The 72,089-nt window shown below is 38.1% G+C and overlaps 2 protein-coding genes across 7 annotated transcripts in view; one reads left to right on the top strand and one right to left on the bottom strand.

The window, feature by feature from the left end:
* Positions 1 to 23,132: 23,132 nt before the first annotated feature.
* Positions 23,133 to 45,651, top strand: HMGCR (3-hydroxy-3-methylglutaryl-CoA reductase). Of its 3 annotated transcripts, none has more exons than XM_077759927.1 (20): positions 23,133 to 23,222; positions 28,093 to 28,284; positions 28,753 to 28,864; positions 29,144 to 29,231; positions 30,581 to 30,665; positions 31,551 to 31,656; positions 35,172 to 35,278; positions 35,387 to 35,503; positions 35,915 to 36,075; positions 36,196 to 36,437; positions 36,580 to 36,758; positions 37,795 to 37,989; positions 38,591 to 38,749; positions 38,894 to 39,051; positions 40,354 to 40,459; positions 42,223 to 42,393; positions 42,703 to 42,843; positions 42,926 to 43,084; positions 43,520 to 43,674; positions 43,834 to 45,651. In XM_077759927.1, exons 2-20 carry the CDS (start codon positions 28,120 to 28,122, stop codon positions 43,886 to 43,888), a joined length of 2,661 nt encoding a protein of 886 aa, XP_077616053.1. In that variant the 5' UTR covers positions 23,133 to 23,222; positions 28,093 to 28,119; the 3' UTR covers positions 43,889 to 45,651. The 3 variants fall into 3 exon arrangements, with proteins under 3 accessions (XP_077616053.1, XP_077616054.1, XP_077616055.1); XM_077759928.1 differs by lacking the exon at positions 23,133 to 23,222 and adding an exon at positions 23,341 to 23,403; XM_077759929.1 differs by lacking the exons at positions 23,133 to 23,222; positions 42,703 to 42,843.
* A 10,718-nt stretch (positions 45,652 to 56,369) lies between these two features.
* Positions 56,370 to 72,089, bottom strand: part of CERT1 (ceramide transporter 1) — a 104,112-nt gene continuing 88,392 nt past the window's right edge. For 2 of the 4 annotated variants that reach the window (XM_077759924.1, XM_077759923.1), the window contains 7 exons: positions 67,938 to 68,033; positions 65,243 to 65,375; positions 64,268 to 64,338; positions 61,138 to 61,266; positions 60,515 to 60,644; positions 59,471 to 59,617; positions 56,370 to 56,536 (listed from right to left, as the gene is read on the bottom strand). In XM_077759924.1, the coding sequence (XP_077616050.1) occupies positions 59,490 to 59,617; positions 60,515 to 60,644; positions 61,138 to 61,266; positions 64,268 to 64,338; positions 65,243 to 65,375; positions 67,938 to 68,033 (687 nt within the window). In that variant the 3' untranslated portion in view covers positions 56,370 to 56,536; positions 59,471 to 59,489. The remainder of the gene's footprint in view (positions 56,537 to 59,470; positions 59,618 to 60,514; positions 60,645 to 61,137; positions 61,267 to 64,267; positions 64,339 to 65,242; positions 65,376 to 67,937; positions 68,034 to 72,089) is intronic. The other 2 variants (XM_077759922.1, XM_077759925.1) reach the window with 2 other exon arrangements.

The raw sequence follows: 72,089 nt of genomic DNA, 5'->3' as shown, positions 1-72,089 counted from the left end.
CAGATGGGATTTAGCTGGAAGCTATCTATTGTCTTGAAGTATTATTATTATTTTTTTAAAATGTTTTATTTATTTCTAGGAGAGAGAGAGACAGCATGAGCAGGGGAGGGTCAGAGAGAGAGGGAATCACAGACTGAAACAGGTTCCAGGCTCTGAGCTGGCAGTCAGCACAGAGCCCGACGCGGGGCCCGAACCCACGAACAGCGAGATCATGACCTAAGCGAAAGTCGGACGCTTAACCGACTAAGCCACCCAGGCGCCCGAAGTATTATTTTTTATATTCATTTTACTACTTCATTCCTTTTCTAATCTGAAAAAAGTACACAGTGTGTGTGTTGCCTTAATATCTTGGTTTTGAAATTGCTACTGTTTAGACTTGCTTAGGTTAAAGTATACCTTGAGTAATACAGCCATTAATTTTTAGTTGACTAATAAAAGTTATTCAACCCGGGCCATTTAGTGTTCTCTCCCCTCTGTTATTAATGGTACATTTATTGAGCTTCATTACGAACTCAACAGGGATGGTACAGATAATGATTTGTGTGAGTTCCAAGTTCTTTGTATCGGTTTGAGTTTGATAAGAAGTAAACCAATTATTGTAGTACAGTATGTTAAATGAGAGACAATTCACTCATACTGGGGTCTGGAGCCTGGGAAGAGAAGTATTAAGGTATGCTTTCAGATTTTATGGTTCAGGAAAGATTAGATAGAGGGATAGATGGATTTTTTTCCTAAATATCTAATCTTTGCTCCCTAATCATTGATTGACTCATCTTCTTGATGGAATTATAAAATATGTTAAATTACTATTACATATTATGTTTATTTACACAAGTGGGAGTATCCTTTTAGTTCCATTCATTTTTGCATTCTTATGCTATGTCTAAACTTTTAATTAGCACAGTTTTATAATGTTTTGATATCTGGGAGGCCTAGTCCCCCTAAATGTTCCTCTTTATAAAATTTTCCTTGCCATTCATATCAGTTTTTTCACATGGATTGTAGGGTTGTTTTGTCCAGCACACTCTTCCCCAAAAAATCTTGTGGGAAATTGGATAAGGGTTACATTATATCCACATGGGCTGCATTGACATGTTTCTACTCTTCAGTCTTTCTAGGATTGGATTTTTTTTAGTAAGGAGCAAAGATTTATTCATACTATCTTAGAAAATTAGGGGTTTATCGTAAGAAGAAGTAATGGAGACATTTGTTTATATTCTGTATATGACATCCTCTTCATGTCACATTTGTTTTAAGTTATCTATGATATTTTAGACATTTTGCTATCATGAATAAAATTGCTTTTCTTTTATATTACCTTATAGAGGAAAGGTATTTTTTAAGATTTTGTTTTATTCATCCACTTTACAGGTCCTGTTCATTTTTCTTTTTTTAGTTTATTGATTTATTTTTGAGAGGGGTGGGCAGAGAGAGAGGGAGAGAGAATCCCAAGCAGGCTCCCCACTGTCAGGTACAGCCCAAAGGAGGACTCCATCTCAGGAACCTTGAGATCTGACTGGAGCCGAAATCAAGTGTCAAATGTTAACTGACGGAGGCACCCAGGTGCCCCAAGTCCTGTTATTTCTGAAATTTTTCCATGGATTCTTTTTGAGTTTCTATGTAAACAAAATCATTTTCAAGTAATGACTATTTAGACTCTTTTTATTAAGTTGTTTTCAAACTAATCACTGTGGAGGCAACATGAAAGATGGGAAAGTGGGGACGCCTGGGTGGCTCAGTTGGTTAAGCGTCTGACTTCAGCTCAGGTCATGATCTCACAGTTCGTGGGCTCAAGCCCCGTGTTGGGCTCTGTGCTGACAGCTACTTTAGAGCCTGGAGCCTGCTTCTTATTCTGTGTCTCCCTCTCTCTGACCCTTCTCTGCTCATGCTGTTTGTCTCTCTCAAATAAATAAATAAATAAATAAATAAATAAATAAAGAAAACATTAAAAATTTTTTTTTAAAAAGATAGGAAAGTGGAAGTGAAGGTATGGACATCAGATAAGAAATTATGGTGATCGGGGGTGCCTGGGTGGCTCAGCTGGTGAAGCCTCTGGCTCTTGATTTCCACTCAGGTCATGATCTCACGGTTCATGAGTTTGAGCCCTGCCTTGGGCTCTGCACTGTTAGTGTGTACTGTCAGTGCAGAGCCTGCTTGGGATTCTCTCTCTTGATCTCTGCTCCTCCCCCCATTCATACAAGCTTGCTCTCTCTTCCTCTCCTTCTCTCTCAAAATAAAATTTTTTAAAAACTTAAAAAAAAGAAAAGAAAGAAATTATGATCAGGAACTGAAGCAGACTGATAAGGTTTGAATGGAGAGGATAGATTAAGAGAAAATCAGAAGGTAGAAAGTGCAGAACTCAGGAATTTGGGGTAAGGGGGTAGGAGGATGACTTCTAGACTTCAGCTTTGACTCTGCAGAAATAGAATTACACAGATAATTTTTTTGTGGAAAAGAATAGAGTCACTCATGTCATAATTATGGGATTAGCAGTTTATTGTGTGTTTTTGAGTAAAAATAAGGATACCAGGATTTCTGGGCCATGCAGTCTGGGGCAGAGTTTGGGGACAGTAAGGTAGGGAAGCCAGGTGTCCTTGTTCTTGCAGCTGATTTATGGGCCCTTGAATTTATGCCAACGGGTTCTCTCTGTTCCTGTGTTATTACTACCAACTATGACACCCTTTGCCCCAGTCTACTCCTTACTCATACTTTCTCTTTACTCAGAGCTTCTGTGTACTGTATTCTGAGTGTCTTTGGATTCTGTGCCTGCTACCATCTGCTTGGCTCTTTTCTCAGACCTACAGTTCAAATTTCCTAGGAAGAGAATTGTTCTAACCAAACACCGTCCCTTTGATAATTCAGTTTTCCTATCAGGGCACTTCATAGGCAGCTGATCAGTTTCTGGAATGGCTGTCTCTAGGCAGGTGTTCACTCTCCATCCAGTCAGCTGAGGCAAACTATGGATAAGGGAAACATCTAGGACTTCTACTGTCAGCAAGGTCTTTGGGGGAAGGTGCTCACCATCACCAACATAGAAGAGGCCTGTGGACAGAGCCACAGGCTATGGCTTATTCTACCTGCTACTACACCCCAGAAGGAAGAATTGGTTGGGAAAGTGAGAGGGAGGGGGAGTCACGAGTTAGGTTTTGGTCATGTTTCATTAGAGTGGCTCACAGTATGTCTCCATAAAAATGTCCTGTGGGCTGTGTGAAATTCTGGCCTGAAGTCTGTGACCTTGTGTAGCATTTTCCAGTATTTTTCAGTAGGTGCTACTACTCTCTTGTAGTTCCTACTATATTGTAATAAGTAATTAACTTGTCTCAAAACACCAGATTATTAGCTCCTTGAAGCCAAGGATTTGGTCTTTTTCATCTTTATATCCTCAGTGCTGCACACATAGTAAATGCTTAATAATTATTTGTTGAATGAATATATAGTTGTGGCTTAGAACCTGAACATTAGGAATGTTTCCAAGTAAATCGATAATACGATCATAATATCATGGTATTTCCCCCTATTTTGTACTTGAAAAATAAGAGAAGGAAAAAGAAACATCTTATCTTTTGATTCTTTCGGTACATATCAACGATTTATATATCTTATATCAGCGAATGTCTTAATTTATATCATCTTTCATATTGTGTTCTTTTCTTCCATTTGGCATTATTATGCACATGGATTTCCAGTGAGGTATCTGTATAGTAGATATTTTTATGAATTTCTATTGTTTTGATATGTCACTCTACTCAACCATGCCCCAGTTGTTGGATGTTAAGAGACAGTACAGTGTCCATCAACATAAGACTGGCGTAGGTGTATAAATGAACTTTAGTCCCAGTATACAGGCATTAATGTTTAAAGTCCCTCCACACTCCCTAGATATCTACACAAGCATTCCAAATATCTTACTGAAATATGCAGAAGGGTTTATTATCTAGTTAAGGAATATTAGAAGCAATCTTTTTTAGATACAATTTTTTCTTGGGCAAGTGAGTGGTGTTCAGGATAGGCTGTGTATCCATCATTGGATTTGAATGAGGTGTAAGAATCCGGGAGGGCCACAGGGCTTTACCTCTGGTTTAGTGCCTGAGGCCTAGAGCTCTGTTTTATCTGGTAACTATCCCTTCATGAAAGATTTTGTTTCCTAATAACTAGAGGATTAACTGCATAGCTCCTGAGCCCATTCAGAGTGGACTTCTTTTGGTGCAGTTGAGAGTGCCTGAAGCCAGAGACTGTGATCTGTCCTATGTTTATAACAACCAGCTACATGACTGCTTTTGTGTTTGTTTGCTTACAAAAATAGTTTGGCAGAATTTAAGGTTTGCTTTATTTTAACGTATCACCTGGAAGCATGGTTGTGTGAGAGAGGCACATGGACGCGCCAGCTTTCTTTAATCATCCGACATCTAGTGACCTGATTTTACCCTGACAAGTGTTGAACAAATTTGTTTCTGTAGGTTCACAATAGACTACTTGAAAATGTCCCATGTCGTAAATAAGTGACAAGAATGAGATTTTTAAATAGGAAAGTACAATCCCCTGAGATTAAAGTACAGTCCTTGCTTGTAACTAAACTGAGGACCTCTAACGGTGAAGTGAGTCCTTTAAGACCCATAGGTTAGGGCAGGGCTGAGGCTAAACCACATTATCTTGTAGAATGGTGAGAACACACCTCTTCACTTTTCCAGGGACATCCACGTTTTCCCAATAATGGGCTACGTGGTGATGGCGAAGGCTCTATGAGGTTTTGTTGATTAAAATTTGTGTAAAAAAAGTCCAAAGTTGGTGTATGAGGACCTGAGTGATTCGGGACCTTCGTGTGCATTGTTTGGAGGTTTTATTTATGCTTGTTTTCCATTTCAAGTTTATTAACCTTCGCCAGCCCAGTTTCATGATCTAATTTTAAACAACATTAAATTGGAACAGATTAAAGTTATATAATCATGTTCAGCTTCACTTGTAGTTACGAATCAGTCCAGACTGCTGTCATTACTCCTAGTTCCCATCAGTTACACAACAGTTAATATCCTCAGTGATTTATGGATTCACGAGTTACTTCAAGGGACAATTTTAGAGACCTCAAATATTTCCGAGAAGCCACAAGTAAGGTGCCCAGATTACATACTATCCTCACTTTTATAATATATCCAATAATTATATCCTAGCTGGATCCTAATGGGACACTATTTCAAGCTGGCTTCTGTCATTAGTCTGGCTGATCTTGGGTAAATCATTTAACCTCTCTGGACCATCTATTGTGAGAGCTGAGGTAGGAAATCTCTAAGAACAATTCTCACTTCAAGACTGCCATTCATTTTTCACAACTTGGGTGCCTCTTACCATTCATATTTACTTCCAAAGTGTACTCCAGACTTCCACATTTTTTTCCAACTTAGATTGGGTATTTTAGAAGGAAACCTTCATGTCCCTTGAGCCTAAAACCAGTCTTCAGAAGCCCTACCTTCCCCAAAGCCACAGACACATCTTAAGAAAAAGAAAACTCTCCTCTCGTACCCAACCTTGAAATGCACTTTTCCTCTATTCATACCTAATCTTTCACACTCTTCAGTTTTCCTGAGCTTATAATTTTTTTTTCTTCTGGACAAAACACAATTCCCTCTAAATGTCATATTTTCTGGGATGCCTGGCTCAGTCGGTTAAGCATCTGACTCTGGATTTCAGCTCATGGTTCACGAGTTCAAGCCCCATGTTGGGCTCTGTGCTGATCGCTTGGAGCCTGCTTATGATTCTCTCTCCCCTCTCTCTTTGCCCCTCCTTAGCTCATGCACGCGTGCACACTTTTTCTCTCTCTCTCAAAATATAAATAAATAAATTAATAAATTAATTAATTAATGTTGTATTTTCTACTTCTAAGAAAGGAAGAAGATATCAGCTCCCATTCATGCCCCAAAGGGTAGGTTTGTTCCAAACTCCAACCAACTTTAAAATGTTTTCTTACCAGTTTTTCCTCACTCCTGTTCTACTTAATTTCTCTTCTTTTGTTTCATTAAAAAAATAATCAGCAATTACTGTAGAAAATTGGGAAATTACAGAAAATTACCAAAGAGCAGGGTAAAACAGTGATAATCTACCTACCCAGAAAGAGCCACTGACCACCTTTTGACCATTTCTTTTGGTCTTTTTTGCTTCTCTATTGTGCCTTCTCATTTTATCCACCCAGTTGTCTTTCTCTCTATGCCTTCACAGGCTGAGAATTCTCAACGTACCCAAACCACTAGACTAAAAAATCCAAGAGCTTGATAAGGAAATTGAGTTCTGGAATATGCATAACAGTCCCCTCTCTTTCAGACCATTTCCTCCCCAATTTTTAAAATTATAAACATTTTCAAACACACACAAGAAAGTTGAAATAAAATGAAAATCTGAATGCCGACTACCTAAATTCAATATTTTTTAGCATACTGCAATTTTATTTGATCTCTCTGATCTATACATACATTTCTTCTTCTGAATCATTTGAATGTAAGGAGGCAGACTTCATGGCACTTTCTTTCTTTTTTTTTTTTTAATATTTTTATTTATTTCTAGGAGAGAGAGACAGCGTGAACAGGGGAGGGTCAGAGAGAGAAAGACACACACAGACTGTGAAACAGGCTCCAGGCTCTGAGCTGGCAGTCAGCACAAAGCCCGACGCGGGGCTCGAACCCACAAACCGCGAGATCATGACCCAAGCGAAAGTCGGACGCTTAACCGACTAAGCCACCCAGGCGCCCCTTTGGCACTTTATTTCTAAACACTGCAGCAAGCATCTTCTAAAAATAAGATACTTTTAAGATAACGACCATACCATGACTGCCCTAAAATTATTTTTTAATGTTTATTTATGCATTTAGGGGAAAGGGGCACAGAGAGAGGGAGAGAGAGAATCCCAGTCCTCTGCGTCATCAGCCCAGAGCCATCTCTAGGGACTCCATCTCATGAACTGAGATAATTTGGACGCTTAGCCGAGTGAGCCACCCAGCCACCCCTGCCCTTAAATTATTAAGAATAGTTGCATAATATCATCTAGCATCCAGTCCATATTCAAATTTCCCCCATTATCCCAAGAAGGTATTTTGTTGCTTTCTTACGAATTAGGATTCAGTCACATATTGGCATACAGTCATCTCCCCTTACCTTTATGGAATATGTTCCAAGACCCTCAGTGGATGCTGACACTGCAGATAGTACTGAACTCTACATATGCTGGGCTTTTCCTTATACATACAGACCTATGATAAAGTTTACTTTATACATCAGGCACAGTAACAGATAAACAATAACTAATAATCAAATAGAACAAGTATAACAATATACTGTAAGAAGAGTTATGTGAAGTGGTCTTTCTCTCTTTCAAAATATCTTACTGTACTGTACTCACCCTCCTTATGATGAGTTGAGACAATAAAATTCTAGGTGATGAGATGAAGTGGGGTGAATGACGAGGCACTGTGACAAGGCTTTACGCTACTGTTGACCTTCTGATGATTAGTCAGAGGGAGGCTCATCTGCTTCTGGAGTGCTGTTAACTGTGGGTAAATTAAACTGTGTGAAGTGAAGCCACAAATAAGGAAGGACTTTTGAATTATATTTACTTATCTCTTCAGTATCTCTTAATTGAGAATAGTCTCTCCTCCTTTATTATTTCTTTAAGTGAGCTTTACTTTTTGACGTCAGACCACGCTTTATGACCATCCTTTAAACTTATTCCCATTTCAGAATTAGCACAACACATTGTCTTTCACTTGTACAATTGCAGTTACCTCCCCACTCAAGTTTTGACTCCAGTCTATCCTTTTTTTTTATTTTTTATTGTAAATATAATTTATTGTCAAATCGGCTTACATACAACACCCAGTGCTCATCCCAAAAAGTGACCGCTTCAATGCCCATCAGACTCCAGTCCATCCAATGCTTGTTGTTGATTAGATTGTTTTCCCACCGAGCATCCCAGGTCACTCAAACCCAGTAATTCAGAGTCCTGCATCCACTATAGAAGCATGACTTGAACTGGGCCAACTAGAGTGAATCTCAAGATTTTTTTAAAAATATTTTTTCAAGTTTTTATTTATTTATTTTGAGACAGAGACAATGAGCAAGAGAGGGGTAGAGAGAGAGGGAGAGAGAATTCCAAGCAGAATCTGCACTGTCAGCTTGAACCCTGATATGGGACTTGAACTCATGGGACTTGAACTCATGAACCGTGAGATCATGACCTGAACCAAAACCAACGGTCAGACGCTTAACTGACTGGGTCACCCAGGTGCCCTTCAAGACTTTGATGGAAATGATGGAAATGACCATAAACTACTCTTACTCTTCTTGCTAGACTTTGCACTTGGGAGCTTTCGAGGCTAGAGTATCCACAACCAACTTGCCACCATTAAGGGAGAGACTCGCATTGCTGCTACTGTACTTAGAGCCAGAAAAAAGAAGGCAACATGACCAAAGGCGCGGCAGAGATCTAGAGAGAAATAAAGCCAGGTGACAGCTGGAGGCTGTGTGGAAGGCAGAGCTACCTCCTGGACTTTTTAGTAATGTGAGCCAATAAATTTCCCTTTCTCGGCAAGCTAGTTCACATTGGATTTCCTATCATTTAACCACCCAAAGAGTCCCAACAGATACATGTTTTACAAATGTACTTACACAGTAATCACTGATTCTTAGCAACTCTTTGAACTTCAGAGCTTCAGAGAAGTTTAAGAACATGTGAAATGGGATCCTGTGGTATAGTGGATGACGCATAAATTTTGTGAATCCATAGTTACTGCGTGCATTGTCTTCCTGTAAACTATTCAAAAAGTTCACACAATTACGTGATTCAGAACTCATAGTACGTAATACATAAAAATCCCATCTGCCCTGTTTCCAGCACCCTCCTCCCCATGGGGGTTTCTTTGTTATAGCTCCAGAATACGTAGTTTTCCATACTCCCTTTTATACACTAAAGAGAAGATATCACACACCATGTTAAAAACTTTTTGTTTTTTGATTAACATACATTGAGAATCTTGCTATATTAGTAAAAATGACAAAATAATACACTTACATAGTGCTTACTTTGTGTCAGGTACTGTTTCTAAATGCTTTATACAAATTAACTACTTAACCATCACAACAATACTGCTGATAGGTAGTATTATAAAGATGAGGAAACAGAGATTAAGAAAAGTAAGTAGGGGGCACTTGGGTGGCCCAGTCAGTTAAGTGTTTGACTCTTGGTTTTGGCTTGGGTCATTATCTGGTTTTATGAGTTCAAGCCCCAAGCAGGGCTCTGTGCTGACAGCATGAAGCCTGCTTGGGATTCTCTCTCTCCTTCTCTCTCTGCTTGTCCTCAACTCATGGTGTCTCTGTCTCTCTCAAAATAAATAAACTTTAGAAAAATAAAAAAGAAAGAAAGAAGAGCAAGTAGTGGAGCCAGGATATGAAACCAGGCAGTCTGACTGCAGAATTCAGGTGCTAAGTCACTATTTCAAACTCAATCACCATATTGTCTAGCGAATAGAGAGCTCTTTGTTTTTTCTTTTTTCTTTTGCACTCACATAGTATTCTTTTCTGTGGATGCAACATATGGACATAGATGTGTCACTGCCAATAAGTTTCTGTTTCAAAAAATTGTGCAATGTGTAACCTTATACACACATTATTTCATATGCAGGTATAATTTCATGTGCAGTGGATAACCAGAGCTGGAACTTCTGAGTAAAAGGGTATACACATTTGTAGTTTTGACAGATATTATTAAGTGGCTCTTCATACAAGGTATAACCAATACAACGCTGTAAATTTACACTACCCTCAATGTCTAAGAGTGTTTAGACCCCAATGCTTTGTTCTTACAGTTTTGTCTAACATTTAGATTTTTACCAAACTAGTAGATAAACGATAGAATCTCAGCATCATTTAAAAAATTCTCTTTTCAGTAGAGACAAGGGAACAGATGACAGGTGTAGAGAGTTTCACAAAAGGACATCTACGGGACCAATTTAAGAAATGAAACTCCTCCTCCCATCCACATATAATCACTGCATTGACTTCTAACAGCATAGATTTGCCTTTTTCAAAACTTGCTGTAAATTGAGTCACATATTATTTGCTATTTTGTGTTGGCTTTTTTTTTTTTTTTGCTTGAAATGATGTTTCTGAAATCTCTCTATATTGTTGCATGTAGCTGCAGCTCATTTGTTCTCTTTGCCATATATACAGTATTTCATTGTGGAAACATATCACAAATTGATTGTCTATCCTACTGTTTATGGAAATTAGGTGGCTTCCTAATATATTCTCATACTTATATTTGTTGAATGGATGTCCACACTTTGGCTGGACATATTTCTAAGGGTGTGATTGCTTAGTCATAGAATATGCATACGTTGAGCTTTGGTAGATACTGCCAGAGTTTTTCAAAACGGTTGTATCAATTTACTCTCCCACCAGCAGCACATGAGAGTTCCAGTTGTTCTACTTCTTTGCCAACACTTGTTAGTGTTAGTCTTTTCCTATTTTAACCATTTGTGTAGGTATGTGGGCATTCACATTTCTCAGATAACTAATCACACTGAGTACCTTTACTTAATGTTTATTGGCCATTGGAATATTGCTTATTGTGAAACATCTGTTTGGTAATTTTGCCTATTTTTTCATTGTATTTTCTGTTTTTTCCCAAGAGTCCTTTATATACCCTTGATGAGAATCCTTTGTGAAATGTATTACAGCTATCTTCTGCACTGTGGATTGCTTTTTCATTCTCAATGGTGTCTTTTAATGAACAGAAGTTCTTACTTTTAATATATGTGTGTACACATATATGTATATAAATTTATATTCTATATGGATTGGGAAATGACCTAGAACCATTTATTGAAAAAGATCAGTCTCTCCATACTGCACTGAAGTGTCAGCTCTGTCAAAAACAAAGTGACCATTTATACAAAAGTCTGTCTCTGTCACTATATTTTATTACAGTTGTCTGTATGTCTTTCCTAGTGCCAGTATTATAGTGTTGTAATTACTACAGCTTTGTAATAGATTTCACTTTTTATAAATACACGTAGGTATGTAACTACTCCAAATTTGTTCTTCAAGATTACCTCATATATTTTCATGTAAATTTAAAAAAATTTTTAACATTTATCCATTTTTGAGAGACAGAGAGAGACAGAGCGTGAGCAGGGGAAGGGCAGAGAGAGAGGGAGACACAGAAATCCAATGCAGGCTACAGGCTCTGAGCTATCAGCACAGACTTCAAGCGGGGCTTGAAGTCACAGACACTGAGATCATGACCTGAGCCAAAGTTGGCTGCTTAACTAACTGAGCCATCTAGGCACCCCATTTTCATAGAAATTTTAGAGTGAGCTTGTAAAATTCCACAAAAAAATAATGTGGCTTTTTAAAAACAGATTAGATTTGTGCAGAATTCATAGATGAGTGAAAATAGAGCTGATATCTTTAAAATATTCTCTTATAATCTGTGAACATGGTGTAACCTTTCATTTATCTAGGTTTTCTTTAATTTAGCCCAATAATGTTTTATAGTTTCATCTAGAGCTTTTGTATATCTTTTACTAGATTTATTGTTGGGTATTTAATGGGTTTGATGCTATTATAAATCACACTTTTTTAAATGTTTATTTATTTTTAGACAGAAAAAGACAGGATGAGCAGGGAAGGGGCAGAGAGAGAGGGAAACACAGAGTTCAAAGCAGGCTCCAGGCTCTGAGCTGTCAGCACAGAGGCCGGTGCAGGGCTTGAATCCACAAACCATAAGCTCATGACCCAAGCCGAAGTCATATGCTTAAACAACAGAGACATCCAGGCACTCCAAAACTGTGTTTTTAAGTCAAATTTTTATTTATTTGAAGCTTGAACATAAAAATTTAATTGATTTTTAAAGAATTATCCTTGTGTCAGTGATCTTGATAAATTTATTTATTAACTCTAATTGTTTGTCCATTCGTCAGTCAATGGGCATTTGTGCTCTTTCCATAGATTGGCTATTGTTAATAGTGTTTGTTATAAACATCAGTGTGCATGTGCCCCTTCGAATCAGTAGTTTTGTATCCTTTGTGTAAATATCTAGTAGTGCAATTGTTGGATCATAGGGTAGGTTTACTTTTAACTTTTTGAGGAACCTCCACACTGTTTTCCAGAGTGGCTGCAGCAGTTTACATTCCCACCAAGAGTGTGAGAGGGTTCCCCTTATACCTCCTTGCCAACATCTATTGTTTCCTGAGTTGTTAATTTTAGCCATTCTGACAGGCATGAGGTGGTATCTCATCATGGTTTTGATTTTTTTTTTCATGGTTTTGATTTTTATTTCCCTGATGATGAGGGATGTTGAGCATCCTTTCATGTGTCTGTTGGTCTTCTGGATGTCTTCTTTGGAAACAAAAACATCTATTCATTTCTTCTGCCCATTTCTTCATTGGATTATTTTTATTTATTTTATTATTTATTTCTTTATTTTGGGGGGATGTTGAGTTTGATAAGTTCTTTATAGATCTTGGATACTAACCCTTTATCAGATATGTTATATGCAAATATCTTCTCCCATTCCATAGGCTGCGTTTTCGTTTTCTTGACTGTTTCCTTCACTGTGCAGAAGATTTTTTTCTTGATGAAGTCACAATAGTTCATTTTTGCTTTTGTTCCCCTTGCCTCCAGAGATGTGTCTAATTAAGAAGTTGCTATGCCTGGGGTCAAAGAGGTTGCTGCTTATATTCCTCTTTAGTATTTTGATGGTTTCTTGTCTCACATTTAGGTTTTTCATCTATTTTGAATTTATATTTGTGTAAGTATAGTGTGAGAAAGTGGTCCAGCTTCATTCTTTTGCAGGTCGCTGTCTACTTTTCCCAGTAGCATTTATGTTGAAAAGACTGTCTTTTTTCCATTGAATATTCTTTCCTGCTTTATTGAAGATGATAGTCTATAGAACCATATAGTTGTAGGTCCATTTCTGGGTTTCTATTCTGTTCCATTGGTCTATGTATCATGTTTGTGCCATTACCATACTGTCTTGACGACTACAGCTGTGTAATGGAACAAAGCTTAAAATCTGAAATCGTGATGCCTCCAGCTGTGTTTCTCTTTTTCAAAATTCCTTTGGCTATTCAGGATCTTTTGTGGTTCCATACAAATTTTAGGATCATTTGTTCTAGCTCTGTGAAAAATGCGGGTAATATTTTGATAGGGATTGCATGGATGTGTAGATTGCTTTGGGTAGTATGGACATTTTTATAATTTTTATTCTTCCAATCCATAAGCATGGACTATTTTTCCATTTCTTTGTGTCCTTTTCAATTTCTTTTGTAAGTTTTCTATAGTTTTCAGAGTACAGATCTTTTACCTCTTTGGTTAGGTTTATTCCTAGGTATCTTATGGTTTTTGCTGCAATTGTAAATGGGAAAGATTCCATGATTTCTCTTTCTGCTTCTTCATTATTGATGTATAGAAATGCAGTAGACTTCCGTAGATTGATTTTATATCCTGCGACTTTGCTGAATTCACGTTAGCAATTATTTTGGTGGAGTCTTTCAGATTTCTATATAGAGTATCTTGTCATCTGTGAATAGTGATATTTTGACTTCTTCCTTGCCGATTTGGATGCCTCTTATTTCTTTTTATGTCTGAGTGCTGAAGCTAGGACTTAAAATACTATGTTAAATAACAATGGTGTGATATATACATACAATGGAATATTAATCAGCCATCAGAAAGAATGAAATCTTGTCATTGGCAATGACAAGGATGAAGCTAGAGTGTCTATGCTAAGTGAAATAATTCAGTCAGGGAAAGACAGATATCATATGTTTTCACTCATATGTTGAAGTTGAAAAACTTAACAGAAGATCATGGGGGAAGGGAAAGAAAAAAAATACCAACAGAGAGGGAGGCAAACCGTAAGCCCTTTAAATACAAAGAACAAACTGAAGGTGGTAAGGGGGAGAGTGGGGAGTAAGGGGTAGGTAAATGAGTGATGGGCATTGAGGAGGGCACTTGTTGAGATGAGGAGCACTTGTAAGTAAGTGATAAATCACGGGAACCTACTCCTGAAGCCAAGAGCATACTGTATGTTAGCTAACTTATGAATAAGTTATATACAAAAAAATTTTGGGGGGGGTGCCTGGGTTGCTCATCCATTTTAATGCCCAACTTCGGCTCATGATTTTTGAGTTTGAGCCTGCATTGGGCTCACTGCTGTCAGCTCAGAGTCCACTTTGGGTTCTCTGTCTCCCTCTTTCTGCTCTCCCCTGTTATGGTCTCTCTCTCAAAAATAAATTTTAAAAAAAACAACATTCGAAAAAAATTTAAATTTTTGCTATGCAAAAAGGATACATGACAAACTGGAAGCAAATATCACCAATAATGGGTAAATATGATAACAAGCACAACTCAAATCTAATAGCATATAGTGGGGTGACACCAATTCGGGAAACCCTGTGGGCAAGCAGGAACATAGTAGCATTCACTACCTAGCTCCCATTCATTTTAGGATTTACTGGTAAAATCTCAAGGGCAGAAAGGTACAAAATGATTAACTATCTTTAGATAGACTCTTCCAATAGTCAGGGGTTTCAAACTTCATGTGCATAGGAATTTCTGTCAAATCCATAAAAACAAAATGTGCACACTATATTTTATGAAATACAAAGAGATTTCAAGAATACTTTTGATTCTGAAATTTTCCCTCCCTATGCTGCTTAAAACAAAAAAAGCAAGATCCTACTGGAATTCCATTTTTACACTGATTTTGGAACATAACCCCCACAGATTATATGACTCCTCTGTCTGGCAAAGATGAGATTTTAGATACTGGAAACATAGTAACTCCATCTGTGTGTAAAAGCTCCATGAATTTCTATTTAACTACCTGTCAGCTCTCTTGTTCTTTCTTTGAAATACTTACTGCAAGAAATATTTGTTGATTTCATACGACTATACAAGTTCCTGGTTAACACTTTATTAGAGTCAAGAGTTCACTATTGTTAGAATCATCAACAACTATGTATTGATCACTTTCCATTTGTAAGCCAGAGTACCTGCAAGCTTAAAAATGTTGACTGTTACCAGGGGCGCCTGTGTGTCTCAGTCAGTTAAGCTTCCGACTTCGACCCAGGTCATGATCTCACAGTTCCTGAGTTCAAGCCCTGCATCAGGCTCTGTGCTGACAGATCAGAGCCTGGAGCCTGCTTCAGATTCTGTGTCTCCCTCTCTCTCTGCCCCCCCCCCCCAAAAAAAAAAACATTTTAAAAAATGTTGACTGTTACGAGCTACAGGGGCCAGGCCTACTCAGAGGCCAAGAATAACCGGAGTGAGAAAATCAGACACCTTTAGAAAGTGATTGATGAATGGAATACTATTGCCTAATCATGAGAAGGGAATTATAACAATATCAGGCTATCTTCCAAAATAACTTAGGGATGTACTCAAAAAAAGGCCCAATGGGAAGGTAAAAGAATGAAAATACTAGAAAGGCTGGCATGGCAACCCAAAATGCAGTTCTTGTAGCAGACACGTTACTCCTTGTCATACATATCTCCTACCCATGTATCACCTTTGGCTGCAAGTGTGGGAGAGAGACGGTTCCTAGCAGGCTGAAGGCTTCTCTCTTCAAGTGCTCACTTTCTTGCCTCAAGGCTTTTCCAAAGCTTCAGTACCTCAATCCTTGTACACATACAGCTGGAAGTATGCTCCAGGGGGCATTTCTCAACCAAAGAAGGACTAGCATTGGTGAATAAATGGTCCCACCTCATCCCAACATCCTTCAGAAGTGCATTCTACAGGCTCTTCAGAGGGTCCCCAGCAGGGTTGCGCCCTACTTGCCCACAATGGTAACTAGCTGGATATTGGCATTTCCTTCTTCCCCAAGACACTGTGCATTCTTGTTCTGACGTTCTCGGATCATTCCCCAAATAAGCCATTGCACCCATTTTTGACTCAGTCTTTGCCTTTAGGGACCCAAACCAAGACAGTCCTACTCCTTTCCTCTGGTAAAAAAAAAAAAAAAGAAAAGAAAAGAAAAAAAAAAAGGATCAAGTGAAGAGACAGGTTGAAGTTTCAGACTCAGCTGAGCCTGCTTGAATAAAGCAGACCAGAGGGAAGCGGATCTGTCTCACTCACGCAGGAATGGAGAGGAGTGCTTTGCTGCACCTGAGGCCTGCCGGAATCAGGACGCCTTCTGTCTCCATACCGCACCATACTTCCCTCTTTTTCTTTTTGTTGGAGTGAAAGGGTACCTAAAGACAGAGACAGTTAAACAGCTTTATTCTCACTTTATTTCCCATGAAACACAATGTCACGCAAATGGCCAGGGATTGCCCCCTGTGCTTTGAGCTCTTTAACACAATTGGGATTATCTAGTGGTCCAACCAGTCCTGGATTCCAAAAGATGTTTCTCTTGGAGAGGAATGAAGTAGAGGCATAGGACTTTGTCCACAGCTGGAAGCCAAACACCTGTAGAGTTTCCAGAACAACTCTTTCCATAAGAGCCAGGGGAGGGGAAAGGTTGTCCTGACTGCTTTCGTTACCTTCCCGAGGGCAAAATTATTAGCCCATGGTGACATCAATTATAATTTTCTTTACTTTTATTGGTGTACATGGGTCAGATTTCTTCCTAAAGTTATTCACAGTGACATATATTTCAAAAGAACAAGCAAGTGGTAGAACAAGAAAGAGGCACTGAAGAGAATATTTGCAGGGATCATGTTTTCCCTTGGGGAAGCTGAGCAGCCTGTTTTTCTGAAAGAAGCACAGAGGCCTTGGCAGTGCCTGTCTTGAGAATGGTGGGCAGTGGTAATCCTCTTCGCTCTCCATGAGAAGGAAAAAATTAGCTTTCAACATGTCAGACCCAACTAGAGAGATTTTACCGAGAAGGTCTCATAACATGCTGTCACTGAAGTAGCACAAATTACCCAAAGCCTAGAAAGTGCAAATGAAAAGAAAAAAGTAAGATTTTAGGGATGGGCCAAGACCAAAAGATTTATCAGTGTTCGCTGGACCTCTGAAGGCATGAGCGTGGAAACATCCCTAACTGCAGCTTTAATTCAGTCCAGCTGAGGCATATGCGGAAAGAGCTGGAAACCTTCTCAGGGAGGCCGGATTCACAGGCAGACGAAATTTCCAAGGGGGAGACAGCTATTGTGGTACAGAGTTAAAATAGCATGGAGAACCTGCTAGGTATTTAAAAATGCACAGGAGAAAGCAGGGGGTCTGCATAATGAGAAAATTAAGACAACTAACTGTTTAGAAAATTGCTGTAGCTCATGTATTCATTTAGATGTCACAGATGCTAAAGATAGAGCAATGAATAAGACCCTTGAGGCAGGCCCTTTATTTATTTTTGTTTGTTTGTTTATTTATTTTGAGGGAGAGAAAGAGCTCATAAGAGAGTGGGAGAGCATGTGTACACAGCAGGGAAGGGGCAGAGAGAGAGAATCCCAAGCAGGCTCCACTATTGAGCCTGAGGGAGCACTGGCCGGATCTCAGGAACTGTGTGATCATGACCCTAGCGGAGATCAAGAGTCCAATGCTTAACTGACTGAGTCACCTAAGCGCCTGAGGCCCCTTTACTCTAAAGAGAGTCCGCCATGCTAGTTTACCAGATTACTTCTTTACGTTGGACCATTTGTAGCAGTATACTTTTTTGATGGATTTAGCTAAAAGTCAAATCTAGGTGTTAATGAGAGTTCCATCAACATTTTAAGCTCATGTTTATAAAATATCTTTGATCTTAGGTTTATATCCTTTCCCATATTCTTGATAGTAAAATTGTTTCCTGCTTTTGAGTTGAGTGGTCAGTAACTGTAGTGGGTCCTCATTGTGTGCTCACCATGTATGGGGACAACATGGAAGACAGAGAAGTGGGAGCCTTTCTTCAGGCTTGAGCTGGGCACAATGCTGCTAAAAAGGAAGATTATATTCCCCAGCTCCTTTGTTGTTAGATAAGGCCTTCTGGTCATTGAGAGAAAAACTGTAAAAAGGGAGCTGACCCAGTTGGGAAGGGCCCTCTTGTGTTTTATTCTTCTCCTTCCACAAGGATGAAACTGCAGATATGAAGGTCAGAGCTCTAGTTGTCATCTTGGACCTCCAAGTGACTAGGAGGGTGGAATACATGACTGGAGCCGACAGATAGAAAGGTCCTTGCACACATCCTGGACTGCCATGCTAATCTGAGACTACTTATCTCCAGTTTCCTTTATCCAAGAAAGAAAGAAACGCTTGTTTTGTTTAAGCCAACATTTTAAAATATTTGTAAAATATTTTAGTTTAGGTTCTCTGTTACTCATAACGAAATTTATTATGATTGTGTAGCCCTGGGCGGTTTTCTCTTTGGCAATTTATGGGGTTGCTCACGAAAGCTGAGGTGGGCCTCCTTGGGCCATTTTGTTTGTTTGTTTGTTTTGTTTGACACTTGCCTGGTGTGATCTTACCTACTTCCTTGCAAGCTCTTCCTTTTTCCCCTCCACATTATAATCTTCTGCTGTCTCAACGGAGAGCCATATAAAGCTGTAAGGAGAAGATGGCAATGGAAAGATGAAGGTGAACAGGAAAGAGATGTTGGGACATGACAAGTGAATTCGATACAGCCTTTGTTGTCAAGAGCGCACTCCACTCATGTCAACTGAGACCAGGAACAGGTTTGTTATTGAGGAAGAAAAAATAGTGCTCATATTTCAGTCAAAATCACTTCTTCCTTCCCTCTTTCATTTCACCTCCTTTCTTGGTCTTTCATTGACACCTTTGTGAGCCAGCACCTTAGCCAAGAATCCCCAGATATCTCCGGGATACACAACGCTCCCTCCTGATTACAGATAGTCTGTTTCTACTTTGTGTGAGGATTCTTTTTAGCTGAGGAGAGTAAATTCCTTTAAAAGAAAAAAAGTTATTCCAATACAGCTCATACCTACTCCCAAGGGATGCTGCAAAGCGGGAGAAAAACCTAAGGAGAGGAATGGGGGAAACTGTGAAGAAGAAAACAAACAAAACCACAGTAAAACAGTGAAAGCATGCTCAGTGAGCAGAAGACATGTTGAATTGTGTGCACCCTTTCCTGTGGAGACCTTTGCTCCGGACTGTAAGAGAGGCTCCAGCTGCTGGGTGCAGCTCTAGTAAGTTTTAGGAATGAACAAGAAGCAGAATTTTAAGTTTTGCTGCTGAACAGTAGTAGCAAAAGAAGAGAAATAGCTGAGACTTTTAACCCTGTGAGATGTCATCTTGGGTGACAGTAGAAACTTGGGATTCTCTGCCAACCTGCTCATGACTTGCCCACCTATTAAATCTCTCATATTCCATGTACTTTAATATATCTGCTTAATTAGGGGTGCCTGGATAGCTCAGTCGGTCAAGCATCTGACTTCAGCTCAGATCATGATCTCTTGGTTAGAGAGTTTGAAATTCGCATCGAGTCTCACATAGGGTTCTGTGCTGACAGCTGGGAGCCTGGAGCCTGCTTCAGATTCTGTGTCTCCCTCCCCCTCTTCCCTGCTTTGCTCATGCTCTGTTTCTCTCTCTGTCAAAAATAAATAAACATTAAAAATTAAAAAAATATATTTAATTAAACTTTCTGATACTGATCCATGTCACCTCTATTCTGATTCTCACAATCTTGGCACTATTAGCTGAAACAGCCTTTCTTCAAACTATTTCCTTCCTTGTTCAGAATGTACTGCACCCAAACTCCATGCCTTATGTCTTTTCTCACTGGCCCCTCTGCATATCTAACTCAGAACACTGCCTATATTATCTGGAAAGGTTCTGTTTGTGTCTGTGTCCTTATTTAACTCTGTACCTAGGAAGCCTAGCCCTTTGCCTAGCATAGAGACCCTTAGTGAGTATTTCTTGACCTTGGACAGGAGAGACAATCATATTATCTGTCAAAAGCTAAGTGGCCAATTATCGCTTGCAATGTACTGGTTAAAACATTATCCCTAAAATTAAAAAAAAAAAAAAAGATTATGTAAGAGAGAGAAAACTGCCTGAGGTTGGAAAATATAAATTTGAGCGCAGCTGGGAACAGCAAATGGGAAATAGATAAATAAATACAACTTTTCTTTGACATCATGAAAGATTTTTTTGCAATGGAGTGTCAGAAGCTTAGACAATCACAACATGTGCTAATACAAAGCAGAACAAATTATGTTAATGCACAAGCTAACACACCACGCTTGCTTGGCACATGCACTTGGGAGCCAGATTTTGAAGTCAGTATTCCCAGCTCTACCACTTCAAGCTGCATGAACTTAGACCAGGTTTCTGTTTCTGTAGCTTCATCATTTGTAAAATGCAGATTCTACACACCTTTCTCATAGGACTGTTATGAGAATTAAAGGAGTTAATATCAATAAAGCACTTAGAAAAGTGGCTGATAGAGTTTTTTAAGTTATTTATTCTTATTTTTGTTGTTGGCATAATTCCCTGACTTCATAAATGATCCATGACAATAAAAAGAGGGAAAAGTGGAGGTTGGAGGCCTAATACATTTACACAGATAAATGCTAAGGGTAATGTGGATTGTGACAGCAATCTCTGCCACGGCACCTGGGTGGGCCAGTCGGTTAAGTGCCTGATTCTCAAGTTCAGGTCTTGATCTCAGGGTCTTGAGTTCAAGATTGCAATGTGGGCCATCCATTACTTTAAAAGAAGCTCTTAAAATTATACTTTAGTTTTTAATTAATTGAGTTTTTAAAGTAGGCTTCATGCCCAGTGTGGAGCCTAACACAGGGTTGAACTCATGATCCTGAGATCAAGACCTGAGTTGAGATCAGGAGTTGGACACTTAACCAACTGAGCCACCCAGGTGCCCCAAAATTATGCTCTAATAAACTTCTTGCTCTGAGATATACCCACAGACAAGAAGGCACACAGATTCCCTTGAACCCCATCCCCCACTTTCCTCTTCTATCTTGTGTCCATGTCAAATTTTGTGACTTATCATTAAGCATAAATTACTAGTTAAGTGCAATAAAGATTCTTTTGAAATACATTTTGGGACCCAGATAGAAGTTGTTTTAAGTACATAAAAGAAGACAATTAGTTTTTTATTGATTGCTTTTGAACCCATATACTCACTGGAATTCTCAATTAAGCAGAATTTGGGAATGAAAAGTTCCAAATCTAAAGCATTTTGTGAAAGCACCCTCATAATCTTTATTTGATTTTATATTAGTATTTGTATAATCTGTAACTTTTAATTCTGAAATATCTGGCCCTTTAGGCTTCTAGGGACATTAAAAGCGTGACAGTTTCTCAGCTATCAGTACTTAACAGATTTTCCTCCCTCCGTCCTTCCCTTCCTTCCTTCTGTCCTTCCTTCCTTCCCTCCTTCTCTACCTTCTCCTCCCTCCTCCTCCCCCTCCTCCTCCTTTTTCTTCTTCCTCTTCCACTTCTTCCTCTTTTTCTTCTTTTCTCCTTCTCCTTCTTTCTTTTGATAAGACTCAGAATATTTCAATCTTTGGTTCACTACAGTCTTCTTCACTGTGAAAACTGTTTCCTTCCACTATAATTAACTCAATAAATATTTAATGACCATCTATTCTGTGAAGCGATATAAGGTTCCTAAAGGTAGTCTCCATGTCTGACATGTTTGTCACTGTAATTTGAATGTCAGCTATGGCACATTACATATAATGGGCCACCAAAAAGATTTGGTAAAGAGATGTGAATAAAGGTCCTATACTGAAGCAGTGGAGTATAGAAGTACAAGTACAAGCTTTAGATATGGGCTCCAACCCCATTTTTCCTACTTATTATCTGTGTGGTCTATAATATGTTGCTTAACCTTTTTTTTTTTTACAGATAGTTTATTGTCAAATTGGTTTCCATATACCTTTTTTTTTTTTTTGTAAATGGAGATAATATCTGTTTTACAAGGATTATGGAAACTTAAATTATTAAAACTCCTACTGAGTGTATGGTGTGTTGCAGGGGCTGTGTTTCAAAATACAAGGCTTTAAAAATTCACTGGATTATAATTCCTGTTCCTAAGAAATTACCACCTAATAAGATAAGTCGCAGAATATTATGGAAATATGAGTTTTCAAAGTAGGGAGGAATGACATGTCTTGAAGGAATCAGGAAAGGAAGTGGCATATGAAATGGTCCTTAAATAATAGTTAGGATTTCAACTATTAAAATGGGTAGGTATATCCAGATTAAATAAAGAGAGCATAAGCAGAGAGATAAAAAGGAACGAGTGTGACTGAAAAAAGGCCGGTTACTCTTGACTGAAATGTAGGGTTGATATAGGTAAGTAGGGAGAGATGCACAAGAAATGTGGGGTGGGGCCATATTTGTGGTGTCAGGTTCTTTACTCCAGTAGACAATGAGCAACTCCAGAGGGCAGTCCTATGGAATAGGATCTCAAGGCGGACGTGCCTAAGAGTGGAGAGACCTGTCAGGAGAGTCTATTGCACTATTTCATCTAAGATATAATATAAAGTCCCGCAGTGAGGGGAGGGCAGAGAGAATGCAGAAGACACAGTTGAGGCATATTTGAGAACAGACAGTGGTGTGTGACCAGCGCTCCACACGGGAGCACTGTGCAGGGTGGGGGTGCTCCAGTGACTGGAGCTATTAACCCAGATGGGTAAGTCGCAGGAAGGTGCTGTTTTTAGATTTCCAATATGGGTCAACTTGAGGTTTGGGCTTGCATCCCTCTGCCACCCTCTGTTTTTTCAGCCTCACCTCCCCTTCCTTCCCTCTCTCTATCCGCCAAGTAAGTGCGCTTTCTATGCTCAACCTGACCCTACACCCCCCAATTCTGCTTCTCACTGGTGTTTCCCATAGTACTCTCACAGCCAGGACGCCTACAGGTCAGGTCCCGGCCCGTAAGCCACTCCACCCGCCAGATCCCCTATCGCCTTCGCTTGAGCAGCTTACCATGCTTGTACCCCCAGGGCTCTTGGGCCAATAGGCAGGCCCTAGTTCTGGAACTCGGCTAGCTATTGGTTGGCCGAGCCGTGGTGAGAGATGGTGCGGTGCCTTTTCCCCGCGGCAGGGAGAGCTGTGGGAGGTTGTTAAGGCGACCGTTCGTGACGTAGCGCCGTGAGGCCGAGCAGCCCCCAGATGATTGGTTAGACGATCGGACGATCCCCTCTCATTGGTCGCAGGCTCAGCCCGCTCCGAGTGTGCGTAAGCCGAAGGTTCCTTCCGCTTCGGCTCTACTTTGACTCGAGACAGACGGAGAGCCGGCGCCCCGGTTCGGTGGCCTCCAGTGAGATCGGGAGGTGAGGCGGGCGGTGGCAGTGAAGCCGGGCCGGGGCGGCGGGGAAGCGGGATTCGGGCTGTGTCGATGGCGGTTCTCGGGCTCCGCTTGGCCCTGGAAAGGGGCGACCGGCAGCTCCTGCGGACCTGGCGGGAGCTGAGGTGGCGGCTTTGCGGGTGTGGGGGCCCGGTGCCGGGGAGACTGTAAGTAAGGAGACGCCCTTGACGCGCGGCCGGCTGAGCGGCGGGAGAGCCCGGAGGCCAGGCTGGGCCTGAGGGGCGGGCGGCGGGCTGGCTTCTCCGTGGCTGCCGTCACCGTCGGTGGTCTGGCGGGGTGTAGCCGCGTTTGCCAGCCTAGCCCGAAGTAGTGGGTATGGGCTACGCAATCACGATCATCCGGGCGGAAAGGGTGCCAGGTCGGGTGACCCCGGAAGCCCCTCGATCCGAGAATGGTCAGAGTGAGGGTGTGTGATGTGCCCCGCCGGCAGCTCGCGGAAAGGCCTCGAGAAGGACTATGCGGTGCATGCGTTCACGCCCAGGTCTGCTGTTCATCAGCACCTTTCTTTCAAGTGCTGGGGAAGATTTCCATAAATGCTGCTAACACAGAGTCATGAAAGGACCGCGCATCTGTAGAGATGTGTGGTCATTTACAGGAGCCACTAGTTCAGAGGACACGGAGGCCACTGTAGGGTCTTGCCCAAGTACTTACAGGATTCTTCTTCTTCCTCTTTTAAAGTTTATTTTGAAAGAGAAAATGTAAGTGCGAGTGCTGTACGGGCAGAGAGAGAGAAGAGAGAGATCCCAAGCAGGCTCTGCCCTGTCAGCGCAGAGCCCAATGTGGGCCTGGAATTCACAAACCGGGAGATCATGACCTGAGCGGAAACCAAGAGTTGGAAGATTTACCGACTCAGCCACCCAGGCGCCCCAAGGATTCTTTTCCTTCTCACCCCTCCTCCTTTCTCCCTCCTCATTTTTCTTTTTTTGGAAGGGGCCTTAGTCTCCTTGGTGCTCATGTAGTTGGGCCCAAATCTTATAGATGTTCTGGACTTATTTGGTTTGGGTTAGGAAAAACATACCTTGGAGGTTCCAGTATAGGATAGGCGTCTTCTGCGGTGGGAGAAGGCTGATGTACTCCATCTTAAATGGTCATTTGACATATTTCGTGGCTTGGTTGAGGACATGCCACCTTAGACTTGGTCCTGAAAAGTCATAGGAAACATTTTTTCCTGGGCCAAACTAAATACTCCTGCATAATTTCAGCATCTCAGTATAGAGAATGTATTTTTTGAGGGTATGTTTTACTCTTCATGCCATGAAAGTTGTTCTCTGATTTAGAGGTAATCTAGCAAAGGCCTGGAGTGTAATTTGGGATCGACTGGTTTTTGAGGGCCTGCCTTGTTGTGTTTTTCTAGGATTTGTGATGAACTTGGCAGTAAGTACAAATGGGATTTAGTAACATGAAGGTTTAAAAACATGTGCAAAGATTAATCATTAACATATGAAAACTTGGGTGTGGCAGCTGTGTGTGGCATGAGCATTTGTTTCATGATGAAGTGCAGATGTGTGTGCGCACACTCTTTTTGTTCTTGGATGATCTACTTTTTAAACCATGGATGGATAACTATGCTTATACAGTATCTATTTAGGTTTGACCCATATGAAATGGCAGATATTTGAAATTTGACTTTTTTTTTTAAACCTATACATGTGGCAGTTTCGGGTGGCTGCACATAATACTTGTCATTGTCAAAGAACTTCAGAGCTCTAGCTTATAATAAGTGAATAGAGATGTGACACATGAGCATGTAATAGAATTAAGTGTAGAATCAAGGTTTTCTGATTTCCAGTGCAATATAGATACATATTTTTCCTGGGATACTGGTTTGAGCAGCAGAATGCTAGATCCTTTTGGAATTAGAAATGACTCAGTGTAAGACATGGTTCTTGCCTTCAAAGAATCAGAATGTAGACAGCAGTTAATTTGAGAGTTGAGTAAGATGGTGTATAATCAAACGCTGGAATGTGGAGCACAGGAGGAGTGCAAGGTGGGAGGAAAGAATCAGAGTTGGAGGCCAAAGCTTCCTTTTCTGCAGTTGGCCCTGGTAGGTGGTTTCTGTAGCCCATTGGATTGGAGTTTGATGAGTCCGTTGAATTCAAACGATCTGTTCTTTTGAAGAATCTGGGAAATGTTTGGAGCATACTTCATTGTGCGTAGGCAAGGCATGTATTGTCTATTTAACTTTTTTTTTAAGCAAAACTTTTATTGCTGCATGGCCTATATAGTGTTCATTCAATTCTCATGAGCTGTCCTGTAGCCTGCTGATGCCACTTGCAACCGCTGATGAAGGTGGAAGACTGGATTCTTTGGCATTTAAATACCTTGTATAATCACAGGGAAATGGGGAGTGTGCCCATGAGAAATGAGATGGTGTATAATTATGTGATTACTCTTGACACACCTTGTACCTGAGTTTGTATTTCCAAAAGATGTGATTCTCTGTTTGGGGTTAGTTCACAGGATCATGTGTAATTTTTTTCCTGAATGTTGCGAAGATGACTTTACCTAGGAAAGAAATGTCCCAGAATTGACAGTGCTACCATGAAATATTTTTAAGGGACAGGATAATGTGCCTAATTTATAATCTGAGTTAATGATGCTAAACCAACTTGTGATCCAATTGGGGTGCCTTCCTTCTAGCGGCTCAGATTTTAATTCGAGTGAATTAACTTTTTAATAGTGAAGAATACATTGACTTAATAAGGAACATTCTAAGTTGAGAGTATTTTGGCGGGAGAGTGTGTTAGAAATCATTTTGACGTGTTGAAAAGTATTTTTAGTGGCTTCATTTTCTGGACATTGATGCTTGTTGATCCTTTAGACCAGTTTGTACAGTTTTTGTTTTTTGCTTGTAAATATAAGAAGGATGTTACGTGATAGAAAACTGGCCAGAAAATCTAGGCTCGTAGCAGGCTTTCGGTGTAATGAAGTCAGATGCAAATCTGTGATTATTACTCTCCAGTGCTTTAGTCCGAGTCCCTGCTCACTTAATAGAAACAATTTTTGTTATTGTTCATTTTCAAGAGCAATGTATAGACTATAGCCTCTCTTCCCTCCTCCATCCTGCTTTTACATGTTCCCAGAATGCTCTGCATTCAGCCCTTACCTGGGGGTGGAGGGTGGGAGGGGAGGGCTAGCAGGTAGGCAGTTATGTCTGTATCTTGTTGACTTGAATTCATTTTTAGGTCTATTTCAAGATATGTCAATAAAATGCATGCTCCTGTAGTTGATGAGTTTATTTTTAATTAAGCAGGTATTTGTTGAGTAGCTGCTCTGTGTGGGTGCAAAGTGCTGGAGGATAAAATGAGGAACAAGACTCAGGGAGGAAGGTTGAAAAAGCATGAATAAACACAGGCAGATGCATGCCACATTTGTAGATCTTAGTGACTGCCAACCTTTTAAAATTGAGACCCACAGTAAGTAAGACGTGTTATCTTGGAAGCCACTATGCACATTCCTATATGTATGGTTTCATGAACCCTAAACTTTGAAGAAATAATACCTACCTGTACTACATGTTTACCTACACCTCTTTTTTCTATTTATTAAAAAATGTTCTGACTCACAAAACTGATTTCATGATTTGATTGATCCAATGAAAAGACGGTTGCCTGCAGTCAGAAAGTCAGCTGTCCAGCTGGTGGCTGGAGCAGCTGAAATGGAGAGAATATAGAGTGACACAGTAGATGACGACGTTCAGTAATTACTTTGGTTCCTAAAAGCTACTCTTATTTTCTTTCCCTTAGTGCTTAAGATAGGGTGTTTAACTTCCTTTTTCTTTATTTGTTGCCATTTAATTTTGTCTTCAATAAGTGAGTCATTTTCTTAGTTGTTACTGTAAACATGCGATTCATTTGAATTCTTGCTAGTGTGTCAACCAGTACCCTTACTTTTAAAATCATAATTTGAAATAGATTTTTATGGATAATGAAATCTGCTCTATTGTAAGCATTAATTTTAGTCTAACAAGTCTTAAAAATTCCTGTATTGGAGACCAGTGACTGTATCAGATTTTTTAAAAATCACAGTATCAGAATTAACATAGTTAGCTAGCTAGCAAACATGGGGAGTTCAGTTACGGCATTTGTTAGATCAAAATTACCTGTATGTTCTACTGGGAATTTTTGTATGTTACAAACATCTACTTTGGCCAGCCGTCCTCTTCTTCCATTACTGTTCTAGTATTTTATTAGCTGTAAAAATGGAAAAAGACTTTTCTCTGGTGACAGCAACAGTAGGAGGTTTTATTAAACATCGTTTTGCTAGTAACATTATGCCATGTTTTGAATGGAATGGAAAACTGTAATGAACCTTTGCCCTTGAGGACCCTCAACAGGTAGGTTGTTATTTGCCTTTTGTGTAACTGGAATAATGGAGAATGAAGAGGGTGCTAATGGGCATTTTATATCAGGGAAATTATAAGACAAATGTGAATGGCTGTTTTTTACTTTCTTTTTTTTCCCTGCCTCATTGCTCTTCTCCTTAGCTCAGATAATATCGTGGGCTGAGATATTTATTTGGTTTCCTCATAAAAGTTTGAATTCATACCACTTGTAAGAAATAGCTGCTTTTAGGTTGGTTGCTAATAAGAGAATTGAAGTGTTGTGAGTAAAAAAGTACTATCAGAGTGCTCATTTAAATTTTAGAATTATTTTCCAGCATTAATAAGGAACAGTCTCAAATAGTATTATTCATATGTTTAAGACGCCGTGCCTACAAAAGCAGAGTTTACAATGCAAAATCTTCTTTTCCTAAAAATGAAAATGAATAAAAATGAAAAAATCTTTTCTTTTCCTAAAACTGTACTAAGTGTTCACATATGTTATCTCTTCCAGGGTCCAAGTATTCTATATATAGCTAAAATGTTGTCAAGACTTTTCCGAATGCATGGCCTTTTTGTGGCCTCCCATCCCTGGGAAGTCATCGTGGGGACAGTGACACTGACCATCTGTATGATGTCCATGAACATGTTTACTGGTAACGATAAGATCTGTGGTTGGAATTATGAGTGTCCAAAGTTTGAAGAGGTTTGTGAAATTAATTTGATACTGACAAAATTACACATTCAGCTTCTACAGAGCATTTCCTCTTATAGACCATCTAATCAAAAGAGTTCCAAGTAAAATCTTTATCTTAGTGTTCATGAACTTGCCTCAAATTTCCATTTACTTACATTGTTTGGAAACACACTGGAAATACCTTTCTTTATGCCTTTTCTGCATAAAATGACTGTAATTGACTTTACTTGAGAAAATAATAGCGTTAAGTAATTAACAGAGAAATATGATTGGCTTTAAACAGTGGATTGTTGAAAACTTGTATTTAATTTTTGATATACATATTTAAGATTTTTATTTGAGCTGTATTGTGCCTGTATTTACATTATTGTGACAAATATATAAACTAATGATGCATACAAAATAAAAATTCTTACGTATTGCTTATCTTAAAAAGTAAAACTATTGGGATTTTTTTTTTCCTGTCTCTTCCAATAGGATGTTTTAAGCAGTGACATTATAATTCTGACAATAACACGATGCATAGCGATCCTGTATATTTACTTCCAGTTCCAGAATTTACGTCAGCTTGGATCAAAATATATTTTGGGTAATCAGTTTACACATTTAACGTCCTTGTGCTCTCAAGTTTTTGTTTTGCTATAGAAATAAAGATTTTTATTCAAATCATGTGTGTAGAAACCTGTATATTGCTTAAAGTGAGCTACTGCTTAAATTCAGTGGTTTCCTTATTGGGAGTAAATATTCTGATAGTTGAGATCTTAATAATCTGGAGAAAATAATATTTCTTTCAGAATAGTGTATGGGACTATATGTTATTTTTGTAATAAAGGATGATTTTTTTTCAGTTTGAGTTTTGTCATTTCAGGTATTGCTGGCCTCTTCACAATTTTCTCAAGTTTTGTGTTCAGTACGGTTGTCATTCATTTCTTGGATAAAGAACTGACAGGCTTGAAGTAAGTGTTTAAAGCATAAGTATACTTTTTTTCAAAAAACAATGTTAACGTTTTTTCTTCTCCAAGTTACAAAGTATTTTTGAAAATACGTTTTCAAAAATTTATAGAAAATATGGGGAAATTTTTTATGTAGTCATTTAGCTAACGATAATACCTTTTGGTATTTATCCTTTCATACTTTTTTTTACAGTTAAGCAAAAATTCTGAGATCACATTGTATATACTGCTTTATAACTTCTTTATGCCTAATGATAGTTTATCAACATCTTCGCATGTCCTTAATGCTAAACTAAACTATTTCTAATGAGTATCTAGTATCCCCCTATATGAATATATTATAGGTCATTTAGTTAATCCTCTAGGATTGGATTGTTAGGTTATTTAGTTTCCTCTTTTAATAACAGTGATGAATATCTTTGTGGCTAAATTTGTGTTTGTATTTATTCTCAGGATATATTCCTAGGTGTGAAACTGTGGCTGTGTAAAGTTTTAGGGCTTTTAAGTGCTGTTATTGCCAATTTTGTCTTCAGAAAGCTTGTTAAATTTATCCTTCCACAAATAGTGATTAATGAAAAAAAATTACATATATTCCACTTCTTTTACCCATGCTAATTCAAGGAAACAGTTTTTACTTAGGATGATATTTTGCTATAAAATTATCAAAAGGTGTTTTTGTGTAAATATATTTATATTTTTAACATTACAGATAGTTTTTAAGTTTTTTTATTTATTTTGAGGGGAGGTAGAAAGAGAGAGAGGAGGGCGCCTGGGTGGCTTAGCCGGTTAAGCGTCCAACTTTCGTTTAGGTCATGATCTCGCAGTTCATGGGTTCTAGCCCCGCGTCGGGCTCTCTGCTGACTGCCAGCTCAGAGCCTGGAGTCTGTTTCAGTCTGTGACTCCCTCTCTCTCTGACGCTTCTCTGCTCACGCTGTCTCTCTCTCTCTCTCTCTCTCCTAGAAATAAAACATTAAAAAAAAAAAAAGAAAGCAAGAGAGAGAGAGAGAGATAGTGAATCCGAAGCAGGCTTTGCACTGTCAGCACAGAGCCTGATGTGGGAATGGATCGCACAAACTGAGAGATCATGACCTTAGCAGAAAGCAAGAGTCGGATGCTTAACCGACTGAGCCTCCCAGGCACCCTAACATTACAAATAGTTTTAACACATATTTTTGAGCAATGAGTATGTTTAGCTTTGAGGATGTCAAAGGGGAGTGAGTATTAGGTATATCTTATGGGCTATACAAAGGTATGTATACTAAAGAATTCTACAGTCTATGAGGCGGTGTTTTTGTCTTAGAAAGCATTTTTTCCTATGTTAAATGTACTTGATCATCTTGTTTTTTTTCCAGTGAAGCTTTGCCCTTTTTCCTACTTTTGATTGACCTTTCCAGAGCAAGTGCACTAGCAAAGTTTGCCCTCAGTTCCAACTCACAGGTAAGTATTATTTTTAAGACACAAATGCCAGTATTATTCCTTTTTTCAGTTTGTTTACATGATTAGGGCAGATTAATAGTTTTTCATAGTTGAAGATTCAGTAATTGCCCACAGTTCTAATTGTCAGGTTTTAAGACTGGTCTTTCTACATACCTAACAACTCAGTTATACTTCCATAGCTTCTGGAGTTTGGGATCTTCTCCATTTTCCTATTTGAAGGTTTCAGAAATTAAGGAAATATGACTTTTGGATAAGTAAGAGTGTCTTCCCAGTGAAGACACTGGGACAGAGAACAGGACAGGATGTAATAGAAGAGAATCTAAGGATAGACTAATTTCTAAAATTTTGGCATTAGCACTTGCATTATTTTCCATCTCAAGTTTTATATTGGTGTTCATTAGTCACTTTAAAGAACCAAACATTTTCAATAATCTTGCATCTGAGTATAAAGTTGCTTACGATTCTGCCTTGATTATGTATTTGATAACTGTGTCGATCACTTGAACGTGTGGACAAGAATATGGTTTAGGTTTTATAGTATTAACAAGGTCTCAAAAAATTTGCAAGGAAGAACTGTCAATGGTGGTAGCCAATATAAAATGTAGTGTTTCATTATGTGGTGCTTAGATGGCAGGATGGATGCACCACCTCAAAGGAATCCTCCCAGGAAGTATCTCACTCAGTGGAAAGGGAGAGCAGGGCACTGGATGTGACTTTTTAAAAATCCTTTCCATCTGGAATGCCTGTTAGTGATATTGTGTTGTATATTTTCCTCTTTGTATAGTAAATGAGCTTTTAATAGAGGCCTGAGGATGCTCTCTGATGTTTTCCAAAAAAAGTTATTTTGAACCTTACCCTCACTGATACGTATGGTCTGTGTTTTAGGATGAAGTACGGGAAAATATCGCTCGTGGAATGGCCATTTTAGGTCCCACGTTCACCCTTGATGCCCTTGTAGAATGTCTTGTGATTGGAGTTGGTACCATGTCAGGTTTGTAAGAGATTTTTAATGTTTTTTAAAATAAGTTGTAGATGAAGGGAAAAAAGGACATCTTAGATTGCACTGGTTATTCTTTTTTTTTATTTTAAAATTTATTTTTGTTTATTTTGAGAGAGAGAGAAAGCGTGTGCAGGCAAACGGGGAAGGGTTAGAGAGAGGAAGGGAGAGAGAATCCCAAGCAGGCTCTGAGTTGTCAGTGTGGAGCTCGACTTGGCACTCAATCCCACGAATCATGGACCTGAGCTGAAACCAAGAGTCGGACACTTAACTGACTGAGCCAGCCGGGAGCCCCTGCAGTGGTTATTCTTAAATTCTGAGTTTTAAAAGTGTGACATTATTCTTAAAAGATTTTAATTGAATGAGTATGTGGGTTTATCTGACCTTATGTCTGACTGCTTTAGTGAAACCTTAGTAGCAGGTTACTGTCACTTATTTTTCACGATTACTACCTTCTCTTTCTGTACTCCACCCCTTTGATGATTTTGTGGTGTTCGTGTTTGTTTTTTTGTTTAGTTTTTAACCAAGATTGTATTCTAAGGCTCACCTGGGGCACCTTCCAGTGTGGCACCTGCCCAGACTAAGTCAGTGATTTGGTTCCTTATGGGTTTTGGTTTTGGTTCCTTGTGTTTTAATTATCCTGTAGGAGATAGTACAAGAGTCAGAAGTGGGCCAGATCCAAGTTAGGCCCACCTAATAGGCTGGTTGGGAAGATTTAATCAGATGATATGCGGTACATCTTAGCAAGTACCTGGCATTACTCTCAACACAGGTTTCTTAATCCGTAATTAGACAGTAGAGTTAGATGTTAAATATCATACATAGTGCGGAAATTGCGGTCTGTCCTGGAAATTTGCCAGAATGAATATATTGTGCTGTTGTGAAGGTTTCCTAATTATTAATACTAGACTTTATGGCTTCCTCAGGGAGCTAGTTACCCTTAGTAATGACAGTTCCGGTCTGTTTCCCGGTGCCTGAGTGCCCTGGATAAGGGGCTGCATTCTTTCACAGGTAAACTATTTAGCTTTTATGAAAGTAGTTGGTCGTCAATATTCTTTTTAGTTGAGGGCTTATCACCAGGTAGTATATTAAATATATAACATTTCTTTCTGAGGATAAACTTATTTATTGTTTTTTAATCTGTCATTCAACATTGAGCAAGGAAAGTGTTTTTAAAAATATTCATTTATTTAAAAACAATTTATTAAATGTTTATTTATTGAGAGAGAGACAGAGTGCGAGCAGGAGAGGGAGGGACAGAGAGAGAGGAAGAGACAATCTGAAACATGGTCCAGGCTCCGAGCTGTCAGCACAGAGCCTGATGAGGGGCCTGAACCCACGAGCCACAAGATCATGACCTGAGCGGAAGTTGGATGCTTAACTGACTGAGTCACCCAGGCGCCCCTAAAAATATTTTTTAAAATGAACATTCCAGGGGCTTCAGATTCTGTTTTCCTCCCTTTCTGTCCCTCCCGCACTTGCACTCTGTCTCTTTCAAAAATAAATGTTAAAACAAATTTATAAAAAAATAAATAAATAAAATGAAAATTACATTAAGTCAATTTTTATGGAGTATAGTTTTTTTTTAAATTTTTTTAATTTTTTTTTTAAATTTCTGAGAGAGAGAGAGACAGTGTGATGAGCAGGGGAGGGTCAGAGAGAGTGGGAGACACAGAATCTGAAGCAGGCCCCAGGCTCTGAGCTGTCAGCACAGAGCCTAATGTGGTGCTCGAACCCACACACCATGAGATCATGACCTGAGCCAAAGTACGACGCTTAACTGACTGAGCCACCCAGGCTCCCCTGGAGTATAGTTTTAAGTTTAGGCAAAAATATAGTCACATAACCAACACTACAGTCAAGAACAATGTTTTTGATTGGGTGAAAACACAATAATGTGAGTTTATTCAAACAAAAGTATATATAAGAAGGTGAAGAAGATTAGCCAGGATCTGGTCGTAGGCTGTGGAACCACCAATTTTGAAACTGATGTAGAAAGCCATGGAAAGCCATGGGAGTGGATGTGGAAAGTAGGGTGATGAATTTTGGCATTCTAGGTCAGAGAAGTAGACGAAGGAAGTGATTAGATTTATAGTTAGAAAAGCCAGTTAGGAGACATGTACAGCTGGGCAGAAATGGTATAATTAGGGATTTGGCCTAGGGTAGAAAAGGTTTGACACACATTAATGAGGAAATAACCAACTGGAGGGCCAGTAAAAAAGAACAAAGGCTTAACTTCTTGGAAGTATATAGATTGGTGCTGTCTCTTTGTGTAGCAGCGAAGTGTTACAGAGAGACTGTTTGGGGATGGGGTAAGGAAGAACGCCTGGAGAGCCTATGGAAACAGCATCAGTAACTGTTGTGCAGAGGGGACAGTGGGTAACCTGTGTGTAAAAGCATTGGTCAAGTATTGTTTCAGTGGCCTCACCTTTGAAAAGATTACATTCTGCCACTATCTAAAATATAGGTTGTTCATAATGCTTTTTGTTACTATAATTTTGTCTTCTCCTCAGTGTCTACGTTTGAGAGTAATTGCTATAGATCTTTCTGAAGTATAGTTCACACGATGCTGTAGAGTTTTTTTAAAAATACAGTGTGTGTTTTTGTCCTGTTATTTAATCAAATGATCTCTTTAGAATTCAAAAATAAAATAGACCATTGAGTTTTTGTTATTCTAGTTAGCAGTTTTATAGGAAGAGGGAATGACTTTTTATTTACATTTCAAAAAATTTTTATATTTAATATGAGTGACGTCAGAGATATGTTGTATATTCAAGTTTATTTGTAAAGTTGAGGGAATAGGATTTGGTAATCAAAAGTATTTTTCAGCTCTATAATTCTGTTAACCTCCTATTTGGAACGTATACCAAGTGACACCTTAAACATTTTGTAGTGGAGCTTTTGTTAATTTTGGATCTTGAGTTACCTATTGGCATTATTTAATTTTTCAAACAGATTAGTGAAATTTACCAAAATTATAAGAACAGCAATAGCCACGATAGAGGTTATATTGAAATTAGAGTTCAGTTAGTGCACATCAAGTATTTATTATGATACTGAATCAGGAATGGCATAACTGACAATATGTTTTACTTTAATATAGAAAGTCTTTGGTCCAGAGGTGAATTGCTTTTTTTGGTAAAGAGTGGAATTGGATCCAAACTGTGGGAGATTTGCTCATTAGAGTAGCCTGAACCTACTCTTCAGAACCGGTTACTACCATTTGATAAAAGGGGATTATCACATGTGAATTAAATACAGTGACTGTGGCTGGCGTTGTGATGTTGGAGACTTGGGAGAAGACAAGTTCTCTTCTTGAGAGGGAGTTATTCCTGCCCTAATGCTTGATATCACCTTGGGGTTCCTCATTTCTTTTTCCAGTAGATAAGAAAAAGCTTAATATACTAATGTTTTCTTATATTTGTCTTCCTTGAGAAGTCCCTGTGATGTATGCAGCATCACAAATATAGGCACTTTACTAATTATACATTTAATTTTTCTCTAACCAGGTGTGCGTCAACTTGAGATTATGTGCTGCTTTGGCTGTATGTCAGTTCTTGCCAACTACTTTGTGTTCATGACTTTCTTCCCAGCTTGCGTTTCCTTGGTTTTAGAGGTAAGAATGGTTTTTACTTACAGTTAGTGGAAGAGAAATGTTTCTCATCAAATTGGTTCACTTAAATAAAATCAGTGCCTTCTAAGGTAACACTGGTTTACTTTGTAGCTTTCTCGGGAAAGCCGCGAGGGTCGTCCAATTTGGCAGCTGAGCCACTTTGCTCGAGTTTTAGAAGAAGAAGAAAATAAGCCAAATCCTGTTACACAGAGAGTTAAGATGATTATGGTAATTTCGTAGTTTTCTTCTCCCTTCTGTATTTTGTTCAGTTCCAGTGTCATATTCTGCTTTTCGATTTTTTTTCCTCCTTTCTGCTATCCTTCTACAATTTTGTCTCTTTCATTGATGTTTCTCTTTCTTATTTTTTCTTGTCTCATTTCTTTGAGGTTCCTAGTGTCTCTCCCCTAAACAGATGTTTCAAGTTCCTCCACTTTACCTCTTTTTGAAAACTTGTTCTTTGTACAGTGTTTTCAGTAGTTCAGTATGCCACTACTTTAGTCCCAGAACAAGTGCGGGGCTTTCTTTTCATGCTAAGGGGAGGCTGTGAAAGATAGTATCTGGCTATCCAGTTGCTAAGGATGAGAAGTTTAGGTGCCATTGATATGCAGAGGATACATAATTTATAACATTTTATTTCAGTCTCTAGGCTTGGTTCTTGTTCATGCCCACAGTCGCTGGATAGCCGATCCTTCTCCTCAAAACACTACAGCAGAAAATTCTAAAGTTTCTTTAGGATTGGATGAAAATGTGTCCAAGAGAATTGAACCAAGTGTTTCCCTCTGGCAGTTTTATCTCTCTAAGTAAGTTACCTGAGACCTGCTTTGTTGTGTATTAATCATAGCACTTTATATTACTAAAAGTTTAGGCTGTGCCTTTTAATTTCTGAGTAATAACTTTTTAATTTGCTTTCTTTTATTTAGAATGATCAGCATGGATATTGAACAAGTTATTACCCTAAGTTTAGCTCTCCTTCTGGCTGTCAAGTACATCTTCTTTGAACAAGCTGAGACAGAATCTACACTCTCGTTAAAAAACCCTATCACATCTCCTGTAGTGACCCCCAAAAAAGTCCCAGATGATTGTTGTCGACGTGAACCAGTCACAAATAGCCAGAAATTCCATGCAGTGGAGGAGGAGACAAGGATAAACAGAGAAAGAAAAGGTAATTTCTTGTTCTCTTTATTTTCCATTTTTTCCAATACTGATTTGTCAAGAAGCTGAGTTCATTTTAAAATGTGTGTTCAAAAAATAAAATAAAATAAAATGTTCACTGTTAATGAGATTTTGTTTGGTTTCTTTGAAAGTTGAGGTCATAAAACCCTTAGTGGCAGAAGCTGACCCTGCAAACAGAGCTACGTTTGTGGTTGGTAACTCTTCCTTACTTGATACTTCACTGGAACTGGAGACACAGGAACCGGAAATTGAACTTCCTATGGAGCCTCGGCCTAATGAAGAATGTCTGCAGATACTTGGGAATGCAGAGGTGAGGAAAAGAGAGTTAATTCAAGCTTTATATCTTTTAAGCAAAGGAGCTGGGTTTTTTTTTAAGGAAGGAAGGAAGGAAGGAAGGAAGTTCCAGCTCCTGAGTGCCTGCTAAGTTCTGGGCCCTGTGTTGTGTGGTTTGCAGGTAGTGGTCTTATTTATTCCCCACAACCTTGTGAGATAGTTGGACTTACGTCCCATTTTTCAGATGAGGAGGAGAAAGCTGAGGCTCCAAGAGGCATAAGTATTTCCCAAAGTCATACATTTAGGAAATGGTAAAGTAGAGATCAAGAGTCCANTCTCTCCTAGAAATAAATAAAAAACATTAAAAAAAAAAAAAAAAAAAAAGTCCAAGATTTGCTGACTCAAGAGACCAAGATTTGCTGACTCAAGAGACCGTGCTCTTTATCCTTTATTACTGTTTGCCAGAGAGATGAGCCACTACTCTGTTCTCCTGGGTACTGGGGCCTAGAAAAGGTTTCACTCAAAAATGAGCTTCAAAGACAGAAGACTTGTTTGTTTTTAGTTTGCTTTTTAATAAGCTTGTTTTCCTTTCTAACATCTGACGGCGTATTCCGCCTACACGACCATAGGAGTCAGTTCGTGCTTAGTGTGAATATTGTGTTCCATCCATATCTGCTTAATTATTCCTAAATTATGTGCACATGAGTGAGAGTAGCATAATGCTTATTTTTCTTTCACTTTCCCTCATTCCTATTAACACGTGTGCCAATTTTGGAACTGTTTTGCTGTACACAGGGTTACTGGAAACTTAGAGGGTGGCCATCAGAATCTTAGTTATGTGTTTGTCTTTTTCCTACGAGCTTTACTGGCAAAATTTGGTGTCTTGGTTTTACATTTGTCTAGGGTCATATTTTTATAAAGAATTTCCTTTCATTTTGATATTCTTATTTCCTTTCGAATCATCTTTAGAACTCCAGAGCTCTTTGGGCTATCCTCTACTAAGAACATGGTTTGTATTAAATGGCGTACCCCCCTCCCACCACTCCTTCTCATTTTTTTTTCCATTTCTTTAGAAAGGTGCAAAATTCCTTAGTGATGCTGAGATCATCCAATTAGTCAATGCCAAGCATATCCCAGCTTACAAATTGGAAACTCTGATGGAAACTCATGAACGAGGTGTATCTATTCGCCGACAGTTACTGTCCAGAAAACTTCCAGAGCCTTCTTCGCTCCAGTATCTACCTTATAGGAACTATAATTACTCCTTGGTATGTTTTCTTGATTTGAGAAAGTTTGCTTTGGGGCGCCTGGGTGGCTCAGTCAGTTAAGCGTCTGACTTCGGCTCAGGTCATGATCTCACGGTTCGTGGGTTTGAACCCCACATCGAGGCTCTGTGCTGACAGCCAGCTCAAAGCCTGGAGCCTGCTTTGGATTCTGTGTCTCCCTGCCTCTCTGCCCTTCCTCTGCTCATGCTGTCTCTATCTCTCTCTCAAAAATAAATTAAAAAGAAAAAAAACATTAAAAAAAAGAGAAAGTTTGCTTTGTAGCTTTTTAGTCTTGTAGCTTTAGTCTTCAGTTTTTAGTTTTTTTCTTGACAAGTCTTTTGTATGCACATAATTTTAGAAAACAGTTGTTTAGTCCTTCCACTGTAATTTTGTATTCTGCTTATGATTATAGGTCCTAGAAATTCAACATATTTTTTCTGTTGTTTATAGTCATTACTCAATGATTTTACTACTTTTAAATACTTACAAAGAGTACATAAAAAATGTTGAAAAATAAAGGGTTCTGTTTGAAGAGAGTTATGAATGACAAGGGCTGAGTATTTGCGATAGTGATTTTCACTCGGTGCCTGACTTTTCCCTTTAGGTGATGGGAGCTTGTTGTGAGAATGTGATTGGATACATGCCCATCCCTGTTGGAGTGGCAGGACCTCTGTGCTTGGACGGAAAAGAATACCAGGTGCCGATGGCAACAACAGAAGGCTGTCTTGTGGCCAGCACTAATAGAGGCTGCAGAGCAATAGGTGTAAGTAGGCATTTCTAGATTTGCTTGTTTTAAGATATGCCCTAGGTCAGCCAATGGGGAAGGGATCTGGGGACAATTGGGAACACCTTTGGGAACAGAGTGTTTTCAGGATTAACATGTGCTTCCGTAACATCCTCCACATAGCTCGGTGGAGGTGCCAGCAGCCGAATCCTTGCAGATGGGATGACCCGTGGCCCAGTGGTGCGCCTTCCCCGTGCTTGTGACTCCGCAGAGGTGAAGGCCTGGCTTGAGACACCTGAAGGGTTCACAGTGATAAAGGAGGCTTTTGACAGTACCAGCAGGTGTGTGTGGGGTTTGTATATGCATTCATTTCTGAGCCCGTGTCATCTTCTGTGATGGCCAAACATAACTGTCAACATACTGCCTGCTTCAGGTGACGTAACAAATTCCATTTACTCAAAATGAGTAATATTTATCCTTGGGGCAGAATGTTGATCCAAATGAGTACCTTCATAGGAGTAAATAGTAAAAAATAGCGTGAGCTAGTAAATTTGTGTGTTGGTGTTTCAAGATTCAGGTTGTTTTTGTCTTTTGGGTTTTTGGTTTATTTAGTTTAAAAAACAATTTTTTTTTGATGTTTATTCATTTTTGAGAGAGAGAGACAGAAAGGGGGTGAGTGGGGGAGGGGCAGAGAGGGAGACACAGAATCCGAAGCAGGCTCCAGTCTCTGACCTGTCAGCATAGAGCCTGATGCGGGGTTCAAACTCTCTAGTTGTGAGATCGTGACCTGAGCTGAAGTTGGATGCTTAACCGACTGAGCCACCCAGGTGCCCCTATTTTGTTTTTTGTTTCAAGTTTTTATTTAAATTTTAGTTAACATATAGTTGTAATATTGATTTCAGAAGTAGAATTCAGTGATTCATCATTTACATATAATACCCAATGCTCATCACAAGTACCCTCTTTAATGCCCAGCCCCCACCCACTTCCCTCCATCAGCTCTCAGTTTGTTCCCTGTCGTGAAGAATCTCTAGGGGTTCCTGGGTCGTTCAGTCACTTAGTGTCAACTCTGGATTTTGGCTCAGGTCATGACCTCATGGTTCGTGAGATCGAGCCCCCAGTCAGGTTCTGTGCCAGATAGCTGGAGCCCACTCAGCACTCTCTCCCCCTTTCTCTCTGTCCCTCCCCCACTCGTGTTCACCTGCACTCCTGGTCTCTTTCTCAAAATAAACAAACAATAAAACAAAAAAGAATGAAACCGTTGAATTAGTGTTGCCATATAACATTTCAGTGCGCCTGGGTGGTTTACTCGGTTATGTGGCTCTTGCTTTCGGCTCAGGTCATGATTTCATGGTTCGTCGGTTCGAGTCCTATGTTGAGCTCTGTGCTAACAGCATGGAGCATCCTTGGAATTCTCTCTCTCCCTCTCTTTCCCTCCCCTGCTCACACATGCTCTCTCTCAAAATAAATAAACTTATTGAAATGTATTTTCCTTTTTTTTAATGTAATCTCTATGAGCATTCTCTTATGTGTAAAATCAGCTAAACTAGAATTAAAAAAAATTTTTTTTTAAACTAGAATTTTAAGATAACTTCCATCTTCTTAACAAAATAACAATAAAAAACATTCACTTTTGTTTACAGATTTGCACGTTTACAGAAACTTCATATGAGTATGGCTGGTCGCAACCTTTATATCCGTTTCCAGTCCAGGTCAGGTGATGCCATGGGGATGAACATGATTTCAAAGGTGAGCCTCGATAGACTAGAATATAGCTTGTAAGACTGACTGTCCCAGGGGAGGGGAACTGGGGGTCAGGGAGGTAAGACTGGGGAGTAGACTCACTGTATATGTCCTCCTGTAGTTTTGAATTTGGTACCATGTACATATACTACTTATTCAAAGAGTTCATTGATTGAAAGATTATTGAAAGCTAAATATTGATTCATATAACTTATCAGGTGTTTGTTGGCTTTGATATATTTTTGTATTTGATACGTTTAATTTAGATGGGGTATTATACCTATTCTGGGTCTATTCATAAGGGGTGGGAGGAATCTTGGGGTTAGTGCTTCTTGACTTTATCTTATAAACTTTGAAAGCTCACCTCTTTTAGAGACCTCAAGGCTTGTATTTAAGAGGCCAAGTTCTTGTATATAGTCCGTTTATTTTAATTATCTCCTTATAAGAATATTATATATGGCTTACATTTTATTCTACTGATACTTGTTATTTACAAAATATTATTTTTTATTTACAAATATTCACAAATGTAAAATGTTAAAGTCACTTAGGATAGCAAACTTTATTTTGTAGCTTAACTTTACATAAGGACATCCAGAAAGAGAAGAGGGGGGAATAGTGACTAAATACCTAAGTTTTAAACATTGCCAATAAACAGTATCGTGGTTCCTCAAAAAATTAAAAATAGAATCATGATCCAGCAATTCCGCTCCTGGGTTTTACCCAAAAGAGTTGAAAACCAGGTTTCAGAGACTTACTTGTAGACTCTGTTCATAGCAGCAGCATTCACAGTAGCCAAAAGGTAGAAACAGCCCAAATGTTCATGGACAGATGAATGGATAAATAAAATGTTGGGTGTACATATAATATTATTAAACCCTAAAAAAATAGGAAATTCTGACATACGCTAAATGAACCTTGAGGTTCACTTGCTAAGTTAAATAATCTGGCTAACAAAACAGACAAATACTATGCAAATTCACACTTAGGAGTTACTAGATTAAACGCATAAAGACAGAAAGTGAAAGGGTAGTTGCCTGGGGAGTTGTCGTTTAATGGGTTTGGAGTTGCAGTTTTGCAAGACGAACAGAGCTCTGGAGATTGGCTGTATGAATGGACCTAACCCTACTGAACTGTACACTTGAAAATCGTTAAGATGCTAACATCTATGTTGCATGTATTTTGCCACAATTAAAATAATTTTTTAAATTGCCATGAAGTATGTTTTCAGCTACTGAGGCACGGGTTGTTAACTGAATTAACTTCACTTAATTGGAAGTCTTGTTTACATTTTTGTAAGGTAAATCCCAAATGACTTCCCATTAACAATGGGATTTACTTTTAATGACTGACTTCTTGTGGCAGACTTGGTAACTTGGGCTTTTAGGTAACAATTTAATAACTAAAGGAAGGAATTTATTACATGTTGATCATAGGTTGAGTTACTCAACTCCCAGTGACATGATTAGGAGTATTCTCACTGAGTATTTCGTAATTCATTTTTTAATTAATATTCTCATTTCTCATTTACATCCTGTTCATCAGTGACTACGAAGAGCTTTGTTTTCATTTCTAGAAAGAAACATAGGAGTCTGTTTCTGAGAAGTTAGTTAATGAAACTATTATTTTATGCTCACTTCCTTTGGAGTGTATTTATTATATTTAGAAATATTGTAGTTATTAAGCTTGTATTAGTATTACTAGATACAAATAAAGCCTCTGATCTACAAATAACTTTGTACATTTTAATTTTGTTGTGTTGTTGACAGGGCACAGAGAAGGCACTTTTGAAACTTCATGAGTATTTCCCCGAAATGCAGATTCTAGCAGTTAGTGGTAACTACTGTACTGACAAGAAACCTGCTGCTATAAATTGGATAGAGGGAAGAGGAAAGTCTGTGGTTTGTGAAGCTGTCATTCCAGCCAAGGTTGTCCGAGAAGTGAGTGATTGGATGATCATTTTACTTTGTTAACTGGTTTAAAAATTGGGGAAAGGAATAGTAACACTCTAAGTGAAGTTTAATATCATGGGTGTATGTTTTATGTTAAAGATGACGGTGATATCCCATCTTGCCCATCCGTGTGTGGCATTCACAGGAATGAACTTTACTGATTTTCTTCACTAAGGACAAGGCCTCAGTGGGGACATATCTAAACTCTGTTGGTTTCCAGAGGACAGAAAGATAGAGCTGGGTAACATGCCCTGGATCTTCCGGGAGAACTTGTAAAATGCGCACTCTGTTTGCTAGGTATTAAAGACGACTACAGAAGCCATGATTGAGGTCAACATTAATAAGAATCTGGTGGGTTCTGCCATGGCCGGGAGCATTGGAGGCAACAATGCCCACGCGGCAAACATCGTAACTGCCATCTACATTGCCTGTGGGCAGGTGAGGGCTCCTGCCTCTGCTTCTCTTGTCTTGTGTTGCTCTGAGTTGAGAGAAGTTTTATAGTTCTTTTTATTTTTTTCAGGATGCAGCACAGAATGTTGGTAGTTCAAACTGTATTACTTTAATGGAAGCAAGTGGCCCCACAAACGAAGATCTGTACATCAGCTGCACCATGCCATCTATAGAAATAGGAACTGTGGGCGGGGGGACCAATCTGCTCCCTCAGCAAGCTTGTTTGCAGGTATGACACCTCAGCCCCAAGGTCTGGTGACCTCAGGCCTAGTTCTGACTTGCTGGGATTCTCGGTTTCTGCCTGACACCACATGTCACTCAGCTGTATTTTAGCTGCTCTTTTCATTCTTTTGCTTCTCACCAGCCTGATCCATTGTGTCGAAGTAAGCATGTTGAGACATGTGCTTAGTAACGTGAGAAAGTAGATTAAGAGAGTAAATGAATGCTCATCTCTGATTAAGTGCCCTGCAAAGTAGCTGTGGATGTTACGTTAACTGTGGTGCATATTGTTGCGAGGCCTGGCTGTCATATCTTGGCAATTGTACACTTCTGGAATCTGTTCTATTCTGATGGCATTGTGGTTGCCCTTGATTTGACTGATAGAGAGGGAAGTTGTTGCCATGACTTTAAGGGTGAGCCCTGCTGTGTCTCTCCCTGGCTGCAGATGCTAGGTGTGCAAGGAGCATGCAAGGACAATCCCGGGGAAAACGCCCGGCAGCTTGCCAGGATCGTGTGCGGTACGGTCATGGCTGGGGAACTGTCACTGATGGCAGCGCTGGCAGCCGGACATCTTGTCAAAAGTCACATGATTCACAACAGGTAAGACTTAAAGATTGACTTAACGTGTTTTCCCGTGAAGTACAAATAGGCAGTAAAATAGGCAGTACAAAAACCCACTACTCACATACAGTAGTCCTAACTTAAGATTCTACATTCTTGATATTTTATATATTCCCACTCTGTCTTTTTCTGCCCTAGGTCAAAGGTAAATTTACAAGACCTCCAAGGAACTGGCACTAAGAAGACTGCTTGAAGAGTCTAGCAGATCTGAACTGAAACGCGGGGCATTGGGTTCTAAAGCACTAACATAAAATCTGTGAATTAAAAAGCTCAGTGCGGTGTTATGTTGAGGATGACTAGACGTGATCTGTGAGGTGGCTGCTTGGTGTTTGGCTCTTTGAGAGAGGTCTGAGATCCTTCTTTCCCTGCAGATTTCTCAGATCTGAAAATAGTGTAGTGCATTATGTGCTGTGCTCTCTGGAAGGAAAGATCTCGACGTGGATATCACACTCTAAACATCACAGATGGTAATCTACAGCTCACTTCTCAAAGAGAATACAAGATGGAAAAAAGTATTTTCTTTTGATGAAATCCATGGAGTTCGTGGTGATCAGTGTGAGATTGACCCTCCTCTCCAACCTTCCCGCCCTCCTGGTTGAAAATGGAGTTTTAAATTATACTGTAGCTGACAAACTGATTTCCTAGTTAATTTATTGAGTCTGGGTTATAGAACTTAAATAAGAGCTAAGTTTATTTTTTTGTAAACTAATAATTCATTTGGTGCTGGTCTGTTTTCTTTTTGGGTAGCCATTGTGATTGTTCAGAAGGGGACCTACTTTCTTCAAGGGAAGAATTACTCTTATTCCCAAACTACTGAATAATGTGCTAAGCAGTGCTAATAGTTCTCTGCCAAGAAAACAAATCACTGCATTAATCTCTGCGGGCTGTTTGTTCAGAGAGGCCTCTTGTCTAAATATAAATGTCTGTTTACATTGCTAGAACATTTCTTGTAGTGTCAGGCTTTAAGAAACGAGAGTTTTGCACTCTTTGTTGCATATACAAGAGCTCTTAATATTGCTTAGACAAAGGGGACTCTTATCAAGAACGTACAGGTCTGACCTCTCAACGCTCAGAGGGTGGAAAACACAGGCTTGAAAGAACAATGCTGTTTCTCTAAGCCAACTTTAATTTCTTAAAAGACTTAAATTTATTTAGCTGAAAAATCTAGGTAGGTTTTTTGTAAAGAACTGTATCAAAAATCTGTATATGTTGTAATAAAGCTTCTTCCACTAGGAGTTTATTCAAAGTGTTTAAGAAATAAATAAAAATCAACTTGTATACTGATAAGACACTCTAAGCTCAGGCCAGAAAAGATAGTGTTTTTGAATGTTGTCCAGGAAACCCTGGCTTGCTTTTCACGCCCAGTGACAGGGAAAGTCAGCTTTCAGAGCCGGTGGAGGTGCCACATGAATGGCTCTGCGGGAGCGTACTTTGTTCCTGTGGCCAGGAGGTTGGTGACCAGAACATTCACACAAGGCTCTTTGATAAGACCCATAAAAGCTCTTTGCTTCCTCAGGGCGTCAGCAGAATTGTTGAATCTTCATTTTTTTTTAATGTACAAGTTTTGTATAAATAATAAAGAACTCCTTATTTTATATTACATCTCAAGTTTCAAGTGTTGGTCTTGGAGAGAGAAGATGGACTCTGAAGAACATTCCAGTAATGCCGTGGCAGCATGGAGAGCCTCTGAGTGACTGTCTGCAGTACTGTTGTGGAAGACTGACCTTTGCTCTTGTATGTAAAGTTTAAATTGCTTCCGTTGTGACTTGCAGCCAGTGACATCTTATTTATCTGAATTTTCATGGAAGTGGCAGTGAAAAGTGTGAGTCTTCATTCTGGTGACTGTAACCTACATTGTCTTGCTAAATGAATGTTTTGTACAATTACTAAATTGTATACATTTTGTTACACTTTTTTCCCAGTTCCAGTAAATTATGAAAAGGAAGTGAATACTGATCAGTGTAAGCAGTAACCTGTTTTTGTTTGGATTAACCCTTGGCCTGAGGCCTGGAAGCGTGAACGTCTGGCCGGAGTGGTAACCTGAAAACTCCTGCTGGGTGATCTATGACCACTTATCATTCTCCGTTATTTGCTCCAATTCCTACAACATTAACGGCAGCCCCAGGGTTGTATGTACGTTAACGTTACTTTCTTTATACTTAGGAGAGTTTGATTAGTTCAGATTGATCTCATCTCAGCTGGACCATTTTTGGATATTGGGGGCGTGAGCGTCGTTAGTTGAGAGGAACAAGGCATCAAGATTAGGCAGCCAAAACCAAATGGTCACTGTACATTTAAGCTGTATCAGCTGACTGGGGGAGTAGAGCGTAGCATAGATGAAGTTGGCCTCTTCCAAGGCTGATTGCCGTTTACTTGCAATCGTTGATTGCCCTTCTGCTACAGTTAGAGGTGAGAGACGAGTGTGAAGCACTTAGGACCCAAGGGCCAGATGCTAGAAAATCAGTTTGAATTTTTCTCCTGAAAATGACATGTGATCACTTGTACGGTCGTACCCCTCCAGAGTGAAGCAGGCTGGACAGGTGGAGAGTTTTCATGCCCTTTTCTACATGGGTGATTTGATGAGCAATGAGATACATATGGCAGGACAGGATTTCTTCCTCATCATAGGAGAGGACAGAGAAGTAAAGTCAAAGGAACATCACAAGGGGACACCACAGCAAAACCCATCTATGCAAATCCACTATGTACAGAACGTTGAGATAAGAGCGGTAAAGTCAATATAGAATTTTTTTAAAGATGAATATTTTTGAAAAACTATCTGTTAGGGAGAAGACTTGAATTTATGGATAATGAACTTTGCCCAGTCAGCAAAAATAATTAATGGATAACCTCTACACTGGAGGTCGAGAGAGATGGCAAATGATTTAGTTTACAATTACAGTTGAACCGATTATTCTTTCATTGTGATGTACATGAACACGCCACCCCCTTGTTTTCCTTTTCTTCCTGGGCATGTTTGATGGGAGGCATGGGTACTAAATGTCAGGAAGTGAGCAGTTCTCAAGTAAGGCCAATAGAAGAGCTCTGTGCTAATGGCTGAATCGAGGAGGTGGAGCACGAGAGTGTTCTCATCCAGTGCTTCTCCCACTTGAGTGTGAAGCCCCCCCCCGCCTCACCAGGACTTGGCCAAACAGAGTGCCATGCCCCACCCCCAGGGTTTCTCATCGCCTTGGTCTGGAGCGGGGCCAGGACAGGACATTACCTCGCAGATGCTGCTGCTCTACCAGTCTTGAATTTCAGTATGAGGTACCTGGTATTTCTGTGAACATGACAGTATTAGACTATTTATTCAGAAGCACAGGGCTGGGAAACACCTATGGAGAGACCCGAGTGCTGGTTAGTAAGACTTAATGAGAATTAATCCCAGAGATTAATAGAACTAGTTAATAGAACAGCTAACCAACTAGAATGGGTTATTTGGCTTTGGTGTCTTCCCCTCCCACCTACCCTGTGACAATCCCTCTCCCAACGATAAAGCCTCCACATCTCTAGTTTTAGCAGCCTTTCCCCCCTGACTCTCCTACCCCTTGGTCCGTACCCTCTCCCCCAAAGGTCCCAAATAAGTGTGTGTGTGTGTGTGTGTGTGTGTGTGTGGCGGCGGGGGGGGGCACAAAAGGAAATAAAAGGCAAGCCTACTTTTTAAGAGGTTTCTGTCTACCGCTATCCACTCACTGGTGTCACTCACCCACCCTGTAGCCCCGAAGTTTGAAGCCTCACATCCCTCTCCTTTAACCCCCAGGTTTGACTCTTGTAGTTTACCTTCTCAGGATTTCAGGCCTGGAGCAGGATTACTCTTGACTGTTGAGTCAAGCAGCTGACTCCACAGACCATTCCATTTGGTGAATTCTGAAGCCAGATGGCAGCGAGCCTAAAGGGGGGCCTTGTGCCAGCTGCCAACACAGAGCACCTCGTGTGTCTGGTTGAGGAAACTCTCAGCGTTAGGAAGTAATCCAAAATAGGATTATAGTAGTCATCTAGCCAATGTTGATTATAGAACTCCATTGCTTTCCTCTCACTTGAAATTCAAAATGGTCAACAGGGTTTAGTGGAGGAGGTGGGGGCAGGGGACAGGTGGAGCAACTGTCTGTCTCTATTCTAAAATCATCTGGGGTTGCACATTAGGAACGCTGGACATCATAAAGCAAATCCCAAGTAGTGATGGCCCTATATGATGTGGGATGGAAGGACCTCACTTGCCACCTCTCATACCCTTGAAGCTCACAAGAGACAAAACCNATCTGGGGTTGCACATTAGGAACGCTGGACATCATAAAGCAAATCCCAAGTAGTGATGGCCCTATATGATGTGGGATGGAAGGACCTCACTTGCCACCTCATACCCTTGAAGCTCACAAGAGACAAAACTGAGGAGCCTCTTCCTCCCTGCCCATTTCACTGTCTGGACTTGGGCTTTAGCCGCCAAGGGCTCTTCGAGCAAAACCATGCAGTCTTAATGCACTGCCTGCCTTAGTCTTTTCTGATCTAGGGTGTATATATAACCTGTGAGAGATCTACCTCATTCTTCAACTTGATTGCTCTTATGAGCAAGATACAGTCAGATCTGTATGGAGCAGCCTCACCTCTGGCCATCTGGATGCTCTCACCCACGTTGTACAACCCTTGGTAAGTAGCAAAAGCTTAAAGTTGGTATAGCCTGGATAATTGTAATTTTACATGGAAGGTTCTTGGGGAAATGCTCAGCTTTGAACTTGTTTAGGACAGTGCCCACTTCGGCCAGTAGAAAACAAACCTTGAACACCATCAGAACAAAAATGTTGGGCAAACATCTCTAATACATGTGTATTTCTTGATAAATTATATTGAATTATGTATACTGTCAAAAGACTTGAATGATAAAAAATATATATAGAAATAAAAACTGAAGATCTTTTTTCTGTATTCTAGTGGTAAATCTTGTCCACATTTTCCTCCTGAATGGACAGAATTCTAGTGAAGACAGTGAAGGGACTGTGCCTTCTTTTCTTGTCCCCTCAGTACAGCATCTTAAATTTAAAGGTCCTCAGTGTTGTTAAATGGCCAAGAAAATAAGTGTGATTAGGACTTATTCCAAAGAGAAAATAACAGTCATTTACAACAGGAGGAGGACAGCAGTGTTGAGGGAGTTGGGAATCCAGAGAGCTCCACTGGAGTTGTGGCTTTGCCACTCATTGGCTGTGAGACCTCAGTCTCTTTTCCTCCGTTCCCTTATTTGTGAAATGAGACTGTTGGATTAGTGCCTTCTAAGGCCTTATCTAGCTCTTTATATTCTATGAAATGCTGTGTTTATGCTTGTATGTATATACATAGACTCATTCTACTATCCAGAGATGGAAACATAAGGTATTTTAGTGGCTGTGGTGGGCATCTCATGTCTGTCCACTTTAAGAAACAGCTTAGCACCTAATGCATAGCACCACAGGCGCTCTGGGCAGAGGTGGTGTAGCCAATGGTCGCCCTTCTTGTCATGTTTCATCAGCTGCTCAGCTAACTCTACTTAAGTCTGCAGCCTAGACCTGTGGGCTGTGACAGTGCTTTACAATTCCTTGCACATCTGCTACTATCCTTGGCTGGGAGATTGGGATCTCTTTCTAAGGCTTACATCCTAAGGGAAAGAAGAGAATTGTGTCCCTCTTCCTGGATCTTCTCCTTTTGTATGTAACATAGCCTTCTTGGACAACTTTATCCTCTCCTTTCTCTCTTCTATTTTCAAATCTGCACCTTTTATTGACGTTAAAACCCTCTGCCCCTCTCAGCTCCATTTACTGTATTTCACGACCTGTTTCTTTTTACTACTTATTTGGCCTATCTTTTTTTTTTTTTTTTTTTTTTTTTTTACTTATTTACTGCCTTAAACAAACATTCTACTGAAACTTCTGGGTTTTGGTGGAGAGGGGGCTATGTTCTGAGGCTTATGTCAGTGGGGCTGAAAAGCTGCAGTCTAGCTTATTAGTTACCACCACATCATACTGCTATATAATCCAACTCTGAAGGGGAAAAAGCAGAGTAGAACTCAAGAGGAAGAGCTGAAGGGCTGCTATAATTAAGGTCAGAAACTGGGACCCTGAGGTAGGTTCTGCATGTTGGCTGAAGGGAGGAGAGAGGAGTGCCTGAGAAGGTAACTTGCTTGTGATTGCTAGTGACAGATACGGAGTAAATCCACCTGATGGGGAGGATTCATTTGTAGAGGGACCAAGGTGAGTCAGGCTGGTAAGGCAGACAGACTAAGGCTAAATAAACTCTTACAAGGTAACTGACATCAGACTGAAGCCAAGGAGTATGGACTCAGTTCAAGAGAGCACAGGTAAAACACTTAAGCAAGAGGCATTATGTAGTACAGTACAATTTGATAGTGGCCGGAGGGAGCACTCACTGATCATAAGGAGAAAGGCAAAGACATCACTTAGGAGACTCTACACTGATTCTCCAGCTCAGAACTCTTTCCCATTCAGCTGCTAGTTTACAAACATGGGACTGACTGCCAGGAATCTCTAGTTTGAGACATGATGCGATCACTCCCAATTCTCAAATTTTAAAAACTCATTATTTCCCCTTCCCATTTCTGACATTGTAATGAGAATTACATACAAGTAAAAATGACATTAGCAAGACTTAGTCCACATCCTAACATAACCAGGCACCAAACTCCATTGATTTTTCTGAGATGTATAAAACAATAATGCTCAAAGAAGTCTTTCACTGCTGGTAGAATGGATCAAACTACTTCACAGAGCCTTCTGTGTTCCACGAAGTGGCTGTCTCTCTAGTTTTCTCCCTCACTGGACACACACCTGCAGGCAAAACCGCAGACAAGCCAAGTAACTTACAGTTTGGCCCAAAGCCCCAAAATGTTTACATCCTTCCTGTCATTAAATTCAAAAGACAATACCTACCATGCCTGTGGCCGACTAAATAATTCCTAACATTTGCATAGTGCTTTAAAAGTTTTCAAGAAATTCTAAATACATTATCTCATTCTTCCCCAAACAACCCTGTGATGTAGGTGTATTATTTTATAGAATAGAAAAATAGATTGAGACATTGAAATGACTTGGCGAGATCAAAATTCTTTAAGTGAGCGAGCCCGGAAAACTGTCTTCTGTCTTCTAAGCCATCCATTCCTTTTTGGTATGTTAAACACATGGTACCCGGGAACATGGTGAAAAATTCACTTAGAAGTAACAAACTCTACTGGATGTTAGGAATAAAAAGTGAAAAGTCACAAACCACAAATTGTATAGCAGTTTTAAACTAAAGCGAACTGGACAATTTACCAATTTGGTGCTATCAATGTTAACAGAGGTTGGTAACTTGTTAAAATACAGCAACACCAATTTCTTATCTTTTGAGAACACAACTGAAAACCAAGAATCAAGAAAAACACTTGCATATCTTGAAGGTGGCTAAGTATGTGGTTCAATGTTCCTGACTGCAAAGCCTATTTCCTCTTAGTTTATATACATTCCGAAGAAGCTTGCATATGACAAAAACTACATAGGCCAGATATTATTGTATCCCCAATCCTGTAATACCGCAACACATGAAGTAGGTGCTCAATAAACACTTGCTCTGGAAACTGTTTTGAGTGTGGAGAATTAATGCTCATTATCTGTATACAAGGCTAAAATAGCATGGACGAGGACTGCCCACATGTAGCTGCTGCACATGGATCCCCCTGTTGCTGGACCCAGTTCCCACTCTGGCTTCCCAACTGCAAAGAAGAGTAACATAAAAGAACCACAGGAATCTGACTGGAAGGGAATCTACAGCTTGCTTTCCTTGTTATCTCAGGGGTCATTTTATTTTGCAGCAGGTGATTCACAAAACAATGGTAGCTATGTTGGAGGTCACCTGTGCATTGAAAAACCCAAAAAACAAACTTCCTTGGGCTTGTGTTTTTTTTATTCTTTTTTTAAATTGTTATGATAGAGTTCCCTGTCTCACTCCTCTAAGCTAGAGGACAGGAAGGCAGTCAAGGCATCAAATGATGGTCAAATTTAATCTTAAGATAAAATTTATACATCTGGTGGGATTTTCTGACAGAAAGGTATTTGGAATTTTTGTGAAACCAATAGTGAAGTGTGTGGTGTTAAGACCCATGCCTCCAAACTGCTAGTCTTCAAGCACATCAGTTCTAGTCTGTAAAACACTATAGACATTAAATATCTAAGGCTGAATTATCAGCAGAATCTACTGGAAAGAAAAGACTTTGAATCCTTCAAGTAGGCTGGGAACCCTGCCTGGCCCGATTCCTTATTGTAAAACAGGCACGATACCACCAACAACCAGCAGGGGCAGCATTGTTGGAAGAAGTTAGATAAAAGGCAGTTTCTCATATTCCACACACTTAATTAGACACCCTCATTCAGGACCTCAACAGTCATAAAGCCTGGGTAAAATCCTGGTTGGATATCTTTCAGTAGCTTTGAAGACAGTTAACATTTGTTCTAGTATGAAACTTGGATCCTGTGGAAGCGAGTTTGAGAGGCCAAGAAGTTTACCTTTATATTTGTTGAATGCTATCCAAAGTATATGGCCTGGAAGGTTTACAGAAAATTTGTCTTAATGGGTAAATAATGCAAATGCTAACAATGTGAGTCCTGTTGTAATCTAGTTTACACAATGGCAAAATCTGGAACATGCTATACAATCAAACCAATTTCAAATAGTTAGAACTAGACCTTATTTGCAGGTTACATTTCAGGTAAAAACTGCAGATAGTCACTCTTCAAAAACTTCTTACAAGTGTGACACGAGGACCACATACTATTTCTCTGTCAACGAATCCAACATATTACAATAAAAAAATCCAAGTATTAAAAAATACTAAAATTAAAAAAAAAATCTAATACAACAGTCAGACTTTCTCTCCAGCACCCCACCAGATTAAGTAGTTGGCCTGTGTTTAGAGGTCATGTTTTTTTAGATGGTATGATAACTTTGAACACAAGAGAAATATGCTCAGTGCCTTTCAATATAACCATGGAGGAACCCACTGACTGAACTGCAAATCCACACTTCCCTTCTTCTGGCTGTTCTAGAGCATATATTCTCTAAGTGTAACAAGTGGAGCTGGCCACGTTATTTAAATAAACAAGAGAGGATATATTTATGGCTACATGTAGTTGAATTTTAAGTGTGGATGACTGACCCTGTGCTTTTGTTTTGGAAATACCCAACTATGTATGGCCTTACTTTCTAGTAGTCTGAAAAAACTTTGCATCAGCTTCCATAGTAAGAAATTCATTTCACATCATAATCCACTACACACATACACATACGCACGCACGCACACAAAAAGATTCACAAAATATTTAAATATTCACGGGGTGCCTGGGTGCCTAAGTCAGTTGAGTGTTTGACTTTGGTTCAGGTTATATGATCTCATAGCTTATGAGTTCAAGCAGCACATTGGGCTCTGTGCTGACAGCTCAGAGCCTGGAGCCTGCTTTTAGATTCTGTGTCTCCCCTTTCTCGGGCCCTCCCTGCTCATGCTATGTCTCTCTCTCTCTCAAAAAAACAAACATTACAAGAAAAAGAAAATATACTCAATCTATTCCCTTCTATTTTGTTAAATAACATTTACATTGTTTTCTTGATCCCTAACTGGGTTACAACATCTGGCTTAAAAAATATTAAACTGGAGTTATTTCAAGCTCTTAACTATTTAGAATTATGCAAGCAGTATCTCATGGTTAAGGAAAACAGGCAAGCAAGTACATTTGTCCATAATATTTTAATACTTTTCCACTTTTAAATACTGGTTTTAATTTTGTGATTGTAACATGGAAGATCCAACTTTATTATTTTTTAAAAACATCATCAGGATCATAAAGCTATTATAGAATAGTTACACTCTACACACTCCCAAGGTACTTTAAAATGATTATGTTTTGAGTTTGTAGATGAACAATGACTAATCCAAATACATTGTCTGTACAACTCGGACTAAATACTGGTGAAAGTGTTTAACTGAACAAACAATTGATAAGCTTAAAGATAACCAGCACAATTTCACAAGAGAACCAGCTCAGCCCAACTAAAATGTTCTCAATAGCAGTTGACACTGATGTTGTATATAGGTGTACAAATTAGCCGTTGATACTAAACAAATGGGAAACCCGTTTTTCCTTGTCCTTATTTTGTATTCTTATACCTCCCTCCCAGCCATCCCCTCCGCGGTCTACCTTGATCGCCTTTGTGGTGTTCCCAAACCAAAAGCTGCTATGATCACCCCACACCTCAAAATCAGGAGTCCTGAATTCCAAGTGAAACACTGTGCTCTCCTGTCCTGTACAGCGGGCAGTCAGGGACAAAACCCATCATTACCAGTATTTTCCAAATGTCTATCACAGTACAAAAGAGTGAACTAGTTGAAAAGAGAGTAAAAGGATCACTTTGTTGTTGTTTTTCTTTGGGAGACAGAGGAAATGACTGTGTTTGGGAAAACATCATGTATATTCAGATATCGACTAAAGAATTAGCCATACAGAAATAATTCTAGAGGGTTCTGAATATTGTTTAAAATGGCTAGTACCTCTCCAAATTTTGAGCTCTTTAAAACTCTTTTCGCATTCCCCAACTCATTTCTAAATCTGACCAGATGGGATTAACTCTAGTGAAATACCTGTACAGTTATCTAAAGGTAAAATGTATCTCTTTCTTTTTTTATACAAATATTTTTAGTGTAATCATTTCATTTACAGAATTGCAGAAGTGTATCTAACATTTAGTGCAAATGCAACTAATGATAATTAGATTTAGACATAGCTTTGTTAAGTTTTCCATACCTTTGTAAAATGAAGCTTTTCAATTTAGTTATGAAAGAGTTACTTGTCCATGTTCATGATAGTTACCAAAAATGGCAAACAGAGAAAACATTTATAGTGGGCATAGAGAATTTTTTTGAAGATTCCCATCAGCGGCTAAGGTTAATAAACCTTCCCTCCCGAACCCTCCCACATTCCCATCCCACCCCCACAGCTGATTGTAAAATAAAATACACATTTGAGGTATAAATTTTTCTTTTTTAAACATCACAATATAAAATGTTAACTGGTGATGTAGTAAACTCATATGATAATTTCTCTTATTTGCCTTACTAGCATTACCACCATATAGGCACTTTTCCACATAGTCAAATTATGAACAGCGTTTTTCTGTATAAGGCATATTCCATGCACATCATTTAGAGAAAAGTAAATTAAAAAATAGAAAAGATTTATGGAGCATGAAATCTGCGTGCATGTAATATAAGCATATGTTTTATATGTATTTTTCTCTCTGTACAGAATAATAAATACCACTATATCTGATGCAAGTAATTCACTTCCAGGATTGTGCATATTAAGTGATCAGACTAATCCCATCATTAAATTATCACCTTGCATTTATCATTAAGACTCCATTACCATGTATGAACTATATACAGGACATGTTCCAAGTGACATGACTTTCTACTTTACAAAATGGGTCTGATTTCTGTGTTTCTACAGAGATGAACAAGTCAGCACAGCATCTACAAAATGCCTCTGACATATGTAAGCACATTTGTGTATAAACACAATGAAGATTTTGAAGTGGGCAGTCATTTCTACTTCAATGAGTACCATTCCTTGCCTCACCTCCATGCTTCAAGGTTTTTCATAGAGGTCTAGAACTAAAGAAGGTATTTTACATTTAAGCTCTTACAGCAAGTAAGGAAAGAATTTCAGTTTGAATCACATGGAATCCTTTACTGCTCTGCTGCAAATTCTGGTCCAGAGGCAAACTGCAGCACTGCTCACATTTTCTATGCATATCTTGCCACATATCCCTTTTAAACTGACCCAAATCAGAAGTGACAAACATGCCTGTTACGAATACCAGAAATACTGAATCAAATGTCAAACCCAGACAGCCTGATTTACCTTAACAAGCAATACCGTATAACCTCTTACAAATGTCAAGAAAACATGAGCTCTTTTTATCCTTATCATTGTACCAGAAAGTAGTTTATACCCACAAGATTTGTATGTTTCCATTTGGAGGCAGGCAGAATCAATTTAGGAATTATCAAATTGTGTTTGTAAACAAACTGAAAAAAATCTGTGGCACACAGTATACAACTAAAAATACAATAGAAATACAAAGATACCTGGGGAAAAAAATAAAGCTTTTCACTCTTTCTCCATCAGAACCAAGGTTCTTCATAGGAGTAAGACTATAGAAAAGGTGAAATCACAGGTTATTTGACAGCCCTCAGTTATTAAGAGACACTTTACATAACATGAATCATTATAGAAATCAGCAGCAATGAATTCTATGATTATACAAAGCAAAAAGTCAAAAAATTCTGAACACAGATTTTAACTATTATAGGCCTGAAAAAAGAACCCCATCTAGATATCTGGTGCACAGAAAGCACATGCCCCATGTGCTTTCAACTTTTGTGCACAAAACCTGATACAAATGAGGATCTTAGGCCGGACCATAGTAAATTAAAAATTCTGAAAAAGTTTCCAAAAATTAAACCATCAATTCCTAGTTGTGACTCAAAGTTGAATTTTTTTTCTCTTCTAGGAGCAAGCAAATAAAAATATAGCCATATACATGTAATTTTACATGTATTTATAGTTATATGCTGAGCGAGGAGACATAGCAGGAGACAGCTAGTATTAGATGTTCACCTTTGCTATTGCAGTATTTCTTCATTTTTGTACACAAGGCCAGTGTGTTGGGCCACAGACAAGGCTATAGATCCTACGTTCCAGCTTAGAGCATCCAATTTTGTTTTTTATTTTTTTCCTCCAACATGGAATGTCACACAGCCTTGCTTCAGTTACTGCAGGGAAGAAAAGAAGTAAAAAATTGAGAAATATATTATTACCAACAGCGGCAAGACTACCACAACAGATTCCTCCTACCCTGTGAATTCACAGCATGTACAGATCTCTATTAAATATTCATGCTTTATAGGTTTTCACCTTCAAAAATGTTAAAATTATTAACCTGAAAACTAAAAAAAAAAAGGAAGGGAAATATGCCATAGATAAGCAAAGAGGGAATCAACCAGAAGGTTCTGGATTTATACTCCCAAAACCAGCATTTCCTTCTTCTTAGTCTTCAATAAAAATTATGCTATACAATACCATTTATCAAGAATTGACTATGAGTTTTAAGTATCTTTGGACCTCATTAATTCTTTATGGAATTTCACTAAAGATGTTAAACACTATTGCAAGTTATAATTTCTTCATCACTAATATTAGAGAGGATAGTGTTCCTAAAGTTTCAAAGGTAGGATCCACTTCATACATACATCTTTCCAAACTTATTATGAAACAAATATTACTTTAGGTAAACAAAGATTTTCATTATGTTGTTAATGTTTGAATTTGGTTCTTTGTCAGAAAGAAGCTCAACCTGGATAGAGCTAAGCTTTGGCCACTGAATCTTTACAGGTCTGTCTCTACATACATACACATATGTCCACAAACAATGCTACCTCCTTCCTCTGAGATGAATTTCAAACCCCTCCCTGCTAGGTACTGTCTGCACACACAGACACAAAGACTCACATAGACACACACACACAGTCAATAAACAATGCCCCAAATCCAACAGTTCTGAGGCAAAATGCTGTTAATAACTTTAGCATGTATTTTACAAATGCTTAAGAAAATTCTTCTTTTCAAACATAGTTGAGAGCAAATTCTATACATAACTGCATTCTGATTTCTCTTGCTTAAAAGATGGTTATATTTTCTGCCTTGCTTATTTGAGCAAGGTTGGGATTAGAGGTGAACAGAGAAAGCAAATTATAGCTGCACACTTGGTCTTGATTAGAGCAAGTAGCATTCTTTAGAAATCTCAAGGCTGTGGGGAGAGACAACCAGCTAAGTCAGGTGACAAGCCTGCTGCCATGACACGGTATCACATTTCTGGTTTATCTGAGGTAACAGTGCAAAGACAAAATCAGCAAATTTGTGTCCAGATCTAGCCATAACAATCCTAAAGTTCAAGATACTCCAAAAACAGTCAGTACACTTATGCTTGAAGAGAGAATCTCTCAAAGGTCAGGCTGTATCACAAAACACTAACCATTTGGGTAAGACCAGAATCTGTTTAACATTTTTAGGTAAGCTTTTTCTTAGGAAAAGCTAAATATCTGGGACATCAGTGCAATAATTCTGGTGTTAGTATCTGACAGTAAATTTAGCTTTTTTTTTTTTAAGAGAGGCATATAAACAGCATCATAAAACCAGAATTAGTTAGAAATATCAGTCATTATATAACTATTGAACATAATAATTTAAGACTCAAGAATATAATAATCTAAGTGACTCAAGAATATAAACTTCTCAGCCAATGACTTAATATACAATATAGGTGAGAATGAGAACATTCATATATACTTGTGACATCTGAATTATACTTTGGTAATATCTATTAAAAATTTAAATGTTAACACATACTGAGAATTCACAGAAACAGAATTATACAAGTTTCTCTCAAATGGACCCAGAAACACTCAAACTATTCACAGTAAAAGAAAGACACTAAAAACTATAGATAAAGTATTCTTTTCCTATCAAAGTGGGAATAATTCAAGTTCTATTTCATATACTGTGTGAGAGAGTAAAGGGAAATAGGTGCTCCAATACATTGCTGCTGGTGAGATGGTTAAGTAATACAACCTCTGTATGGGCAATATCTAAATTACAAACTCACAACCTCCCACCCCCACTCCCCAGAAGTGCTGACAGTGTCCTATCTGGCAATTTATCCCACATATAAACTTGTAAGTGGATATACTTCTAACAGTGTTCTAGCAAAAACTGGAAACAACTTTAGTATCTAGCAATGGAGGACTGGTTAGAAAATCATGTATATCATACGATGGGATACTGTTAGCCACAAAAACAATGAGGAAGGTCCATACTGATATGCAAAGACCTTCAAAGTAAAGTGCAAAGACAAGAGGCAGAACACTGTGTTTTCTTCAACAACAGCAAAAAGTGTATGTGTGGGAGGCATACACTTATATTTGCTTATTCAGGCATAAACAATTCTCTTTCAAATATACACAAGAAACTAACAGCAGTTATACTCTTTCAGTATGGGGGTGATAGAAAGGTAAACTGGGTGTGTAGGGGGCAAGGGAAAAATTTCACTGTTTATCTTTTCACACTTGACTTTTGAACCATGTTAAATATATTTTATTTAAAAAAATTAAAGATTCCAGCTTGTTGTGCAAAGATGCTCAGTATAGCATTATCTGACAGCCAAAATATGGAACCAACATTACCACGGGACTGGTTAATAAATTCTGCAACATTCATATAATATAACAGATGTTAACGGAAGGAGATAGTTTTATATGCCTCATGTTTTTATATGCAATACTAGTCAAGATATACTGTTACACAGAAAAAGCAAGCTGCAAAACAGAAGTATAGAATAAACACATTTTAAAAAAATAATTTAAGAATATATGTCACTCACTACACACACACAAAAGTATGGAAGAATAAATGATGAACCTAAAGTACTTTTCAGGAAGGGAAAATATAGGGAATTTGTACTTCTAGAATTCTATGGCTCCATAATATTAAAATGTCTTTGCATAAGCAGATAGTACCTCATAAAAGCAGAATAAAACAAGTTTTAAAGGCTTTAAAAACTGTAACTTTGTCTAGAAACATTATAAAACACAGTAAAAATGACTCTGTAGAGTCATACTAGTCAAAGTTTTTTTAAAAAGGGTGATATATACCTTCCAGTACCTGTTAATACTAGAACAAAATAGGTTTTCCTGAAGTTTTTTCCTGGACGTAAGAAGTAAAGCGTTTTAGAAACTTTGGATACTCTCGCTTTGCCACTGCCCTTAACACTGAGGCTGGTGCCCATCCTCCAGGGTTCACTGCAAGAGAAAGGAAAATTAAAATAAAACCCGTTAAATTTAATTCTCCAAATGTATGTGAAGCACTCATTTACTTTCTTTGCTTTTAAAAAACTTCTCGTGTTGGAATAGTTAACAACTCTTAAAGTCCTGACCACTAATTCCTTAATGCTAACCACTAGACAAGAACACGTAGCAAATAAGAGAGCATTTATTATCTATTTAAACTGCTCATGGCCCCCTAAATTAAATGCAAACATTAATACAGCAACATTTTAGGTTACGTAAGATAGATTTATCAAACGCTACTATAATCAAATAATATCTCACTTGGATCTGTCTCCTCAAACACAGTAGCAGTTGTGGCCCTGTCAAAAAGATTTGAGGATTTGATCAAATGGACTCTAGTGACTATTACAGGTAGGAAATGGGTGTAGCAATAGTTTAGAAAACAAAAAAGCCTGACAATAAGAAAAAGAACTATTAATTTTCTTCACCATTATTGCTTTTATTTCTAGTTATACATATATTCTATTAGGCAAATATATAATAAGAAGGATTTTTAAACCAATCATATGTGATAGAGTGATCTAGAGATGAAGTGTAAATTCTGATACAGTAGTTCTGGGGTGAAATTCAGAGGCAAGTATTTTCAAAGTTTCCTGATAACTTTGGTACACATCACTCCAAATTAAAAGTCATTAATCTAAAGGATAAAAATTAAAAAGGTATGCAGACAATAATAAGAAAATCTAGGGGTGTCTGGCTGGAGCAGTCAGAAGAGTGTGCGACTCTTGATCTTGCGGTCATGAATTCAAGTCCCATGCTGGGTGTAGAAATTACTAAAAATAATAAACTTAAAAAAAAAAAAGAAAATCTACATTACCAACGTAGTGAGAGAAACCTCAAAATACATACCATTAGCTACATATGTAATCTTGCATAGAATGTTGTCCCTGCTGATCTCCTGGTTTCCCTCCGGTGGGCTTACCAAGGTTTGACAAATCATAGCAATATTTATTTTGGCACGGACACATCGATTATTTAGCTGCCAAAACAAGAAATAAAAACAAAACACCAGTGTAATGGATACCTTATATTTTATAATCCCTACTGTCCTAATAGGACATTAGGTGATCCAAAACTATAGCTCATCAAAATCTCCAACAAAATCTTATAAGCACCAATAAGTAACACACACAAGGTGCTATGACATCAGGAATGATTTTCCCTCCTCCCTGGGAGTAGATAGAACTCAGCTGAGATAGAAACTGCAGGGGTTTCGCCAGTAGTAGGTCATGGCTTGAGAGGGAACTGTGGAAAGCAGCCTCCATTATCTACCCATTCAGCTCTCTCTCCTTGTCAGAACCTCAGGAGGAGAGGAAAACAGCTGCAGGTTCACAGCCACGACTGCTGCCCTCGGGTAACACAGGGCTATAGTGTTCCAAGGAGCCAATCCAATATAAAACAAAATCTAAGAAACGGTATCCAATCAAGTCCCAGTGTGTATAATAGGTTTATCACTTTTGTCCCATACTTACCGGAGCACTGTCATGGTCCACAGAAAAATTACACACTATCCAAGTTTCGGGGTCATTTTCAGTCAAGGCTGGTATCTTTCGAATGGCAGAGAGATACAATACATCTCGCTGAGAAGCAGGCCACACCCTCTGTGGAAGAAATAAGTATCTTTTCAAAATCTGAACTACTTTTAAATTCATATGTAATATGGCACTAACAGACACAAATGTAAGACCAATAAATACCTTAGGTGAAGGTAAAATCTGTCAAAGTTTAAATGGAAAGCATCTGAAAATACTCAGCAAAGGATTAATTATGAACGTGAATTAATGGCTTTGCAGAACAATATCATCAAAGTAATGATATATTTTTTAAAGTTGTAGATATATATAACAAAAATTTTGCCATTTAAAGTATTTTTAAGTGTACATTTCAGAGGCATTACATTCATAATATTACATAAACATCAGCGCTATTTCCAAAATTTTTTATAACCCTGAACAGAAACTCTGTACTCCATAAGCAATTAATTCCTTCCTAAAGTGCCTGGTAATGTTCTGCTTTTTAGTACCGAACCTCTGTTTAAAGTGTTCAGAAATGTAAAAGCTAAGATTTTAGTGTAAGAAGACTGCTCCTTTGATATAAGCACATCTGAAGAATACCAAATCAGACTGAATCTTTCAACTTCATGGTATGCCAGGAAACAGAACATGTTGGAATGATACAGAAATGAGGTCTCTGAAAACTTAGACTATGTACTTTTAAATGAGAGAAAATCTGTGTACTGACTTTCCTAACTGATGAGTTTCATTGGAAAGTAAAATGGTTATCTTTTAAAGATGCTAAATTTTATAAAATCGATGAAAGTAGTGTTGAGCAAAGCCAATAATAAAGGAAAATTTGGCCATGTCAGAACAAATGACTGCAAATCCAGAAGGATGATGATAAGATAAAAATTTAAAGAGTGAGAATGGCTTAAATACCAGGAGATAAGCAGCCCTCTTTAAGAAGCCAAATTTAAAGGCAAAGATATTGCATAGCATTACTGAACTTTATTGAAAAAAATTATGCCACAATTTGTTTATTCAAACAATTAAAATATAAATTGTTATACTGAAGAGGTATTATTTTAATAGTTTTTATTTTTCAAAAAGTGACCCTAATGCAATCTATATAATCCTTCACTCCATCTACTATTTACCAAGTGAAATACTTTCAGCAGACTGTTTGAGGAACAATGATCTTCAGATTATAAGATTCGCCTGATTCTAAATTACTTCATTCCAAATTATAAATAGACAAATTATATAAGACAATTAATTGATTTTTAACATCTGCTAAATTTTAGATGTCAAAACTCCTCAAATCTATGTGTTAAAGCAGAATCTTCATTGTTAACACTTCTTTTTTAGTTGACGCAAAGGTGACATATAATGTATTTACATATTTCTTGAGCAGGTGCCATGTAAAGTCAAGCCTAGCTCACAGTCATTACATATAAGATGCCTCATATGACAAAAGTGAGTTTAAGAAATACATAGCATGGAGGAGGGCACTTTGGGGATGAGCACTGAGTGTTATGTGGAAACTAATTTGACAATAAACTATTTGTAAAAAAAAAAAAAAAAAAATATAGCAAACCTAAAATATTTTCATATATTCAGCTACAATTGAAAAGTCATTTAAAGTAGAGAAAAATAAAGTACCTATTGAATTACTATATTTCTTATATGACATATAATATTGCATTTAATGGATCTTTCCAAAATTATAATTATTTTCTTTTTTTTAAAATGATTATGAGTTTCAGGTGTACAACACTGATGTGACAATTTTATACATTACTCAGTGCTCACCACAATGAGTGCAGACACCATCTGTTACCATAAATTTATTACAATATTATTGGCTACATTCCCTATGCTGTACTTTTCATCTCAGTGGCTTAATTTATAACTGGAAGTTTGTTCCCCTTAATCCCCTTCATTTATTTTGCCCATCCTCCCACCCCCTTTTATTATTCTTTATACAATATATTATTTGGGAATTTTCAGGGAACAGAGTAAGGTAATCGGTAAGGGAAATATTAATTCTTTAATTTATTTAAAAATTTATTTTGAGAGAGAGAGAGAAAGAGAGGGAGGGAGAATAAGCAGAAGAGGGCTGGGGTGGGAGAGAGAATCCCCAGCAGGCTCTGCACTGTCAGCAAAGAGCCTGGTGTGGGGCTACATCTCATGTATTCTGAGATCATGACCTGAGCTGAAACCAAGAGTCGGAAGCATAACCGATAGAGCCACCCAGGCATCCCTAATTCAATTTTAAATATTTAGAATAGCAAAGGAAGAAATGAAGCGAATGTGAACTGAAAGCAAAATCAAAGTGAACCAATTTAGGACAAAGTTTCTGTGTGCTCTGGTATATGACCAACTTCTTAATAGTTATACATGGCAAATTTCCTTTGTTTTTAGATGATCCACTTAGATGACTTTTTATCAGTCTTAACATACACCAATAACATAATTTTCCATTACCCTTAATACTGTTGTCACAGGAAACTATGATTCACTTTTTTAAATGTTTGTTTATTTAGAGAGAAGGGGAGAGAGAGAGAGAGAGAGATAGAGAGAGAGAGAGAGAGAGAGCGAGCGTGTGCATCAGCAGGGGAGGGGCAGACACAATCCCAAGCAGGCTCTGTGCTGCCAGCGTGGAGCCTGACACTGGGCTTGAACCCACAAACTGTGAGAACACGGCCTGAGCCACAATCAAGACTCAGAAGCTTATTAACCAACTGAACTACCCAGGTGCCCTTATGATTCACTTTTATATGTGATAACTATGACTTATCTCCTATAAAAGCTAGATGCTAGAAAAATATTTAATTGGATTTCAGTATTTTCTTTTCTAAACTTTACATGCACATACTAACTGGAGATCTTTATCAAACAAACTGTTTCTGGAGTATTTCTCAGATTGTCTCAGATTCTGCCTTAAAGAAGCTGATATCCTTTCAAATATGTGACATCCATGCATCATTAATAAAGTCTTTGGATCTTTTACACCATTTAATTTCCTGCCAAATTTTACTTTAGAGAATTTCTCTGTCTCAGTTTGAATTATGGTGAAATCCTTTTGGGATGAAGAGATCTTTACCTTGTGCGTTTGATAAATGATGATTGCATTATCAGCTAATGTTTCCACCACATGAAAGTTTTCTATAGTTGCTGAAATGAAGAGAAAATATTAGTAGCCAAAAGATACATTACCTCTTTCTAGAATGTGTTTAACTCATGTATACTGATGGACAGACACTGTGGTAACATGAACAGGATTCTGCCCTATGTAGGCTAAGTCTAAATGGAAGGTGGTTAAGGCTTATATTAGGGCTCCAGACAGTGGCTATGAGACCTGATCACCAAGAAATCTCACTTTTTTCGGTTCAATCTCTAGCTTACATAGCAATAAAGCAATTCTACCCACACATATTACCCAGACACAAATTCCTATCTAATTCTATAAGACTTTCCTATAATCTCTAATTTATTGAAGCTGAAGAAATGGTCTTGTCTAGGCTTAGTTGATTATATTTGTGAAAAAAGAGTGTCAAACTGTCAGTGATAAACATCTTACTATGTTCAAAACTTATCTCTATTTATGACATTTGGTGACTAAGAGGAACACACACACAAACACACACTCCAAGAATAGCTCTCAACAGACCATGGCAGGATTTATTTAGGGTTTACGGGGAAAATAAAACAATCTGGGAAAATATATAATAAAACAGAAACCTTTAATTTTCTTACTGGTCTTTCTACTAACTAGGCTCTGTGGCTTCTGACAAGTCACTTAATCTATCTGAATTTTATGTTTTTACCTTCCTGTCATGCAGGATTATTGAAACACTGGATCAAATCCTATAATGTAGCAAGAAGCATTTTGTACAGCAAAAAGCTCCATTTAAATGCAAGTTAAAAAAAAAAAGTAAATGCAAGCTATTATCAGATTCTTGAGGTATTTTCTACATTGACTTTGTAAACTGTAGATGAGATGCAAAAAACTAGGTTGGATTTGATATTCAATTTGAAATAATAATTATATTAAGATATATTAATAATGGCAGCTTACTTTCCCAATCATTGCGAACATCAACATTCCAGAAGTAATTGCAGACCTCATGTCCTGTAACGCCTTTCACTGCATGGGTAGCTTTCAAAGGATCCAAAACAATCCCGTTTTCTTCTACTTCCCTTCTATATACCTAAAGAGGATATATTTAAAAACCTATTTAAAAAATATGAATTAAATCCCTGAAGTACAAACCTGAAAGCAGGTTTTTAAATTTAGCTGCTTTTTAGAATTTTATTTATGAAAATCTATATATGGAATATAAATATTTTGCTAAAAGAAAAAAAATTCAAGTTATTAACACAGACAACACATTAAAAAATACTTAAAACTGCAAAACTGAGGTAAACTTCAATTATGAGAAACATGCATATGCAATGAACACCTAATTACATGAGTTGTTAAATTAAGCCTGGTGAGAACATCATCTCCTTAAGGATACTGATGTACAGCAGTTTTCCTCAATGCCTCAGAACCAGCATCTAGAATAGTATCTGAAACACAGTAGGCTCTCAATTTTTTATTGTATCAATGACTGAAAGCTAAAATGGCATGAGGATCTATGCTGTCTTGCTATTTTAAATACTGAAGTTATTTACCTAAAGTGCTAAGTAAAATTAATTATTTCAAAATTATAAGTTCGCTACTTTAGAAAGTTTTACAAGAAGTTCATTTCATGAACATGAAATGAATCACCGTATTATTACAGGAAGCACTAGATCTCAATTTATGGAATAGTTTATGGGTCCAGATACTGTTAGGCATTTCACATACAGTTTCTTTTTTAAAATGTCCCTCACCAAACTACTTTTCCCTACATGCTTATTTATTTGTGTTATTGGGACTATTTTCGCAGTCACCTGAACTGGAGACTTTAGACTTTTAACGTCTCTCCTCACACTTCACATAGCTATTAAGCTCATTAGTAATCCTCGAGAACAGCCTGACTCCTCTACTACTGGTTACTTCTTTTAGGTAGGCTTTCATCACTATCTACCTGACTCTCTTAAGTGGTATATTTGGTCTCTGGTTTCTTCTTTATGAGCTTTATCTTCCTAAAATGTTACTTTGCATACAGTGGCTAACCTACTGCTATAGACAATAGGCTACTGTCTCCAGTGGGCTATTTTATACTATCCACAATCCAATCCCTCTCTTTATAATGTTGTGGGCTGTAGGAACACTTATTCTCTATTCTTCATTCCACATGGAGGGACTTCATCTAGACTATCAGGTTCTGGTTTCTCTGTGCCCCTTCACTTTCTCCTCCCTACGGGTGAAAGAAGGACAAATGAATGTCAAGTACAGAATAAGGGCTGGTAGGCTTGGCTCACCCTTCTCCACAGAGAATATGTATTCTGGTTTTCTTTTGGAGTTTACTCTCGGGGGAAGGCCTGTGATTATCTAGCTATGTCAAAAACATGCTTAATTCTGGGGTAATAGATTAGCAAGACCTTGTGGCTGCTGATCTAAAGCTGTATTTTCCAATCAGCTTATTAGATTTTTAAAAAAATGTTGGTTTATTTTTGAGTGAGAGAGAGTGCAAACAGGGGAGGGGCAGAGAAAGACGGAGACACAGAATCCAAAGCAGGTTCCAGGCTCTGAGCTGTCAGTACAGAGCCTGACACGGGGCTCAAACCCACAAATTGTGAGAGCATGACCTGAGCCAAAAGTCAGAGGCTCAACTGACTTAGCCACCCAGGTACTCCTCAGCATACAAGATTTATAGCTAACATTTTGGTATTTCATTTGGTATCTCATTTGCTTGTCTCTTGTTTCTTCTTTCTTAATTCGTTCTCTATTCAAGAGGAAAGGAAATTCCAACATCTAATACTTATTTCTATTGTTAGAATACTTCTGGTCAATATAGTCTATTCAAAACTCCTGAAAAAAAAAGTCTGCCTTCAAGTTTTCGCCCTTTTTTTGGTTTTTTTTTTGGTCTAAAATACCCTTCCCTCACCTTTGTCACAACTTTGATTTCATTTCTATACATAATTCAAATGCTTCTCCTCAGTGTAAAACAATGTTTCAAACCACAGAGAACTGTTTCTTTTCCAGTTTTCTCCACTACTCATCTGTGCTCTTCATTCAATACATCATCAGAAAGAGACAAGTAACAGTATCTTTACAAGTCAATATCCCCCTTCCCCAACAAAAGTTTCAGGTTGGAAATGGCTTATTAAACATCTCTTTATCTTTAGTGTAGCCTTGGGCATGAGGTAATCCAAAATTCAATGTAGCTGCTGTTTTGAATCCATCTCTATATCTTGTTCCTTGCTCTTATTCTCGGTCTCTGGTATTTAAGGATATGAACAAGATTAGCAGACCCACCTCCAAATATCGAAAGAAGATGCAGTGAGAGAAAGGACTAGAAGTATAGACCATAAGGGGGAACAAAGTGACATCTGGGTACAACATTCAAAAATTAAAAAATAAATAAAGAGAAATATCCAAATTTCAGCTAATTATGAGAGCCATCAGCTAATTATGATTTATTCATATCTAAACCCCCAGATTTTATTTTCTCCCTGGCTCAGGCAAAACATAATGGTTTGTTCATTTCTTTGATCATATGTAATAATCTGTTTAAAAGGAATTTTACAATGCTACCCTCCTTCACATCACTGGGCAGTAATGATAATATGACTGTAACAGAGCTCTAATTAGCAATCTCTAACATTTTACTGGGAATTACCTTCATTTCTCCTTCTTCTACAACCAACTGCCAGTTAGCATCTCCACCTACATCCTGTAGTGAGTAAGTCATATGGTTTTGCACCATCTCTTCAACCTTGGAAAGAAAAATACAGCCATAAGAATCCAAATCCAATGAACAGCCATGTCATCATCTCTAAAAGAGAATGGTATTCAGTTTATTTCAGTTTAGAAATGATGTTCTTAGAAATCTGAGCAACCAGATGCACAAAGGTTAGTAGATTTTATACAGTGTTGTAGAGTTTAGTCCACATTCCAGATATCATATCCAGGTTAATCACAGGAGGGAGAAATGCAGAGAAGGAAAATGTTTCACTCATATAACATATGTTGGCCCAATGTAAAGCAAGTGAGCAAAAATAAGCATTTTCTGGGAGAAAATAAAGTTCCATCCTTCACCAGAAAATGTTTCCTTACAGAAAAAGTATTTTAAAACAAAAAATCATGGGACACTAAGGGTAAAAGGGACATGACGAGACAATCTAGTCCAGTGCTTTTATGTTTAAGACTACCCAGATACCAGTTTGTTATATGGCAAGGTTTCCCTACAAAATGATAACAAAACCTTCATTACCTCACTGATAAACTTCATTTCACTTTTACCATGAATAAAAAATAACCAATCCCCTACTTACTTGACTTCAATTTCATTGTTTTGCTTTCTTTTAGGGAAAATGCTCATAATCATATATGCAAACATTTACAAATAATCACCTTTTAGTGTCTTCTTTTAAATTACTGTCTTTTTTCCAAAATTTAAATAAAACCTCTGCTTTTAAACTATCACCAGTTACTCCTACACATCTTATATGAACTTTAAATAAAACTGAGTATTTCACACTCCCAGAATCCACAATCATTTACTGGTAAGATTTCATGTGAGTGCTATCTGCAAACTCTCCTAGTCTGAAACATGTTTTGAAACAGAAGTGAAATGATAAAAAGATGGTCTCTGAAGGAGCTGTTTCCTTTATCATCTATGCAGAGACGCTTTTTTTAAGCTCCATTTTCTAACCTTTTACTCATCATTTTGTTTTATACAATAAGTACATCAGAGGCAGGAAAACAGTTGGAAATATGTATATTATACTTCAGCTTAATTTATTCCTAAGTTTACTTATTACAAAAGTCTACTGTGCTCATTAGGGATACAGAAAAAGAACCAGGTTTATATTATATTTTGAAATAAATATATTAATGATTTGGGGGCAAAAATTCTTAAAATTATTAACTCTGGAGGTATAATTGTTCTACACAGAAGGATGTTACTAATGTGTTACAGTGACATATACTTCTGCTACATAAAGTTTTCTTGATTCAGAATGCATTTTTGCTAAGTTAGGTATGACTCTAAGTGTCACTGGTAATAATCATGAAAGTTTTTGATAAAAACTTTATATTGAGGCTCTACAATCTATTTCTGTACTAAATAAACACTAACATTTTACATCTTTAAAAACTTATTATCTTCAAAACAATGTGAATGGCACTGGGCTACAGACCTGAAAGAAATTTAAAATAATGTAACTAATAGTACATTCTATAATTTTAAAAAGGCTTCATTAGAAGACCTAACTCCAGGGGCTGCCTGGAAACATTTATATGCCCCTATAAATGTGAAATCTGCTGAGAGTAACTAGCAAAGACTAATGCAGGATTCCAAATTCTAAGGACATACAAAATGTAACTGAGTTCCCAAAGAGGAAGGAATACAGAAAGTATCAATTAGTATACATAAATAAAACAACAGCCACAGCACTAGCATGATTCATTTGTCTGTATCACATCGTGACTGGGAAAATTTTTACACTTTTTAGATCAAAAGATATTAAAAATCTTCATATTTGAAATATGTACTTTATAGGTAGGACAATACAAGTTGAGAAGACCTGTATTTATTATGAGATTAGAGGCAGAAAAAAATTTTTTCACAGAAGTAAGACCTAGGTCAAATTGACCACTTAGGAAAGAAGAATGAAAGGATTTTATTGTTAAAAAAGAGTTGTTTAAAAAAAATTTTAGTACCATTTTTGCTTTTGTTGCAAAGTACAAAGGTAATTGTGTTTTTGTTTGGGAGATTATTCTCGATAAATTATTTCAAATGTTGGAATAATGAGAAGACATTGTTGTGTTTTGGTCTCCTAAAAACTATAGATTGCACAAATATAAATTGACAGCCGGTAACGTAAGTTAAAACAATGTGCAGTAAGCATATTTAACACTGTCTTTCTAGATAGATGAAAAAATGGTATTCCTATCTTAGTTACCACTGCATCTATGGAAAAGTGTTCAGTCTTTTGTTCTCATGTACTTCCTTGACTTAACTGGGCAAGAAACAAACAATATTAATTTAGCGCTGTGCTTCTAGGAAATTAAAGAAATTGAAGTACCCAATTATTGTAGTAACCATTTCTGCAAAGCTTTCATCATGGAATCTTTATCCATTATGGCATCTTCCTTGAGGTAATAACACTGAGATTAAGAAGGAGAAGTGATACAGGTGAAATCTCACTATAAACAATTTCATGTTCACTGCAATGAAATGTGAAGTAGTCAATGTTACTATTAGGGCAGTGACTCACACATTTGTGTCCACACTGACAGTTCCATCTAACCTAATGATCTCTTTACTGTTTTCACTTATGACTGCATATCCCAAATACTTGGGAAACATTAAGTTAGATGACAAGGATAAACACAAGCAAAATTTACCACTTCATTAGGCTCAAAATTTGATACACTAGGAAATAATATTACTAGTCACATCTGCTATCACTTTAAAACAAAAGACTGGATCAAAATCATTAAAGCAGGTTTCATCTGCTTTCACAGCATTCACTAGTTTTAATTTGGTAGTATAATTTCAGGAATCATGCCTTTGATTTTTTTTTGGACCTAGAGTTGAAAATGATGAGATGACATACAAAGCATCTCCATAGCAAATTAACTACGAAAAATGGAGATAAAACACAGTTAAAGTAAGAGATGATGGAGCTCCAATTCTAGCCTTTTCTTTCACTTCCCATCTGAGTCGCTCAGTATGCTATCTGAGGAGGCTAAATGGATTTTTCTAACATTATCAATACAGAATTTTAAAAGAAAATTGCCCTTTGATGTAATAAACAAAAGTCTAGAAGTGCTCTAAGGCTGCTAAGATCTCTCTCACTCATGTGAAAGGAATACAACTATGCTTATTGTTACAATCATAGAGGGATTTGTTGGACAGAATAACTTATTAATAACAACTTAACAGTACACTGCTAACACAAAGGAAAAATGGACAAGGACTTAAACAGTTCAGTGAAGACATACAAAAGGCCAAGAAGCAAAATTTTTAGTCTCTGAGACTGGCAAAAAGTAACTGAATTATAATATTCAGTGTATTCACTGTCAACATAACAAAAGAAAATTGACCTGGGAGTGTCACTGGTTCAACTTTTTTAATGAACAGTTTGGCAATAAAAATTAAAAACAAATTAGAAATGTATATGGCTTTTGTCCTAACAGTTCTAGTTCTATGAATGTATTCTAAGGAAACAGCTGGTAAGTGTACAAAGATATACACACAGGCACATACAAAGGATGGTGTATTTATCAGGATGCTCCTGTAGCACTATTTATAACAGAGACAAACTGAAAACAAACTAAATGTTCAATATTAGGTGAGTAGGTAAATCCAGTATGCACATCCATGTAACAGACAAGGAGATAAAGATCCATATTTACCAATGAGAAGATGGGCTTAATTATATGTTAAAAAAAAAAAAAAGGCTTGGTCATAAAGCAATATACTGAATTACTTACTTTGGTAGGAAAAGACAATTATTAAAGTGTGTGCCCTTAATCAATGAATGTGACTGATTTCTTATATACATGGAAAAAGGATACGCATGAGAATATGAATAGTGATCTGATATTTTACTTTATTTACTCTACTTTCTAGTTCTGCTAAAATTAACATGTATTATTATACAATAAACTGGGGAGGGGTTAAATAATTACCACAAGAATAAAGTGTCACTATGGACATAAAGGGGGGAAAGAGCTTTATATAGAACTGTTTTTGCAATAATGTTCACTAATGATTAATCTGATGTATTACCCACCTTTTGTTATTTTTTTTTTCCAAATA

This window comes from Crocuta crocuta, unplaced genomic scaffold (genome assembly GCF_008692635.1).
Source record: "Crocuta crocuta isolate KB4526 unplaced genomic scaffold, BGI_CrCroc_1.0 scaffold162, whole genome shotgun sequence".
NCBI classification, from domain to species: Eukaryota; Metazoa; Chordata; class Mammalia; order Carnivora; family Hyaenidae; genus Crocuta; species Crocuta crocuta.
Note: the sequence above shows the minus strand (reverse complement) of the source record. Positions and strands in the feature narration are given on the sequence as shown.

Coding starts and splice junctions, on each gene's coding strand:
- HMGCR (XM_077759927.1), top strand. CDS start 28,120: ATGTTGTCAAGACTTTTCCGAATGCATGGCCTTTTTGTGGCCTCCCAT. Junction 35,504..35,914: donor AGAGAGTTAAGATGATTATG/GTAATTTCGTAG, acceptor ATTTTATTTCAG/TCTCTAGGCTTGGTTCTTGT. Junction 40,460..42,222: donor GGATGAACATGATTTCAAAG/GTGAGCCTCGAT, acceptor TGTTGTTGACAG/GGCACAGAGAAGGCACTTTT.